The following is a 72,089-nucleotide window of genomic DNA, read 5'->3' as shown; positions in this document are numbered from 1 at the left end:
GAGCTGGGACAAGCATCCAGGAAGTTCAAAGGTAGGCTTTGATCTTCTCTTAATGCCATAGGCCATGAAGACAGTTCCTAAAGATTAGGCAAGAGGTTAGTTCCAGCCATATGTGAAAAAAGAGCTTCCTTTTCTTCTGTAGGTCTTGCTCTATGATGTTTAGCAGTGAATACGAATGTTACCAATGGACACTAGAGCTGAAAATCACCTTGGAGGACACCTGCTCTGACTCCCTCATTTCACAGTTAAGGAAACTATGGCTCAAAGAGAATGTATAAGACTTACCCAAAATTACATAATAGAGTTCAGATTAGACCCAAGTCTGATGACACTTGGTTTCCAGCATGTAATCCAACATACTGCAACCACTAACTCCTGAACTATCCAAGATAGAAAAGATGGTTTATTGAATTCAAGGTAAGACATTTGCTGGTGAAAACTACACAGATTATATATAAGTTTCATATATTATGTGTGTGTGTGTGTGTGTGTTGTGTGTGTGTGTGTATGTAGATAGATAGATAGAAATAGAGAGATCAGTATTTTAACTCCTGAAGGGAGGCTATCTAAGAATAGGAGTTAGGGAAATAATAGAGTGTACATTATAAACAATTAAAATGTACCCCAAAAAGTCTTCTATAGAAGTGAAAGAAAAAACTCTCAGTCAAGATATTCAAAAGAAAATCTGACTTTTCACTGTCACCAATCAGTGGTTCTCCATCCCGGCTGCATGTACAAATACCCTAGAGGTCTTTTCAGAAACAACCATGCTTGGGGTGCGGCCCGGACACTGGCAGCTTTTAACAACCTCACAGGTGATTTCACTGTGTAACGAGAGGTGAGACATACTAACTGAACGTAAGGAATCCAAGGCAGATTCTCTTCACTCCTACATCATCCAGCCTCTGAGTCTATGGGTGGAATGTCCAGCCGAGAGGTTTTCCAGATGTTCTTTCATGGCTGAGGCTTGCTCACAGCCTCACCCTGAGCACGGAGCCAGAGCCAATAATTCCTGTCTTCCTTCTGGGCTTCTAGCTGCCCTGGGCTGCCTTATTGGCTTCCGTATCCCTCCTACCATTTGCTGTCAATCCAAAAACCTGGGGAAGCTAAAGTGAAATCCTTCTATTTGTTTACGTGGCAAGAAGCTCGGTGTCTATGCTGAAAAAATGTCCTTGGCCTTTGACAAAGCAGCCTTGGAGATGCCTCTGTCTGTTTTAAATAGGCCGGAGACTAGCTGGGAAACCAGTGCTCTCTACCAGGAGCCAATCTGCTGAATCAGCCTATAGGAGCAGAGAGAGACGGTGGTGATTCAAATGCAAGGGTGTTTCTGACTTTTTTTTTGGTATCATTTAGCTTCAAAGGAATGCAGAACTTTTAAGGGAGGCTTTTGGATTTGACCGTGGAGAATAGGTCAAACTGGAGATTGATTTGTGAGACATATTTTCAATTTTCGGGAATACTTGAAATACGATGATGAAGCCCAATGTATGGAAAGGACGTTTATGACATTCATTTTAAAGAAAAGGTCTCGTTATTGGAAGCCTAATGTATTACCCACCTTTAAACGTCTTGGAGGAGAGTTTAGGACTAGATCTTTGAGACCTCAGAGAGACATCTAGAAGGCAAAGAAAACAAAAGCATGGTGTCATTTTTACATGTAAAGAGAAGAGAAAAGTAAAATAATCTTTCTAAATGTAACACAAATGCAAATTTAGGAGACTCATCTATGCTGTGATGAAAAGAAGCAGAGTGACTGTAGAGAAAATTCAATATTAATTAAGAATAGTAAGGATGTGAGGAGACAACACTGCTATGGGAACAGATGAAAAATGTAAAATTATGTCTTACGGTGGGTTCTGCCCACCGTGGACTATTTGTTATGTTTAGGGAACTGGAAAAACACAAGCTTCCTGCCCTCAAGAAATCTGGCCTAAAGAGGCCAGAGAAAGATACAATGTTAATAGCAAAAGGATATATAAATACCCATGGCAATTTGAAATACAAAAGATATTTCACAATATAAGTGAAAAGTAGGCTTAGAGAGTAAAGGGGACAGGACTCCAGACATGGAAGAAGGTTCTTTTGGTGAGAGTAACCAGGGAAGCATCCACAGAAGCGGGGACCAGGGAGCCAGCTTCTGAAGGAGGGTATAAGATTCAGGAGGTAGGGAGAGCCCTGGGAGAAGCGGGTGGCAAAGAGGGCACAATTGCACCAGTCTGCAGCGTCTTCCTCTCTCTCACTCACGCAGCTTTAGGGAGCATGAAGAACATGCAGAAAATCTCTGCTTTGGCATATTCCTGCTCTGAGGAGCATCAGTAATGTTCTTTTCTTTTTTAATTATTGAAGTATAGTTGATTTACAATATTGTGTAAGTTTCAGGTATACAGCAAAGTGATAGATAGATAGATAGATAAATCAAATTCTTTTCCCTTATAGGTTATTACAAAACATTGAGTATAGTTCCCTGTGCTGTACAGTAGATCATTGTTGTTTATCTATTTTATATATAGTAGTGTATATATGTTAATCCCAAACTCCTAATTTGTCCCTCCCTGCCCCCCCCCTTTCACTTTGGTAACCATAAGTTTGTTTCCTATGTCTGTGGGTCTGTTTTGTATATAAGTCCATTTGTAACCTTTTTTTTTTTTTTTTTAGATTCCACATGTAAGTAATATCACATGATACTTGTTTTTCTCTCTCTGGCTTACTTAGTATGATAATCTCTAGGTCCATCCACGTTGCTGCAAATGGTATTATTTCATTCTTTTTTATGGCTGAGTGAAGTTCCATTGTATTTATGTACCACATCTTTATGCATTCATCTGTCAGTGGACATTCAGGTTGCTTCTATGTCTTGGCTTTTGTAAATAGTGCTGCAATGAACATTGGGGTGCATGTATTATGGTTTGAATTATGGTTTTGAATTATGGTTTTCTCTGGATATATTCCCAGGAGCGGGATTGCTGGATCATATGGTAGCTCTATTTTTAGTTTTTTAAGGAACCTCCATACTATTCTCCTTAATAGCTGTACCAATTTACATTCCCACCAACAGTGTAGAATGGTTCCCTTTTCTCTACACCCTCTCCAGCATTTGTTTTTTGTAGACTTTTTGATGATGGCCATTCTGACTGGTATGAAGTGATACCTCATTGTAGTTTTGATTTGCATTTCTCTAATAATTGGTGATGTTGAGCATCTTTTCATGTGCCTTTTGGCCATCTGTATGTCTTCTTTGGAGGAATGTCTATTTAGATCTTCTGCCCAGTTTTTGATTGAGTTGTTTGGTTTTTTGATATTGAGCTGTATAGCTGTTTGTATATTTTGGAGATTAATCCCTTGTTGGTCACATCATCTGCAAATATTTTCTCCCATTCTGTATGTTGTCTTTTCATTTTGCTTATGGTTTCCTTGGCTGTGCAAAAGTTTGTAAGTTTAATTAGGTCCCATTTGTTTATTTTTTTTATTTCCATTACTGTAGGAGTCGAATCCAAAAAGATATCGCTGCAATTTATGTCAGAGTGTTCTGCCTATGTTTTCCTGTAGGAGTTTTGTAGTATCCAGTCTTACATTTAAGTCTTTAATCCATTTTGAGTTTATTTTTGTGTATGGTGTTGGGAAAGTGAAGAAAATTCACGTTTATTGAGCACTCCTCCATGAGCATGTGCCATGCTAGGCACTTTAAATATATAAGCACTTAGTCCTCAAAATAAAGATACCAAAATCCACAACCCTCTATGGGTGGTGTCATTGCTCCCAATTTCTAGAAGAGGTAACAGAGATGTAGAGGTGCTAAACAATTTGCCGAAGTTCACAGAGCAAAGAAGTAGAAAATCTAGAAAGTGATGGAGGTGACGATTGTAGTCAAAGGTAAAAATGAAGAGACCTGAACATTCCTTAGAAATTTGTATTTTCATTCCAAGGTCCTCCACCTATGGAAACTTTCCTTTCCCCATCTCACAATTTAATCACATCATAGAATTTGAGTTAAAAGTGTCCTTAGAAAATGATCCAACACCTTCTTTTATGAGGAAACAGGCTAAAGGAGGTGAGCCTCTGTAAGTGCCAGGGGTCACACAGTCAGGGAGGAGCAGAGCTCAGAAGCCAGTCTACCATGTTCCCGATGCACGCACCAGCCTGTCAAAGGCCTGGGTAAATTGAAGCAGGGACATGTGTTGTCTCTAGGCAGTTGTAGGAAGAGTTCAGTTTCCTGTTAGTTGTCTGATCCACCCCTTGTCAGAGATACAGAACTGTCTGCCAATTCCAAATCCTAACAGACTCCTCTTCTCTCTGGCTTTTGAGGAGGCTTGTACAGGGTGGCAGAGCATATGCTGTTTCCCATATGGCTCCTCTTCTTTCCTCTGAGCCAGATGGAGAAAGGACTCATTGAAAAACAGGGTGGGCTACAGAGACTTCAGCTTTTCACCCTCATACCTGCCTTAGACCACTGGGAGAAGAGGCAAAGGAGAGGCATCTCTGGCAGTTGTGGGCATTTGCTAAAGATTACAAATAAAAGATTGTCAAGAAACAAGACTCAGTATAGGTGTAGCATCTGTTTTTACTCAAAGGCAAATTGACAGTGGATCAGTGGTGGCTGTGTTCTTGGGTTCCCAAGATCTAACTGTAGATTTAAAGAAACGGGCCATAGGCCTAATGGAGGGTCAGAGCAGAGATCCTGACTTTATCTCTCACTGGTGTCTCTGGTCATCGAATGAGGAGTAGACAAATCAGCCCTCACCATGGGAGAGAGGGGACCCAGTTTCTGTTGCTTTTGAGGGTACGCTACTGATGAGGCCAACAAGACTAAGAAATAGCACATGGGTTAATTTTCTTCAGCCCAAAGGTCAGTCGCCACCAAATCTTACTCCGTGGGACTTGGCCAGCAATGCTGCCACTGACGAAAACTACTCTAAGTGGCCAATGGCCATCAGTTCCCTTCTGCGTGCACACACACACACACACACACACACACACACACACACACACACACACACACACACCATGACGTAAGATTAGGCATGCTACATTGAAATAATTAAAGCTTTCTTGATCCTGTCCTCTACAACTACTAAAACCCCTGAAATTCCTGTTAAATAAGAATGACCATGCAGACAGTTTCATTTGAAGCCAAGTCTGAAACATTAAAACTGACTCCCATCCAGTGTTTGCTTTCCCCTGGGGGGCTTATTCTTCTAGGCAGTTTTACAAGTCTCCTACCAGCTAAATGAAGATGGTTTAATCAACCTGCCAGCCAACTCCACTAGCAGTAAGTACAGAAACAGAATACTAAATTAAAGCCAAGAGCTTCTTTTCCTTTTTCTAAATTTAGAAATGAGAACCAGATTGGCCAAAAAATAAACATCTATGAGTCAAATTCCAAGTCCCAGCTCTGCCCTAATTCAGAATGTACTTGCAACACTTAGTAATTATTCAGTAAGTTTAGCCATATAGAAAAAGTCTAGATCAGAGCTCCCAGCTGTTATACTGAAGTCAACTGACAAGTGGAAAACCTCTACATAGTCACTGACTACTGTGACACACTATTCACAAAATCTATGGGTGTTTTCAATGGGAAGAATGTATAGTTTAATGGCATGGAATCACTCCCACCCTGTCCTACTGTATGCCATCACTGGGGCCTGGGTGAGAGTGACCAAAGCTAATGAGAATAAATAACATCTTTGTATAAAATGGAGAGGAACCCTTTGGCCTCTGCCATTCAGATAAAAACTAGTTATCAACTACCTCCAGAATTAATTTTCAGTAAATAATTTTTAAGTCTGGTCCAGAATGATCTAAGTAACCACCTCTGTTTTTCACTTCTAACTGTTTATCAGTAGGTTAATTCTTTCTGGAGTTTTCTACAAATATCAGTCTCCTTGGATTTCAGTTTCAATGTCATTCAATGAGAAATCTCTTACCAAACCACATCTTAGTACTAAGATGAAGACCATCTAATATTGTGTTTTACTCAAGACCATGTAGTACATAATTGGTTATACTCAAAATCACCAAATAAACAGTATCCAAGGTTATCAATTTACTCAAATATTTGGAAGAACATTTATTTTTGTATTAATATAATTACAAATATATACTTGTCATAAACAAAATGTTTATGACTGTTAAGACAAAATAATTTTGTTAAGACAAAAATAAATATTTCAGATAAATTTATAATGGGCCACTTTGAGGCTATGCACCAGAACACCCTGGGTGGCATGCTCACTCTTGCTTGAGGGACGGAGATGATTGTAGGGGTTTGGGGGAAGGCTGGAGAGCATGTCTACTTCCTTCTGCCATGTAAAGTACTGTAGTGGAGACATACCCAAAATATTGACAACATGCTTAGTAGTAAGGATACTTTAGAGGAAGGAAAATGGTGGTTCATGAAAGCTCTGGAGCCATGTTTCCTAAAGAGTGGTCCACTCATCACTAGTCATATAGATAAGCACTCATATTTCAATGCATTTGGATGTTTTTCCTCTATTTATAGCAAGTTATACACATGTTCCAAATTTTCTTAAATATTTTCTTTCAAGAAAAAGAAATGAGTTGACCTAAAGAAAAAGGAAGATTAATAGTGTATGTGGTAACAGATGCAATAAAATCGTGAAGGTGTCAAGTGAATGACTGAACCTATACAATCTAAATCCATCTCTACCTTTATAATATTTCTCTACTCAAAAACATTAAGAAATGCCATACTGTGTCAGCCCCGTGGCCCATCTATTAGATCAAAAAATGACCCCGAGAATACTTCTTTCCTCATAAATTTATCGAGCACCTGCTATGTACTATAGGTAGCCTTACTTAAAGGAGATACAAGTCAAGTGAGAAGATAGACTCATCCCAAAGCACTGCAATGCAGGGTCATCATTGTCATGATGAACACCCGAAAGAGTCAGAGAGAGAAGATGCAGCAACAAATAAGAGTGCTGGGTTTGGGTCAGAGAAGGCTTTACAAAGGAGGTGATATTTGAGTTGAAGCTTAAAGGGGAGTAGAAATTTACAAAGACCATTGCGTGAGAAAGCATGATCGCCTTCCACAAAAACAATCCCAAAATTATCTAATGGATAAAACAAACATACATGGATTATTTTTAAAGTTCCTACTTTTAGTTCCAGAATAGACTAGCTTGCACATGTGGTCAGTACTTTAGAGGTCTAGAGGGTCCTCTTGGTAGCTCTACAAATAAGCCTATTGGCAAGGAGCTCTAGGGGAGAGACCACCAGACCTAACCTTAACAGGAGGTTTTTCCTTTAAACATGGTCTGTGTTAATTCCCTCCCACACACTAAAGAGCATCCAAAAAGTACATTCTTGTTTCTCACTAAGGATTTTTTGAGTACCAAAAAGGTTAAGAGATTGAAGGTTGCTTAGTGACTCTCTCCTTAGAAGCAACTACAGGGAGAATGAGTTCTGTTTCCAAAGACCCTTGGAAAAAGTTTCCCTTGGGTGAACCCCAAGAGTCGGAGAGATCAAATAAGTTTGAATACTGTCCTTATCACTTTTGGGGGGTGCTCAAGGCTGCCTCGTTTTTTCCCAAATCTCTTATTGAAGGGTCAGACACCGCATTTTGTGTATCTACATTTCTTTCATTTTCAATGGCTAACTTAAAGACAGATAACAATGGGACATCTAATGACTTAAGCTCACCTGCATTATAATTCTCCCAGGGTAGATGTCCTTCCCAGGAATGATCCCTAAGGAAATTCCAAATATATGTGCATATAAATCTGGGTTATTGACCTGACACCAAACTCTATCTGCCACCTACTCTAACCTGATGCCAAGCAGCTCACAAATTGAAAACTCATTTAGAGTGTCTCCAGACATTTTTGTTCTCTGTGTATAAAAGGTGCCAGAGAACATTCTAAATTGGCAGCCCTTATGGCCAATCTCAACCCCACCCACTGTAACCATGCACAATGAATATCTCTGCAAAACTTTGAGCCAGGAAGCAGCTAGAAATACCTCTTTGGACAGCCATATGTGTCTGCCTACTGTCTTGCTTACTAGATGGTCAGCTCTTCATCGTCCTTAACCTCCACACCCAGAACCTATGTGCCTGACACATAGTAAGGGCTCAAGAAATGTGACAGAGGGATGATTCCATTCTACTAACTCTCTTTCTGCTCTATTCCGCCAAGGTCAGTTTAGTTTAACCCCTGTGTTTCCAACATATGAAAGTTACTTAAATCTATTTGATCTAGATCACATCAGAGACAGGACAGTGTTGAGGATGGTGCTACATCATAGTCAACAGCAAAATTATAGACAGAAGCCAGTGGAAGGATTGCCGTCTCTAGAAATTACTGCTGTAGTATTGTGTGAACCCATCTAATACAATCTATAGCTCAATACATTTGTGTGTGTACAAATATTAGTTAACACTCATAGTAAGGATTCTTATTTTAGGTCCTCAAAACAAGCTAAAATAGCTTGGCACTAGAACCAACTTCATTTCTCTGGCTTAATATGACCCTTGACAATTTCCTTATGTATCCATGTCAAAAACTGTGTACCACACCTGTGTCCAAACAGGTCTACTATACATTAGGGATGGGAAAGTGGAAGAATAGAAGGTAGCTCTGTTCAGAAAGGAAGATCATAGAATTAAGATATTAGCAGTGGAGATATTTCTAATAATGGTCATGCATTTAAACAGATATACTGGAATAAAAATAAATAAGGGATAAAGAGTTATAATGCCAGCGTATTGGAAGGTCAGAATGGTTGCTGAAATCCCCGAAAATAATGGCAGTAGATGGAATATAGGGGAGGACTAAACCCGAGGCTCAAAATCAAGGTGGAATTATATGGGAATTGGTGAGAGGGTGAGATATTAAGATTTGAAGTCCTAATGTGGAAAGAGTGCTGAAAGTTACAGTGTGACAAAAGTTTAAAAGCAAAAATGGAGATTATTACAATGTTCTATTAACATATAATATTGTATATGCATCCCTTGTCTTGCCTGGAAATTTTCCTAAAAATAGGAGGAAGAATAGGAAAAAAGTAGCATTTATTACCTGCCTACTGTGTTCTAAACCCTTAACCAGTAGTTTGTTTTTTAAACATCTTTATTGGAATATAATTGCTTTACAATGATGTGTTAGCTTCTGCTTTATAACAAAGTGAATCAGTTATACATATACATATGTCCCCAAATCTCTTTCCTCTTGCATCTCCCTCCCTCCCACCCTCCCTATTCCCACCCCTCTAGGTGGTCGCAAAGCACTGAGCTGATTTCCCTGTGCTCTGCGGCTGCTTCCCACTAGCTATCTATTTTACATTTGGTAGTGTATATATGTCCATGCCACTCTCTCACTTTGTCCCCACTTACCCTTCCCCCTCCCACTATCCTCAAGTCCATTCTCTAGTAGGTCTGCATCTTTATTCCTGTCTTGCCCCTAGGTTCTTCTGACCATTTTTTTTCTTTTTTTTTTTAGATACCATATATATGTGTTAGCATACGGTATTTGTTTTTCTCTTTCTGACTTACTTCACTCTGTATGACAGTCTCTAGGTCCATCCACTTCACTACAAATAACTCAGTTTTGTTTCTTTTTATGGCTGAGTAATATTCCATTGTGTATATGTGCCACATCTTCTTTATCCATTCATTTGTTGATGGACACTTAGGCTGCTTCCATGTCCTGGCTATTGTAAATAGAGCTGCAATGAACATTTTGGTACATGACTCCTTTTGAATTATGGTTTTCTTAGGGTACATGCCCAGAAGTGGGATTGCTGGGTCGTATGGTAGTTCTATTTTTATTTTTTTAAGGAACCTCCATACTGTTCTCCATAGTGGCTGTATCAATTTACATTCCCATCAACAGTGCAAGAGGGTTCCCTTTTTTGCACACTCTCTCCAACATTAATTGTTTGTAGATTTTTTGATGATGGCCATTCTGACCGGTGTGAGATGATATCTCATTGTAGTTTTGATTTGCATTTCTCTAATGATTAATAATGTTGAGCATTCTTTCATGTGTTTGTTGGCAATCTGTATATCTTCTTTGGAGAAATGTCTGTTTAGGTCTTCTGCCCATTTTTGTATTGGGTTGTTTGTATTTTTGATATTGAGCTGCATGAGTTGCTTGTATGTTTTGGAGATTAATCCTTTTTCCATTGCTTCATTTGCAAATATTTTCTCCCATTCTGAGGGTTGTCTTTTCGTCTTGTTTATGGTTTCCTTTGTTGTGCAAAAGCTTTTAAGTTTCATTAAGTCCCATTTGTTTACTTTTGTTTTTATTTCCATTTCTCTAGGAGGTGGGTCAAAAAGGATCTTGCTGCGATTTATGTCATAGAGTGTTCTGCCTATGTTTTCCTCTAAGAGTTTTATACTGTCTGGCCTTACATTTAAGTCTTTAATCCATTTTGAGTTTATTTTTGTGTATGGTGTTAGGGAGTGTTCTAATTTCATTCTTTTACATGTAGCTCTCCAGTTTTCCCAGCACCACTTATTGAAGAGGCTGTCTTTTCTCCATTGTATATTCTTGCCTCCTTTCTCAAAGATAAGGTGACCATATGTATGTGGGTTTATCTCTGGGCTTTCTGTCCTGTTCCATTGATTTATATTTCTGTTTTTCTGCCAGTACCATACTGCCTGATGACTGTAGCTTTGTAGTATAGTCTGAAGTCAGGGAGGCTGATTCCTCCAGCTCCATTTTTCTTTCTCAAGATTGCTTTGGCTATTCGGGGTCTTTTGTGTTTCCATACAAATTGTGAAATTTTTTGTTCTAGTTCTGTGAAACATGCCAGTGGTGGTTTGATAGGGATTGCATTGAATCTGTAGATTTCTTTGGGTTGTAGAGTCATTTTCACAATGTTGATTCTTCCAATGCAAGAACATGGTATATCTCTCCATGTATTTGTATCATCTTTAATTTCTTTCATCAGTGTCTTATGATTTTCTGCATACAGGTCTTTTGTCTCCTTAGGTAGGTTTATTCCTAGACAACCAGTCATTTTTACCACCATTATTTCATTTAATTTATATAGAGAGTTGGCATGATTTGTTTTTGATCTGTAGTTGTGAATAGAAATTCTTTAAGTGCTTGGTGTTTTAGTCTTACTTCTTCCTATAACAATTTAACATTGTTATTCCTCTCTGAAATTGAGGAAATGTACTAAAAGAAAAAAAAAACAGCACTATCAACACCTAGCAGACAACTATTATGTTCCTGACACATGTTTAACCTACATTTATTTTCATAACCTCTCAAGAGCAGCCTTTCAAGGTAAGGGTTACTGTTCCCATTTTGTAGACTATGAAACTGAGACTCAGATTAAGAAACTTGCCAAGAGTCACAGAATTCATTAACATATATGACAGATTCAAACAGTTCTGTTTGATCCCTACCCATGTTCTTTCCACAACATCTCACTATCTTTCTACTGAAGAGACTTTCAAAGAAAATGATAATGGTGCTATTTACAGCTACAATGAACAGGTTGAAATAACTTTCAAAGTAAAAATTGAAAACGTAAACTCCTCTTCACAATGGAACAGGAGTAGGGTTCATAGAAGGAGGGAGAGAACTGAGATGATGGGCATTCTTATTTTCAAGATCAAAAAAGAGAAGCCAAAGATGAAGGGTATTCTGGAGGTATGTATTTGTAAAGGATAAAGAAAGAAGGCTTATTTCTAATACGCTTACTCTATCCTGTCTACACTTCCTTAATACTTCTAGACATGGAGATATTTGCCCCAGGTCTTTCACCTGTGGTTCTAACAGGAAATCAGTTTGTTGTCAACACACATAATTGGTAGTCTGTCAAAAAGGTACACAAAATGCACATTCTTGGAGTCCCTGAAATTGTCCACCATCCTTTATTTCAAGATTAACTGTAGTCTTGTATCACTTCTCCCAGAGGCATTGCCAGGAAAACAGCTTGTTTCTGGGCCTGATCTGGCTAAGTCTCAAGGTTGGTTGTTTCAGCCTCAGATAACATGAGAATGACCTGAAGGATTTTAAAAAAATAGTCCCTAGGCACCATTCCAAGAGATTCTGATTCACTTGGTCTGGGCTTGGTCCTGGGTTTTGGCATTTTTTAATTCTCCCCAGGTAATTTTCATGTGTGGCCAGGATAGAGAATCATGGGCCCATAACCATTGACTCACCCATACCATAGACACACATTCTCCCACCATCTAATATCCCAAGCCACTGGAAAATGCTAAAAATTAATGAAGGACCAAATACCAATTACCCTTCTCCTTGAACATTTCCCTTCTTCCATCTTTTACTTCCTACATCTCTCTCTTTTACTGAAACACTTCACTGGAAAGCAACACTCAAAAATTATTAAAGGCAAGTAGCTCAGAGAGGCAAAAAATACCTTACCTACCTCTGGATATGTCCCCACTCTTGCCTATTTTATAATACTTTTATATAGCTGACAGAAATATTAAAGTCCCAAGAATCTTTGAAGAAAATACATGAATATCGATAGTGTGGAAACTTGTTTGATTGTTCCTTGGACTTAATTTCCAGGAGTGGTGATTTTATAGTTACGAACTTCTATTTGCAGTAAACAAGGCTAAACCTCCTCAATTTCACAGGATTGACAGTGTATCATGATGCCAGGCTAATAGACATACCCAAAAGGAGAGAAAGAGACAACATAATTATCAAAATCAAGTCATCACACCTTCTGTATGTGCTGTGTGACACCTATAGAATCTGCATAAGATAGAGCCACCATATCCAGAAAATTCAGGATCTGGGTGGAAATGCAGTTGTTAAATATGAGAAGAGAAATGATAGCACATGATAAAACTCTTAATTAATGAAGGAGTGTGGGAAGGGATTACATATACACATGTTTCGAACCCAGCACTTCAGGCCTTCTTTCTCATTGAATCATTGCAATTACCCAACTATTTCTGGTTCAAAGATGATGGAACTAAGGATCAGAAAAGTTAACCTGGAGTCAGTACAGCACAATAAGTAGAAAATTCAGGTTCAATTCTGACAGCATTGTCGCCTATGAGCCATGTGATTTCAGGCAAGTTCTTTTCCCTGAACTTCTATTTCCCCATCCATAAAATGTCAAGGTAATAAGAGGTCCTATCAATTGCAGAGAAGATTAAAATATAAAGGTAATGTAGCAATCACCAATCATTTACTAATCCTTGTCTAAGTGGTAGATGGAATTTATTCAAGATAATGTAACATGTGAACTCTAGTCTATGAAATGCCATTTCCTTTCCATAGTACAAGAGATATAGACCAAAAGACTTCAAAAAAAGGGAAAGATGAGGTGGATTGAGAAATTCAGAGAAGACTCTAAAACTCAAGAGGTAATAAGTTAGCTGTATTTCAAAGAAAAAATACGGATAAGTAAGAAGACTTGTATGTTCTCCCCTTTGGGGCTGGGCTAATACTGGAAATGTTGCTTTTTGGCATTCAGCGTCAGAAATGAGATTTTAATTGCTCTTTGATATGCAGCTGCCAACTTTAACATGACATTATGAGGAATGCAGAGATGCCTATGAGGAAGAGCAGAGAACAAAAATTCATATGGCAAATTCACCAATCCCAGTTCCAAATCCCTCTGTTAGATCTATCAACAGACCGGGCATTTGTTCTCAAGTTGTGGTCACTCTGAGCCATGCCAAGGCAGTGGGCGAGGTGTGGCCATACTTTCCTTTGTGGCAGACACAGAGAACAGAGCCCTCGGAAACTTTTGACATCTGTAAGTCTGAGTGAAAGGGCACATCGGGAGTGAGCCTGCCCCTTCAGACCCCTTCCAAGGTGCCCGAACCACTCCTCTGACTTGATGAACTCCACATGCGGCCACAGCTACTTACAGCATCAGCCCGTGTGTGTCTTGTTAAAGCCTCGGTATCATATTTCTTAGCTTTGGAAGTTTATTTCCTACAATTGGCCCATTAAATTTTACCTCCTTTTCCTCCTCTTACCACATTCTTGGAAATCCACAGTCAACTGTACAAACAAATGTACGGGATTATCGAAATATTTGAAGCCATTATTTGCCCTCCCTGTTTTTCTGGTGTTCCCATAAGTGTGAATTGCTATAGCATCACTCTTCCTGGAAACTTAGATCTCACAGAGGTTCATTCAGCCACAGGGGAGGGAAGAAGAGGCCTGAGAGGACAACAAGTTTGTCACTAAGCCTGCTCCTACTAAGTGGAAACTAATCCCAAAAAGGGCAGCAAGGCAACAAGAAAAATCTTCAGAAAAAATAAAAGTACAAACAAAAGAAGAGCAAGGTAAACAGGCTCAAGTGACTAATCAAGAAACAAAAGGCTTTTGAATCAGATCTCTGTAGTGCATCAAAAAATAAAAATTTAAACAAAAATTTAAAAATAAAAAGAAACAGAAGATTTACCTGTAGAAATTGGAGAAAGTGAAGAGTCCAGTCTCTTCATGAGGCAGGAGAGAAAGGAGCCACGTCTGAGGACTAACGTAGACCATGTCTTGTTACTGCCTCTCTTCTTGGACCATCCAGAGGAATATTTTAATCAACAATTTGGTAAATGCAAGTATTTTAGTAATTTGAGAAACCCATTTTTCAGAAGGAGGAAATTCCACCTCATCCCACTTTTTAAAACATATTTAGGTAAGTGCAAATACTTTTCTTTAAGATGTAAACCTTATGCTGATTACTTATCTTTCTATACAATCAGAAAGTAGCGGGGTACTGAATCATGGCAAGGCTTGACTGTTAGTTGTCAACCTTCCCTAAGTTGGGCTCACGGTTCTATATCCTATCATACAAAGCATACTATCAATAAATGGCTACTTAGAGTCACAGACATGTCTTTAATCTGCCTTAAACATTTTAAGTTATTTCTTTACCCATATTGGGTTTTAGCAGAGTTGCTTCCTAAAGAAAACTACTCCCTGATCCTGGTTCTCCCTGTCAGAATTGTGTGCTCTCTGTGACATCGTTTGTCATGGTCATCCTTTTTTTCCTAATAACTTTGTTAATGTGCTGTGAGAGACTGAAATTAGGAGTAGGTAGGGGGTGCAGGGTGTATGATGTTAATCATTAATTAGTGGAATTTACATTCCATACAAATTGTTCATATCTGTTCCCTGATCCTCAAACACAAACCAATACAATCTGAATTTTAATTAAAAAAAAAAAACACCTAAGTACAAATAAGGATTAATTTCCTCAGTTTCCTTTTGTTAATAGGATATAAAGAATAGGATTTCCCAGAAGAAGATAAATTCTTAACCTAGCGATCTCTGAGTTTTTGTTTTCATTTGGTTTTGATTTGTGCTAACATTAACTGAGAGTTTTCTTTGTTCTAGGCTCTAGTGCCTTTTCTCATTTAATCTATGTGAAAATCCTCAGTTAGATATTGTGCCAGGTTATAATAAAATGGGGCTTAGGGAACTGGAGTAACTCATCCAGGGTTGCACAGACAGTGGGCAGCTGAGCAGGAGCCATATTCAGGGGAGGCTGAACTTGTAACTCCTTCCCACCTGTGGCACAGGGCTGACATTTCTGGCTGCTGCAGGGATATAGTTGTGGGTGCTTAGGCAGCTCTTAACTCTTAGAGCATAAAACTGAATGAATCCTTTTCCCTAAAGCCCCCTGTTAATGACCCTTCCTCTGTGCCAGTGATCCCGTGAGGTTGTCCATCATCTCTGCCTCTCTCTGAGCATCCACCAACCACCACAGCCTAACAATTCAGTCCCACTGCGTGCATCTTCACAAAGTTTCCTTCATCCACCCCTTTCCCTTCATTCCTCCCCCCGCTCTGCAGCAAGTTGTCCTGAGTCCTCACCTAGACCATTCCAATAACTCATATCTCTGAAAGAAGTCTCTGGATCTCAAGAGACACAAACTAACCTCCAAGTAGCCTAGGCAACAGAGGGCTTGACTGGAAAGTCACTGGGACACTCACCAACAGAAGGCTGATGTTACCTTTGGGCCATGGGAAAACCTGGAAATGAGAAGGGAAATGCTCCTTCCCACACCTCCCACCTGTCTCGGCCTGTCACCTTCATTCTCTTCATGGATATGGCATCCCCTACACATCAAGAAACACTACCACCTCAGGTGCCCAGGAGTGCCAGCCCACAGCTTCTACAACACAAACAGGCACCTTGTTCTCAGAATCTGTTTGGAAAAAAGGAAAAGGGGGGTGGGGGGGAATGGATCCCAGAGAAGCATGCCTCTAGATCAGTCAGTTGTGGCCAGAGCAGGGTCAGGGAAGGACGTGGAAACACATTTTTTAATTGGAAAAGAGACAGTTCCTGGAACAGGCTGCATGCTTTTCCAACCACTATGGATTTGCCCTTGCTGTTCTCTCCCCACAACCATCATACAAAGCCCTACCCATTTCCCAAGGCCATCTTATATAGCACCCGACCAAGAAACTTTGTTCCATCACCTCCAAGAGGCCTCTCTTCTTTGAACGTGCCACTTCTCCCCAGTTGTTCCTCCCTTAGAGCCTTTTCATTACTGACCTTGCATTAAGGATAGTGTTGGCCAGTTTTCTGGCACAGATAAATTCCTAGAGGAGAGAGGTCAGATTGTATCACATATATATTCCCCCAAAAATGCAAGCAAAATTCTTGCTTATGACAGGTACTCAGTAATATTTTTGCTGAATAGTTCAGTTGAATATAAATGGCTGAGAAAAGATTCATTAACCATCTTGGGTGTTAGACTCCTCATCAAATAGTGAAGACTCAACAATATTGCTGGAATAATGTTCTTTGTTGGGGGGAGGATGTCTTGTGACTTTTCTCTTGAGGGAGTTAGCTCTCAAGAGCTAGTTAGCTCTCAATACTATCTTGAGGGAGTATTAGTTTACTAATCTAGACCAGATGAGAGTATGTTTCAACAGACCAATTCACACATTCATTGATTCCAGAGAGATTCTACTGGATGTGTTTCAATTACACCCAGGTTCAAATGTTACCTCTGCTTTCCCAGGGCTTGATGCAAGCTGCTTAAGGTCTCGGTTTCCTCTTCGGCCGAATGAGAGAAAAAGTAACTCCCTTATATTAATATTATCCTAGAGCCTCATGAGATAATCACCTGGGCTGACTCCAGGACACGGGACCTGCATAGCCACACAGGGCCTGGCACTCCGGAGGGGATCCCACACTTGAGGTTTAATGCTCTGCAGTCACAGTCCCAGGATCTGAGTTTTATAAGTGAAATCCAACAGATCAATGGCACATGCACTGGAAGCCTGGAGACTCAGTTCGGCTGTGGTTCTGCCTCCCCACTCTCTGGTGCCCTGGCCCTTGCCTGATGCCCTCCCCCCATAGCCACCCAACAACTGCTGTCACCCTCCCCCATGCCCCTAGCAGGGTCCTGTGTGCTGGCACAGGGTGGGTCAGGGCCAGAGTTCAAGAGGAGCTTGTGACAATGCCATCTTGGCCCCAGGCTAGCAGTACCAGGGTGTGTTTATCAGGCAACTCAGCAGGGTCCAGCCTTTCACTCACCCACCCAGCTCACCTGTCCAGCATGGGCTGAGGAAGGGGAGATGCCTGACACTTCCCCCACCCCCAGGCAGGGTGTGCATGTCAGCCTAGCAGTGGGTAGACAATACACACACATGGTAGAGAGAGGGATCCTAGGAGCTTATGAGGGTCTGCACTTACTCTAAAGGTTGTCTGATGCTCAAGGGAATGCAACATTAAATAGCAAATAAAGAACCACACTGATAGGTGGAGAGCCCATGGATGGAAGGAAAATTTTTATTATTCTTTAAATTTAAGATATACTTGACATGCAACATTCTTGTTTGGGGTGTACAACATAATGATTTGATATATGTATATATTGTGAAATGATTACCACAATAAGTTTAATTAACATCCATAACCACACATAGTTACAGACTTTTTTCTTGTGATGAGAACTTTTAAGATCTACTCTCTAAATAACGTTCATATACGCAATACAGTATTGTTAACGATTGTTTTATATTTTAATGACTTTAATGGCACTTTTTCCTTCTTTTTGAACAAGGAGCCTCACATTTTTATTTTGTGCTGAGCCCCGCAAATTGTTTAGCCAGTCCTGTAGATCACCTAGCACTGTGCCAAGTAGTAAACAGTGCTTAGCGATCTATAGCTATCGTTTTCTTTTTTTTTTTTTATCATTAATAAATGTTCACACACAGACTGACAGTTTCGTACCATAAGGGGCTTACAAAACTCTGACATCTTTCATCTCATTTGATCCTCTGAGGTAGATAATATGAGTATCGTGTCCATTTTGTAAAAACCCAGAGAAGTCAGGAGGCCTAAAATCATGTCGCAGGTTAGTGGCAAATCGGCACCTGGATCTGGGTGCTCTAACTCACGGCCCTGTGTTTTCCCCGGACGACCTGCCCATCAGTGACCCACGGGGCAGCTGTGTGGCCTTTTCCTCACCTCCCTGGAGGGAGAAGCAGCCAACAGCTTTGAGCGGTCCTGGAAACTCTGCTAGGTGCCATGGCGCTGTCAGCAGTTGCCTGGCCACTGCAAGAACGACCCCCAACCTTGCCCTGCATTTATTTTCTTTCCCAAACCTCACAAAACCATGAAAATCAAAGGTGACTCCCAAGAAGCCAGCCATCGGACTTTGCAAACCCAGCCCAAGGCTGTGGATGGAGGGGCCACAGAGCTGTTTCTCTGCTCCTGTTGACTCAGGTCTGTTTACCTGGCTCCAGCATTCCAGTTTCCTTGCCTCAGAACTTGTGCAGCCCTCAGATGTATGCTCTAGGCAGACAGGGGATTTATGGTGTGTTCATCACCCATCCCACCCCAGGACTCAGCATCTCTCCCTGCAACTGTCAAAAACACCAACTCATACCCAGCAGAGCGTCAAGCAGTTCACCAAGGGGAACTCCTCAGAAATAGTGCCTAGTTCTGGCCCAAAGGCTTTGCCCAGTTGCCCAAGTTCTGGTGATAAAAATGCCAAATATAACGTGGAGTGAAAAACAGAGGTCAGACTAGCCCAGAGGGCAGGGTGGGGCAGGAGTCACAGGCTGGGGTTAGGGGACAGAGGAGGTTTGGCAGATGCCATGCTCCTGGACTTGCCCTGATGTGCCCTAGACTTGAAGAAGTGGGTAGTAGATGGTGTCCTTCTCCTTGGGCTGTGCTGGAAGCAGAGGCACTCTGGGAATTGGACTAAATCCAGAAGCTGGCTTCCTTGAGTCCCAGGAGAGTTTTTTCCAATAACTTTGACTTTCATTTTGGGAATATTAAGTGAGAAGAGTATGGAGTCTGGGGCTAGAATGTGACTGAAGCAGCCATCTACCTCAGTCCTTAAGCTGGAAAATGTACAGGTGAATAATACCTACATGTATTGAATGTAAGCCATTTGCCATCCATTGGACTTTGAATATATTGTTTACACATTTATTTCTAAACTTCACAGCAGCTCTGGGATCACATTTATTATTAAGCCCATTTTAAAGATACAGAAAATGAGGTTCAAGTGGTAGCAGAACTTGACAAGTTCACATAGTAGTAAGTTGCTAGTATTGGAGCCCAGATACAATATTTCTCTACAAAGCAAGTTCAGGTCACGCTCTGTCCATTGGGCCTCTCATTGCTAAACCCATGGAAAGAGTAATCATGGTCACTACTCCTGACATCACGAGGATTTACCCAGCTTGCTTCGCAGGACAGTAGCCATTCTCAGACTTCCCTTGTGGCGCAGTGGTTAAGAATCTGCCTGCCAGTGCAGCCCTGGTCCAGGAAGATCCCACACGCCACGGAGCGACTAAACCTGTGCACCACAACTACTGAGCCTGCACTCTAGAGCCCGTGAGCCACAACTAGTGAAGCCCACATGCCTAGAGCCCATGCTCCGCAACAAAGAGAAGCCACCACAGTGAGAAGCCCGCTCACTGCAACAAAGAGTAGCCCCTGCTCGCCGCAGCTAGAGAAAGCCCGCACGCAGCAACAGAGACCCAACGCAGCCAAAAATAAATAAATACTTTTTTTAAAAAAATAGCCATTCTCTAGTACAACTGATGGTTCTGGGCCTCTCTCTGGGTGAAGGAACTATAGAGTAATCCTCTCTATTAATTCCTGGAGGAGAATGGATGCAGAGGTTGGCAGTTTTCCATTCACCAATTTGTTCTTTTATTTCTTCTCTGCACTTTGAATCATTTTCCTTACTTTTAACATCTCTTCCAGTGACATACAAATTAAAGCCAAAGAGATCAACTGAAATGCTGTGATTCTATAAACTATGTCTGGTAAGAGCTCAGCCAAAAGGGAATCAAAATAAAGATCACACTGGCACTACCACCAGGAAGGAATCTGTTGAAAAAAATTCCATTTTAAAGTCATCTGAATTTTATTAAAATCCCTGTTCTTGCATCCTTCATCATCCTTTAAAAGCCTCTATTGAGAGGCGTTTAAAAAGTATGGATACTCTCTCAATAAAATAGATCCCTGCAGAAAAATGGACTTAAAAAAAAGAGTTTAAAGCCTCACAGTTTACATGGAAAATATTTTTTTTGGCTTTCATTAATTTTCTAATGTTCACTTTCTTCAACTGTAAAAGAGGAATCCAATTCAACAAGTACTCATTAAGAGATTACCATGTAAAAGATATGACATCACAGGGAACATAACAGTAGAGAAGATATGGGCTCTGCCCTCCAGAGTATGACAGGCCTACAGGCAAGGCTGCTACCTACTTAAGTAATTGAAACACTGGCCTGACTATGATCAGGCTGTAGCAGAAACCCACACCAAGTTGTTGAGCCTCCAGGAATGGTAGCATCTGCCCCAATCACCCTGATCACCAGGGTCATTAGGATGTGACTGTGATATATGTGAAAGTGCTCTGTAAAGAAATGTACAGATCTAAGGAATTTTTCATCATTCTCATTACCAAGTATGTAAGAATGTAGCATCAGTGAACCCTCCTACACTGTTGGTGGGAATGTAAATTGGTGCAGCCACTATGGAGAACAGTATGGAGGTTCCTTAAAAAACTAAAAATAGAACTACCATACGACCCAGCACTCCCACTCCTGGGCATATGTATCTGGAGAAAACTCTAATTTGAAAAGTTGCATGCACCCCAGTATTCATAGCAGCACTGTTTACAGTAGCCAAGACATGGAAGCAAACTAAATGTCCGTTGACAGATGAATGGGTAAAGAACATGTGGTATATTTATACAGTGGAATACTACTCAGCTAGAAAAAAAGAATGAAATAATGCCATTTGCAGCAACATGGATGCAACTAGAGATTATCATATTAAGTGGAGTAAGTCAGACAAAGAATGACATATCACATGATATCACTTATATGTGGAATCTTAAAATATGACACTAATGAACTTATTTTAAAAACAGAAATAGGCTCACAGACATGGAAAACAAATTTCTGGTTACCAAAGGGGAAAGGTGTGGGGAGAGATAAATTAGGAGTTTGGGATTAACAGATACAAACTACTATATATAAAATAGATAAGCAACACGGTCCTACTGTATAGCACAGGGAACTATCTTCAATATCTTGTAATAAACTATAATGGAAAACAATCTGAAAAAGAATGTATATATACATATATATATATAGAGAGAGATTTCTGATATGTATATTCAGAAACATACATATGCTGTACACCTGAAACTAACATAGCATTGTAAATCAACTATACTTCAATATAAAAAGAATGTGGCCTCAGTAATCAAGCCTGGATTGGTCTCCCTACCTTGACACTTATACTATGTAATCTTATGTAAATTGCTTAAACACTTTAAGATTCAATTTCCTCAGCTATAAGAAGGGGATAATAATAGGACGTACCTATATGGATATTGTGGGCATTAAATGAGTGGATATATCTACATGACTTTGCACATTGCTCAGCACAGTACAAGGCCACAAAGATGTTATTGGTGTTGCTATCATCCATGTTTACAGTACTTGTCAAAACGGTCATCAAAAATGAGGAGAGTTTGATAAACTCTCATAATCAAGAGGAGCCTAAAGAGACATGATGAGCAAATGTAATGTGGTTCCCTGGATGGGATCCTGGAACAGATGAAGACATTTGAGGATAATCTGAATGAAAAATGGGCAATTGTAAATAATGTCTCAAAATTGGTTCATTAAAATTGTGACACATGTACCATACTATTGCAGAATGTTAACAATACAGGAGGCTGGGTCTAAGGTATATGGAAACTCTCTCAACTATCAACACAACTTGTCTGTAAATCTAAAACTATTCTAAAATAAAAAGGTTATTTATTTAAAGAAAAAAGGAAAAGCATCACAAGAATGTAATCATAACATGAGAGCTAAGGAACTATGAGGGAAAATCAGTCAAGTTAACCTTAGCCTGCATCACAGTTTTTCAAAGAACCAACAACTGGCCAGGAGAATTTTCATTAGGAAACAAAAGACAAAATTCAATAGCCAATATTCACTTATGTTCTTAAAAAAAAGGCTGTCTTGAGCAATTTGGTTAGTAGCCAAGGCCAAGTCTAGTATTATAATGTGTTACCAGTGGTATATGATGGCCAATAACACTGAGAATGATGAATAAGTATTTTCCTTTAGCATATGATTAAACCCTTTATTTAAGAGGTTAGGGTCTAGGGCTTCCCTGGTGGCGCAGTGGTTGAGAGTCCGCCTTCCGATGCAGGGGACACGGGTTTGTGCCCCGGTCCAGGAAGATCCCATATGCCACGGAGCGGTTGGGCCCGTGAGCCATGGCCATGGAGCCTGTGCGTCTGGAGCCTGTGCTCTGCAAAAGGAGAGGCCACAACAGTGAGAGGCCCACGTATTGCAAAAAAAATAAAAAAATAAAAAAAGGTTAGGGTCTAGTACAAGCTAAAAGTCTACCTCCAATTGGAGAGAGCTATTGAGTACCTCTTCCACTTTATTTTTCAAGGGATAATGAGACAAGGATCAAAAATATTTTATCACAAGGATCAAAAACAGCCCAAACACTCAACTTCCCATCCCTCCTTGTTTTTGCCCTTAGAATGGGGCTGTGAAACATGATGATTTTAACTACATTATTAACATCTGTATCATCTCTTTTCCCATACTGCCTCCAGCTGGCACCTTGGCTGGCTCCCTGGGAAAGACAACTGGGCAAATCATGGAAAAGTCAAGGAGATAACCTCAGAAATGATTCTGCATGGAGATGCTGAACCAGGACTCAACCCCTTCTCACTCTGGATCATCTTTGTCATTGTCAAATAAGAGATTCATAGAGGGGTTTATATATTTCCAAATGGGATTATAAATGCTTAAAGTTCATAGAATGTTGGATCTGGGAGGAGATTCTCAGTTCAACTCAACCTTACATCCTACAAGAAGGAAACAGGAATCCACAAAGTCATGCAGTTATATGTAACCAAGATGGAAACTAGAACCCTATTTCCCGACTTCCAGAGGAAAAAGTTTGGCTCCAGGAATAGGCTTATTCCCCTGAGCCCTGGAGCTGATAACCAGGGGAGCCTCTTCACTATGTAAAGGTCACTGAATGATGACTTGCTACTGCAGACACATTCCTGCAGCACCTACAATGTTCAAGACAGAGGTAGTACAAGAGGGAAATAAACTATGAGGGATGGCAAATCTGGGTAGGGGACAGCCATGCTACACTCAGCTGAGATGTGGATTGGGCAATCTATATATAAAACTATATTCCAGGTCCTGACTTCTAAAATGCATCAGCAGCTCTAGCTGAATGGCATTCTAGCCACACAGTCATCACCCCTTGATCCTAAGTTCAGCACAGCAGTTCTTACCATTAATTCTTCTAGTGTTGTAAAGAAGTAAGGGCAGAGGTGGGTGCAGATGACAGACCAAAGAGTGGGTCATTTGGCCTGCTTAAGCCATAGTAAGGTCTCCCATCTCAGCACTAACCTATCTGCCAACATTACTGGCGGCATGTAGCATGAATTCATCCACTGTTCTGAGTCACCAGTTTCCCTAAGTCCAAGCACACCTCCTGCCCAGCCCAACTTGACTCCTGTTGATCCATCAGTTGCTGTCATCACCAGGAGTCAAGGTAAGCAAGATTTTTTTTAACTTTGCTAACACCAAGAGCTCTTTCAATATTAAAATCTCAGGCAGGAAGCATGTCTTTCTAGTTTGGTTTGTAATAGTTTGTAAATGCATAAATAATCTGCCCAACTTTGTTTGTCTTTCATACTTTCTGTTTCTCTAAATACACAAGCACGTGTCCTGATTAAGTTCTTATGTGGATTGTGTTAAGTCTGTGAGTTTGGGTGACTGTTAAAGTGCTCTGTGGTTTTGTCCTTTTATTTCTGGAAATACTTTCCCTAGTTAACATCTCTGTGGTGTATATTCCTGTGCACAGGAAGCTCATTCTGTGGCCAGCTTCTGTTGTTCATTTTCCTCTTGACTGCGGGAAGATGGGTTGATATCAGGTTGCAAGATACGAAAGAGGGAGGCATCTACCCCCTACAAAAAGGACAAAAAACACCAGCATGGTATCAGTTATCAATTTCGCAGTAGATTGTCACTGATAGTTGGTAGCCCCCCAACAGTTGTTCCTGTTCCATCAGGAACAACTGTCTCATCTGGAAACACATAAATACCACATGCTATGCAGCCTCAAAAGATTGGCCAAGGCTTCAGGCCCAGTTTTTTAAAACCTCTCGATTTCAATCTATTTTGCTTAATCCTCACATGTACAGATTATCAATTTAGAGTTGTTAAACCCTAAGACCCTGACAACAGATATAAAGTTATGTTCACTGTCCTCTTCTATGCTTTGTCCTGTCCCCCATAAAGTAGACATGCAAAAAGGGGGTGGGGTGACATTTGATGAAATAATGAATTATTCAATGTTTTTCACTAAGCAAGCTCAAACTTTTCCAAACTCACGTCATCATTTCTGCTTCTGCCTGGCATTGGCACCTCTTGATGCTTTTCTAAAAGCTTATTAATTACGAGGGGCTAGAGAAAATACATTTTTATCAAGTCTAAGCCTCTTATGTCTCTACCTTCTCATATCTTAGATCAACAATTGATAGAGGCTATAGCTTTCACCAATTTTGGCTGCACTGCTAGGGCTGATGTCATCCTTGCTGCTTTTATATCCTTATGTTTATTGGCTAAGGGTACATAGAACATTGAATGCACACATGGATATGCTGAGCTCTCAGGCCGTTAAAGTGATAATACAAATAATAGTATAGTGAGAGGGCAAGATGCTAGAAGGGGAAACAAATCATTATTATGGGAATAATAGAATTAAAGGAATTTCTCTACTCAGGGTGCTTAAGCCCCCAGTGAGTGATGAGGGTCTTTCATAAAGAATCCTAATCATAACCCCCATGAAGCCACTAATTTACTGCAGAGTAAATTGGGCAGGGAGATTTCTATCCAATTTGGAGCTTGGGAAGTAGAGAATCAAAATACAGTTCATAATTCACATCTTCCATTATCTCCCCCAAAACAGCCCTTCGAATAAGTTGAGGTTTGGTAACAGAAGCAAGAGCATTCTACTCTCTAATTTCTACTAGCAGGGTGACCAGCCTTCCTGGTTTGCCCAGAACTGTCCTGGCTTTAGCACTGAAAGTCCTGCTTTCCAGAAACCCCATATCCCCACACAAATCAGATAGGTTGGTCAGCCTGAGAGAGAGAAAGTGAGTGGGTGTACGTTTTAGCAACACAGTCCTCACTGGCAAGAAAATATAGCAGCCTTGCAGCTGGATCCAGCCCACCCTCGTGTCTCTAGGAAGGTCAGCACCATGTGATCCAGCAGGTCACAGAAGGTCCTGAGCATAGGGACCTGTGTGTGGGGGTGGGGAGAGGAGCACAGCACCTGTCTTTTCTAGAACTCCATGTATTTGGTGTATCCTCTCATTTAGACTCATGAGGGAGAAAGGGGCAGGGATAACTTTCCCTTTTCGTCCATTTTATGGATGGGGAAATGGCAAGAGGGAGGCAGTGCATCTTGCTTGCGACTTCACAGGTAGTAGCAGGGCCCACATGTGAAACACAGTTCTGATTCCTAAGTTGTGATGTGGCATGGACTTTCAATGCCTACAAAAATCCTACCTGGCCTGCTTGAAGGAATGAAATGAGGGCACAGTGTACTTGCACAGAGGTTAAGCAGAGGTTTTCCACTTCTGGAATTCTCTTGCAGAACAAGGTGCTGGCATCCTACACTCAGGGCCCGGCAGAAACCTCTGTACACAATGCCTAAGGTGGCAGCCCTAATGGTCCTTGGTGGGGAGGGAACCAGAGTTTATGTGACTCCAGGGATGAGAGAGGGATTCCATATGAAAGCAGACTCTCTAGATGAGGAAATTAAACATTTTTTAAGGAGCTTCCTGTGCATAGAGCCACAGAAACTTGTACTGAGCTGCGCTGAAAGAATTCGAAACTAGAACTGAAAGAATTAGTACATTCCCTTGAGGAGTTTTGAGTCAGATGTTGGGAAAATCAAGGAATAAACATGGAAAAGATTTGAGAACAATGGAAGTAATGTAGGTTGACCTCGAGGGTTGTGATGGCAAATAAAATAGGACAAAAATAACATTGAATTTACCTCAAAGGTAGGTTGCCTGGTTTCTTGATCTCCCAGGGAACTCAGTCCAAACTGGGAAGTACTGTGTGTTCCTCTGAATATTCATGGCTCTGCCAGATCCTTTGGGTTTCAAGCTACTTTTCCCAAGGGTTATTCGAAACTAAGAGGAAGCTGGGATTCTCAGGTATCCTGCCCCTGCCACAGAAGAGAGCTTTTTCCGAGAGGAGAACCTGTTTATCCCTCCTTCCCCACACAGGCAAATTGAAATACCATCATTTTACTTCGCACACAACTCTTAGGCATGCACCTACCTCGTCTGCTCAGCAATCATTGTGTGTGCATTTCCTTTGTCAGGTTCTATGCTGTGTGAGGGACGTAGAGATGAAAGGACCAAATTCCTGCTTTTCATGAAGTTTACCATCAAATTCTCTGCCCAGGATCCAGGGTTTCCCTGGTTCAGGATCATAAGACCTCAAAACTTACTAAGCTGGAAGAGAGGGAAGTGTCAGGAGAGGGGAGAGGATGTCCAAGGTGGCAAAGACTACTGTCAACTCTAGACCTTCTCTTGCCCTGCATCCCACCAAGGGTTTCCAAGCTATTGCAAAGCCCAGCTTTGTTACTAATATGAATATGTGGACATCCCTATAGGGACAAAGGTTCAGTTGTAATATAAGGGACATGTGATATTATGATATATAATAAGAAATATATATTTGGTCTTTGTCCCTGGGTCTTGTATGAAACTTCGAAAACCCTTGTAATTTCCTGAGTGAAGAGGGTGAAAGAAACATCATTTGTCATTCATTATAAGCCCCTTTCACACATATTTGAATTTATGCTAATAAGGTGACTTTTGAAACATCCCTAGATAGCATCAGGTTGGGGGGGACGGTGCTGGTTGCCAAAGGAGAGAGCAGTGTGATTGGAGGGTTGGAATTTCAGCCCCACTCCCCCAACTGTCAACCTCTAGGGAGGAGAGGGGGACTGGATATTGAATTAATCACCAAAGGCCAATGATTTAATCAATCATGTGTATATAATAGAACCTCCATAAAAACCCTAAATGAAAGTGTTCAGAGAGCTTCCAGGTTGATGAATGCATCTCATGCCAGGAGGGCGACATACCCTAAACTCCACAGGGACAGAAAGCTGCTGTGCTCAGTACCCTTCCAGACCTTGTCCTGTACACCGCTATTCATTTGCACCTTTATAATATTCTTTATAATAAACTGATAACAGTGTCGACTGAAAACCAAAAAAAGGCACAACCGAGAAGTTGACGATCATGTTTTATTCGGCAGAGTTAATGAGGACTTAAGCAGGGATGCAGCTGCTCTGAGGAATGGTTCCCCAGAGGTGAGGGAGGAGCCAGGATATAGAGGCGGTCTTACAAAAAAGACCCAGGTCGTGGAATATCAAAAGATTACTGCTAATTATAAAAAAAGAAACCAACCCAGACATCTCAAGTTAATGAATTTCACACTTTTCTGTGTATGGGAAGATGCAAGAATCTGGGCTTATTGAAATTATTCATTTGTTATGCACCTTAACTATCTAGGGCCAGTATCCTGTTTTTTCTCCATCCTGAATCCCCTCAGGGCAAACCAGTGGGGGGCAGCCACAGTGGCTGATGGCTTGATGACTGCAGCACACTTTGTTTACTGAAGTGGCAGGTGACATTCTTTGTCCACATAAGTCAAATGGGATCCTGTGAGCCATAATAGCAAAAGACCAAAACTGAGGAGGAGGGGGCTGGGGGAACCCCCAGTTTGGGTCAGTTGGACAGAAATGTGGTAACATGGGAACCTATTCCTTACAGTTGGCATCTGAACTGGGGGGCAGGCTTGAGGGACTGAGCCCTTAACCTGTGGAGTCTGCACTGACTCCATGTCGTTAGTGTCAAAAGTGAATTAAATTGTAGGACACCCAGCTGATGTCAAGAGAATTGCTTGGTATGAAAAACCCATACATTTGGTGTCAGAAGTGTTATGAGCAGGGCCAGATTTCTATCCATGACTCTGTCATTTGCATTCCCAAGAAAGATTTTTCAATAGATATTGCAACCCAGTTCAATTAGTGAGATTTGAGTTGTGATATCACCTTCTAGCACAGGTAAGCTCTTTGTACTTGGTGACATTTATAATGATGATGATAGTTACCCACCTTCATAACGTCAACTGAGAAATAAGACCAGAGCCGTAAGGCAACAAAAGCATTTATTTGTTTTAGGAATTGCAATTTGGGAGACACAGATTTGAGTAGAAACCCAGATGTGCTCCAAGGAGGGTTGAAAACCAAAGCGTTTTAAAGGGAAAAGGAGGAAGCTTACATAGTTGTTTTGCAAAAATTATGATTGGTGCTGGCAGACTGGAGCCATTCTTGTCTATATGTGATTGGTTGCTAGTGCTGTTACTATGTGAGAATTCACGGTGTAAATGTTCTTTAAGGATGTGATGGCCCATGTCAAAGTTCACGTTCCATTAGATGGAGACGTGCATAGGCCCTACTTCCCCCGTGGCCTCCTGGCTCCATTTTAGTGCTCTGTTGGCATGACAGGCTCCATTTTATTCATTCCTTCACAGTAACATAGCTAAATGCAACACCTATATACTGAAAATATCTAACCTGCTCTAACCTGATAAGCTCTGGCAAATCTATCACCACTCACTCCTGAAGACCACAAGGAAAGGAATCCCCACTTCACACCTCAGACTCCAGGCCTCCCTGTCAAGCTGCAGGTGAGCTCAGTGATGCCTGCTTGCCTATGACCCGCCAGGGAACTGTTGGGATTCCAGACATCATGTCCCATGTTCTCTTGTGATGGCTTGTTTCCATCAGAGCACTTATCCTAGTTTTTAATACAGCTTTATCAGAGCAGGGCCAGATCTGTTTTTATTCTTCATTGTATTCTGAAGCCCAGTGCCTCAGGAAAAGTATACTCACACAGATGCTTAATAAATGTGTATTGAATGAACAAGTGAATGAACAAACAGAAGAATGAATGATTGATCAAATGAGCTGCCCCAGAGGCATTTTAGTAAGAGATGGAAGAGTGATCCAGGAAAAACCACAGTCAGTAGAGAGTTAGGTAGGCTCTTTTTATCACAGAACGTGTGGCTTGGCAAATGTGGATCAGAAAAAGAAAATATCCAAACGTGCTAGTGACAAGTAGTGATGAGCTTATTTTTCTTTCAATAAAATCAGCCTAACCAGGGAGCCCCCAGATCGTGTGATGAAGGCACAGAATAAATGCAAGAATAGCAGATGGGGTGGGTCTAGTGCCACAGAAGCTCCAATCCAACCCACCAGCCTAATTACAGCACACCCAGTGTACAGTGAACACCAGCTGTACCCAGTGCTGTTCACTGTTTGTCACCCAAGGCATTGGCCAGATCAACTTAGGGACATGAAAAACAAAGCAGCATTTTTGCCAAAGCCCTTGAATTTCCAGTGGTTTCCATTCAGACTATCCGTAAAGGACTGTAGGCTTCCATTGCCTTTGTTGTTTCAATCTGCAGTGAGTCCAAGAAAAAGAGAAACCTCAAGCCCTCACCAGCTGAGACTGGGGAAGGAATTTCTGTGCCTGGGCCTGTGGGCAGGAGGGACAGGGGCCTCTGCTGGAAATGGTGTACTTCCGTTTCAGCCTGGGTGGCCGCAGCCAGGGCCTCTGCAGCCCTTCCTCTGCTTGTTGGCCTGGAAAAAGGAAAGCCATATTCTCCTTGGAGATCCTCTCTAAGGCAAGCTGTGTGATTTAATGAACCTTTGGAAAAGGTTTCACTTCTCACACATGCAGATGGCCCTTCAGTATTTGTCTTATGCCTCAGGACTCCTCACATTTCTTCTAATGCCAAATAAACTCCACTAGAGCCTCCCTTCCATGAATCTTAAAGTCTGAGGGTCTTGTGCATAGGAGTTCTTTTTCCTTGGATTTTCTATCCTGCTTATCTTATAGGACCAAGGACAGGGCCTCTTTGCTGGACGGTTACCAGTTAACAGTAATCACTGTTAACAGTGTGAGCTAAAAATTTTTCCATAAGTTTATATATGTGTATGTTTTATATTTGCACATATATGGGTTTGGGATTTCTGATATTAATTGGATCATATTATATGTATTGTTCCATAACCTCTTTTCTCACTTAACGATGTATCTTAGAATTTGAACTTGAACCTCTATATAGCAAGATCTACCTCATTTATGCAATAATACTGCCATATTATTACATAGGAGAGATATGTCATAACATCCATTCCCTTGTTGGTGTACATTTGGCCCTAATTCCAAGTTATTGAGTGTATAAGCAACTATATGATCAAGGATGTTTGCTACAGTATTATAATGAACATCTTTTGTAAAGAATTTCCTTTCATACATAGCTTTGTGCACATATGAAAATATCTCTGAAGGTTAGATTTCTAGAAATAGAAATGGTTAAATGTCATATACATTTTAATTTTTAATCGGCCCTGACGAATTATCTTGCCAAAAAGATTGTGTTAACTCTTCAATAAATAGCATAAGCGTGTTATCGTAAGAAAAATGTCCTTTTCAGATTTAGAATGAGGGCTTTCTCCCAGATTCCTCCTGATTAGTCTAATTTGGAGATCACCAAGACAATAATTAAAACAAAAGCAAACACAGAAACTATCCTCAAGTCCCTTGAAACAAGAGGACATTACAGTAAACTTAAGTGTTAAGAAAATAGCTCTGTTCTGGGAATGACTAAGGAATTAACTTTTGAAGATTTACAATACAGTAATCAACACTTGTGCTACCAATCATGATTTAATAGTTCTGAAATGATTCAGAAACTATTTTTGTTGTTTTATAATGTCTCAAAGGAAAATGTAGCTACTTGCATTTCCTCATTGTGTGTGTGTTTCGGATAAATGGGCAGAATCCATCACCCTGATGATTAAAAGCAACTGAGAGATTTTGCAGCAGGTCATCCCTGCCCCTAAAATAAAGCAGTCATGAGAAGTCTGGGAAAGCCCTGGTAAGTGAGGGACCTGTACATCAGCTTCCTCTTCGAGCACCTCTCCATTTAGAAAGCTCAACATTTCTCTGCTCTTGTTCATGGCCAAACTTCCTCAGAGGGCTCGTGATGTACTTTATGTGCCCTTCTTCACCTACTCACTTTTTAAATTTTTAAAAATTAACTTAGTTATGCAATAAATTAAACATATTAGACTGTTAAAACAGACACCCAGCTTCCTACTCCCCAGATTTAGAAAAATGTATCATTTTACATAATTTGCTTCAGATCCTTTTTAAAAGAAATAAGATATTACTGTTGAATCATTCAATTCTCAATCTGTTCCTCTCTCTCTCTCCCAAGAGGTAACCTCTATCCTGAAGTTGGTATAGTATCTTTTCCATCTGTGTTTTGTACTTTCACAGCCTATGTAATGTCCGTTTGCAATAGGTAGCTTTATTTTGTGTATTTTTTTAATTTACAAAAATAGACTTATACTACAGATATTCTGAAACTTGTTATTTTTTTTTTTTCTTTTTTTGCGGTAACGCGGGCCTCTCACTGTTGTGGCCTCTCCCGTTGTGGAGCACAGGCTCCGGACGCGCAGGCTCAGCGGCCATGGCTCACGGGCCCAGCCGCTCTGCGGCATGTGGGATCTTCCCGGACCAGGGCACGAACCCGTGTCCCCTGCATCGGCAGGCGGACTCTCAACCACTGCGCCACCAGGGAAGCCCGAAACTTATTTTTTACTCAGCATTTTTTCCAGATAATTTTTTCCAATGTTGATAGAGGTAGTTCAGTTCTTTCTCATTAACTGTTGAATTGTATTCAAGGGTATGCTATACAAATATTTAATTATTGTCTATTGGTTCACATCTAATTGGCTTCCAAAATTTCACAAGCCTTGTAGATTTTATTGTTATTTTGAATGAGTTCCTACAGTTTTTAAATTGACATCCAGTAATTTATAGGAATGACACAAACTTCTCAGTGGTAATAGTTTATAGGTTCTCGTGATTTTTTTTTTCTTTTTTTTCTTTTTGGCCTCTGCCATGCAACATGCGGGGATCCTCAGTTCCCTGACCAGGGATTGAACCTGTGTCCCCTGCAGTGGAAGCATGGAGTCTTAACCACTGGACTGCCAGGGAAGTCCCAGTTCTGTTGAATTTTCAATGTAAACTCTTATAAAGTCTTTGAATAATACCATTGGTTCTTCCATATCAATCTTTATACCTCTTTTCTTTTTTTTCATCTTACTGTACTGTCTTGAAGCTCCAATAAAATTTTGAATAGAAGCACTGGTAAAAAGTAATTTTGTCATGTTCCTGACTTTAAAGAGAATGTCTCTAACAGTCACTTACATGTGATGTTTGTTGGCGGTCCTTAGGAATGACTCAGCTTCTTTAAAGGTAATGGGTTAAGATTGCCTTGGAGAGTACTATCATTTTGACAATATTACTTCTTCCAATCCATGAACAAGGTATGTCTTTCCATCTGTTTGTGTCATCTTCACCTTCTTTCATCAGTGTCTTGTAGTTTTCCAAATATAGGTCTTTTACCTCCTTTGTTAGATTTATTCCTAGGTATTTTATTCTTTTTGATGCAATTGTAAATGGGATTGTTTTCTTAATTTCTCTTTCTGATCTGATAATTTGTTGTTAGTGTATAGGAATGCAACAGATTTCTATATATTAATTTTGTATTATGCAACTTTACCAAATTCATAGATGAGCTCCAGAAAAAAAAATGATTTATAGGTTTCTTCAGATTACCTGTTCCTCGAGTCAAGGTTAATAAATTATATTTTCCTATAAAAGCATGCATACTGTCTACATTTTCAAATTATTGACATTAAGGGTAGCCAGTCTTACTATTATGTTTGTCCTGTATACTATCTATAGTATGTTCAGCTTTTCATTTTATATAATCTCTATGTTCTTTTATTCTTCATGAATCTTTCCAGAAGTTGTCTATTTTAGCAGTGTTTTAAGAACCAGCTTTTGTCCTTGTTAATCTTCTTTATTGTTTCCTGGATTTCTAGTTGATCAGTTTCACTGGTATTTACTTTCATCCACTTTTTAGGATTTACATTTGTTGTTTTCCCCTAATTTTTTGAATTAAATAAGTAACTAATTATTTTTTAGTTTTTCTTCTTCTCTAATATATGCGTTTAAAGTTATAAATGTCCCTGTGTGTACCACTTTAACTGAATGCTACAGATAGTTATAAATTGTTTATTATTCAGTGCTAAATATTTTATGATTTTCATTATGGTGTCTTCTATCACCCATGAATCATTTGTGTGGTATTTATTTTTCAAAGTATAAAATCAGAAGACTATTAATCAGAATAATTAATTCTAGAGTATTTGTCTTATCTTTTTCATGGTCTAACATGTGGTTCATTTTGAAAAACAAAATTCCAATATGTCCAGTTTGTGCAATATAGGTACCAGATTGTATTTGTTTCCATTAGATCGAGCTTTTGTAACAGACAGTAGTCCTTAATAATCAGGCATCTATTTCTACCCCTTTATCTATGTTTGTTGCTCCTAGTTAGGGCCTTGTAAGTAGATCTAGTCAATGGAATGTGAGTGGAAGCTTCATGAGTCTCTTCCAGGCTAAGGAAATGAAAAGCCATGCATAATTTTCTGATCTCTCTTTGCTCTTCTGCAATGAATGAAGCAGACCACTTGTCCAATATGGTGGAGCTAAAAGATCATAAGCTTCCATTAGCCTCTGTAGAGACACAACCCCAGACTCTTTGGGACAAAATATGAGTGAGAAATACATTGTGACTCTTAAGTCATTAAAATTTTGTGGTTAAAATGTTACTTCAGATCACCTCTCCTAAGCTCACAAATATGAGTTTTTAACTGTGTTGTTAAAATTTTTCTTCTTCTTACCAACTTCTTATTTACTTAATATATTAGTTTCTGAGACAGATGTGTTAAAACTGTTATGATTATATATTTGTCAATTACTCTGTCTTATTTTGTCAATTGAGAGTTTATATATGCTTGAAGCATGCATGTTTAAAATATAAAATATTCTTAATGAACTGATTTTTGCATCATTATATAATGACACTGTATAACTAATAATGGCTTTTATCTTGAATCTATTCTATGACATTAATATGACATTGATGACATTAATAGTTACCCCATTTTATTTTGATTAATATTTGCCTGCTACATCCTTTCCTACTATATAGTTACAAACACACACACATACATGCAAACATGCATGCAAACATATTCACATATATTTATGTAGTTGGAATATATTTTCACCTACTCTGAGAATCTCTGCCTTTTATTTATTTATTTTTATGTTGTCATAAGTATTTTACTTCATTTTTTATTGAAGTATAGTTGATTTACAATATTATATTAGTTTCAGGTATACAACATAGAGATTCAGTATTTTTATATATTATACTCCATTAAGAGTTATTACAGGGGCTTCCCTGGTGGCGCAGTGGTTGAGAGTCCACCTGCCGATGCAGGGGACACGGGTTCATGCCCCGGTCTGGGAGGATCCCACATGCCACGGAGCAGCTGGGCCCATGAGCCATGGCCGCTGAGCCTGCACGTCCGGAGCCTGTGATCCGCAAGGGGAGAGGCCACAACAGTGAGAGGCCCACGTACCGCAAAAAAAAAAAAAAAAAAAAAAGAGTTATTACAAAACAATGGTTATAATTCTCTCTGCTGTACAGTATATCCTTGTTACTTACCTATTTTATACATAGTAATTTGTGTCTCTTAATTCCACAGCCCTAACTTGCCCCTACCCGCTTTCCTCTCCCCACTGGTAACCACTGCTTTGTTTTCTACATCTGTGAGTTTGTTTCTGTTTTGCTGTATACATTTATTTGTTTTATTTTTTAGATTCTACAAATAAGTGATATCATACAGTATTTGTCTTTCTCTGACTTATTTCACTAAGCATAATAGTCTCTAGGTCCTTTCAGATTGCCACAAATGGCAGAATCTCATTCTTTGGTATGGTTGAGTAATATTTCATAATACATATGTACCACTCTTTTTCATCCATTCATCAATTGATGGGTACTTGGGTTGCTTCTATATCTTGGCTATTGTAAATAGTGCTGATATGAACATTGAGGTGCATGTATCTTTTCAAATTAGTGTTTTCATTTTTTTCTGGATGTATACCCAGGACTGGAATTGCTGGATCATAAGGTAGTTCTATTTTTAGTTTTTTAAGGAACATCCATGTTTTCCATAATGGCTGCACCAGTTTACATTCCCACAAAGAATATACAAGGATTTCCTTTTATCCACATCCTTGCCAACATTTGTTATACGTACACTTTCTGATGATAGCCTTTCTGACAAGTGTGAGGTGATACCTCATTGTAGTTTTGATTTTCATTTCTCTGAAAATCAGCGATGTTGATCATTTTTTCATTTGCCTGTTAGCCATCTCTATGTCTTCTTTGAAAAAGATGTCTATTTAGGTCTTCTGCCCATTTTTTTGATTGGGTTTTTTTTTTTATATTGAGTTGTATGAGCTGTTTTTATATATATATATTTTGTTTGTTTGTTTGTTTGTTTCTCCTTTACAACAAAGTGAATCAGTTATACATATACATATGTTCCCATATCTCTTCCCTCTTGCATCACCCTCCCTCCCACCCTCCCTATCCCACCCTCTAGGCGGTCTCAAAGCACAGAGGTGATCTCCCTGTGCTATGCGGCAGCTTCCCACTAGCTATCTAATTTACATTTGGTAGTGTATATATGTCCATGCCACTCTCTCACTTCGTCACAGCTTACCCTTCCCCTTCCCCATATCCTCAAGTCCATGCTCTAGTAGGTCTGTGTTTTATTCCCATCCTATCACTAATCTCTTCATGACATTTTTTTCTTAGATTCCATATATATGTGTTAGCATACGGTATTCGTTTTTCTCCTTCTGACTTACTTCACTCTGTATGACAGACTCCAGGTCCATCCACCTCATTACAAATAACTCAGTTTCATTTCTTTTTATGGCTGAGTAATATTCCATTGTATATATGTGCCACATCTTCTTTATCCATTCATCTGTTGATGGACACTTAGGTTGCTTCCATGTCCTGGCTATTGTAAATAGAGCTGCAATGAACATTTTGGTACATGACTCTTTTTGAATTATGGTTTTCTCAGGGTATATGCCCAGTAGTGGGATTGCAGGGTAGTATGGTAGTTCTATTTGTAGTTTTTTAAGGAACCTCCATACTGTTCTCCATAGTGGCTGTATCAATTTACATTCCCACCAGCAGTGCAAGAGGGTTCCCTTTTCTCCACACCCTCTCCAGCATTTATTGTTTCTAGAGTTTTTGATGATGGCCATTCTGACCGGTGTGAGATGATATCTCATCGTAGTTTTTTGTTTGTTTCTTTTTTTGCGGTACGCAGGCCTCTCACTGCTGTGGCCTCTCCCGTCGCGGAGCACAGGCTCCAGACGTGCAGGCTCAGTGGCCATGGCTCACGGGCCCATCCGCTCCACAGCATGTGGGATCCTCCCGGACCAGGGCATGAACCTGTGTCCCCTGCATCAGCAGGCGGACTCCCAACCACTGCGCCACCAGGCAAGCCCTCATTGTAGTTTTGATTTGCATTTCTCTAATGATTAATAATGTTGAGCATTCTCTCATGTGTTTGTTGGCAATCTGTATATCTTCTTTGGAGAAATGTCTATTTAGTTCTTCTGCCCATTTTTGGATTGGGTTGTTTGTTTTTTTGTTATTGAGCTGCATGAGTTGCTTATAAATTTTGGATATTAATCCGTTGTCAGTTGCTTCATTTGCAAATATTTTCTCCCATTCTGAGGGTTGTCTTTTGGTCTTGTTTATGGTATCCTTTGCTGTGCAAAAGCTTTTAAGTTTCATTAGGTCCCATTTGTTTATTTTTGTTTTTATTTCCATTTCTCTAGGAGATGGGTCAAAAAGGATCTTGCTGTGATTTATATCATAGAGTGTTCTGCCTATGTTTTCCTCTAAGAGTTTGATAGTGTCTGGCCTTACATTTAGGTCTTTAACCCATTTTGAGTTTATTTTTGTGTGTGGTGTTAGGGAGTGTTCTAATTTCATACTTTTACATGTAGCTGTCCAGTTTTCCCAGCACCACTTACTGAAGAGGCTGTCTTTTCTCCACTGTATATTGTTTATATATTTTTATATTAATCCCTTGTCAGTCATATCACTTGCAAATATTTTCTTCCATTCAATAGGTTGTCTTTTGGTTGATGGTCTCCTTTGCTGTGCAGAAGCTTTTAAGTTTAATTAGGTCCCATTTGTTTATTTTTTCCTTTTTTGTAATTAAAAACAAAACAAAACAAAACAACAAAAAGAAAAACCCCTGCTGACAAAAGTCCAGGGCCAGGCAGCTTCACAGGGAAATTCTGTCAAACATATAAAGAAGGGCTAATACCTGTCCTTCTGAAAATATTGCAAAAAATTAAAGAGGATGAAACACACCCAGATTCATTCTGTGAGGCCACCATTACCCTGATACCAAAACTAGACAAAAACACTACAACAAAGAAAACTAAGGCTAACAACTTTGATGAATATAGACATAAAAATCCTCAACAAAATATTAACAAACAAAATCCAGCAATATATCAAAAATATCATACACCATGATCAAGTGGGATCTATTCCAGAGATGCAAGGATAATTCAGTATTTGCAACTCAATCAATGTGATACACCATATTAACAAAAGGAAGGATAAAAATCACATGATCATCTCAGTAGACCCAGAAAAAGCATTTGACAAAATTCAACAGCCATTTATGATAAAAATTCTCATCAAAGTGAATATAGAGGAAACATATCTCAACATAATAAAGGGCAATTATGAAAAATCCACAGCTAACATCATATTCAATGGTAAAAAGCTGAAAGTCTTTCCTCTAAATTCAGGAACAAGACAGGGATTCTCACTCTCACTGATTCTATTTAACATGGTATGAGAAGTCCTAGCCACAGCAGTCAGACGATAAAGAGAAATCAAAGGCATCAAAATTAGAAGAGAAGAAGTAAAACTGTCACTCTTTGCAGATGACATGACATGATCTTTTACATAGACCCCTAAAGTCTCCACCAAAAAATTATTAAACTAATAAGTGAAGTCAGTAAAGTTGCAAGATACAAGATTAATCTACAGAAATATGTTTCTTTTCTAAACACTAATAATGACTATCAGAAATAGAAAGTAAAGAAATTCAATTTAAGATTGCATCAAAAAGAATAAGATACTTGGGAATAAATTTAACTAAGAGGTAAAAGACCTATACTCTGAAAACTATAAAACACTGATTAAGTAAACTGAAGATAATACAAAGAAATAGAAAGATATCCCATGCTCTTGGATTGGAAGAATGAATAATATTAAAATGGCCATACTATCCAAAGCAATCTCTGTCTTTTAATGGACATTTGTTTTCAAGCCATTCATACTTATGATAATTGATATATTTATACTTGTTTATGCCATTATATTTTGATATTTTTGTTACAGGATTTTTTTCTTTGCTGCCTGTTTCTTCCAGTTTTATTGAGATATGATTGACATATAGCACTGTGTAAGTTTGTCTACAGCATAATGATTTGACCTACCATACATCATGAAATGAGTATCACAGTAAGTTCAGTGAACATCCATCAACTCATATAGATACAGAATTATTTTTTTTTTTTTTTTTTTTTTTTTTTTTTTTTTTTTTTTTCGTTATGCGGGCCTCTCACTGTTGTGGCCTCTCCCGTTGCGGAGCACAGGCTCCGGACGCACAGGCTCAGCGGCCATGGCTCACGGGCTTAGTTGCTCCGCGGCATGTGGGATCTTCCCGGACCAGGGCACGAACCCGTGTCTCCTGCATCGGCAGGCGGATTCTCAACCACTGCGCCACCAGGGAAGCCCCAGAATTATTTTTAATAAAAAAAAATTTTTCCCTGTGATGAGAACTCTTAGGGTTTATTCTCTTAACAACTTTCATATATAACACACAGCAATATTCATTATATTTATCATGTTGTAAGTTATATTCCTAGTACTCATTTATCTTGTAACTAGAAGTTTTTACCCTTTGACTACCTACATCCAATTTCCCTTCCCCCCTGCCCATTGCCTCTGGTAGCCACAAATCTGATCTCTTTTTCTCTGAGTTTGTTTTTGAAGTATATTTGACCTACAATACTATGTTAGTTCCTGTTAACAATATTAATGATTTCTATATAGTTCAAAATGATCAACACAATAAGTCTAGTTACCATATGTCATCATACAAAAATATCACATAGTTATTGACTATATTCCCCACACTGTACCTTTCAGACCTGAGATTCATTTATTTTACAACTGAAAGTTTGTGCCTGTTAATCTCCCTCATCTATTTCTTTCCTCCCCACACCACCCTCCCTTCTGGCAACCACCTGTTTGTTCTCTCTATCTGTAACTCTGTTCCTGTTTTGTTGTTTTTCCATTTGTTTTTTTCCTTTCCACATATAAATGAAATCATATGGTGTCTGTCTTTTTCTGTGTGATCTATTTTACTTAGCATAATACCCTCTAGGTCCATCCATGTTTTTGCAAGTGCATGATTTCATTCTTTTTTGGCTGAGTAATATTCCATTGTATTTATATACTGCATCTTCTTTATCCATTCATCTACTGATGGACACTTAAATTGCTTCCAAATCTTGGGTATTGTGAATAATACTAGAGTGAACATAGGGGTGCATATATATTTTCTAATTAGTGTTTTTATTTTCTGTGGAAAAATACCCAGAAGTGGAATTGCTGGATAGTATGGTAGTTCTATTTTTAATTTTTTGAGGAATCTCCATATTGTTTTTCATAATGGCTACACCAGTTTGAGGGTTTTTGCATCTATGTTCATCAGTGATATTGGCCTGTGATTTACTTTTTTGTGATGTCTTTGTCTGGTTTGGGTATCAGGGTGATGCTGGCCTCATAGAAAGAGTTCAAAAGCATTGTTTCCTCTTCAGTTTTTTGGAATAGTTTGAGGAGGGTAGTGTTAACTCTTTAAAATGTTGGTAGAATTCACCTGTAGAGCCATCTTGTTCTGGACCTTTTTTTGTTGGAGTTTGTTTTTTTCTTTTAATTACCGATTCAATTTCATTACTGGTTATTGGTCTGTTCATATTTTCTACTTCTTCCTGGCTCAGTCTTGAGAGATTGTACCTTTCTAAGAATTTGTCTGTTTCTCCTAGATTGTCTGTTTTATGGACATGCATTCAATTGTAGTAATCTCTTATGATCCTTTGTATTTCTGTCCTGTTGATTGTAACGTCTCCTTTTTCATTTCTAATTTTATTGATTTGAGCCCTCCCTTTTTTTTCTTGATGAGTCTGACTAAAGATTTATCAATTTTTTTATCTTTTCAAAGAACCAGCTTTTAGTTTCATTGATCTTTTCTATTGTTTTTAATCTCTGTTTCATTTATTTCTGCTCATATCTTTATGATTTCTTTCCTTCTACTAACTTTGGATTTTGCTTGTTTTTCTTTCTCTGTCTCCTTTAGGTATAAGGCTAGGTTGTTTATTTGATACTTTTCTTATTTTCTGAGGTAGGCTTGTTTCACTATAAATTTCCCTCTTTGAATGCTTTTGCTACGTCCCATAGATTTTGGATGGTGTGTTTTCATTTTCATTTGTCTCCAGGTGTTTTTTATTTCTTCTCTGACTTCTTCAGTGATCCATGGTTGTTAGGTGTATACTGTTTAGTCTCCACATATTTGTGTTTTTTTGCAGAGGTTTTTTTTTTTTTTTTGGTTGGGTTTTTTTTTGGTAGTTTATTTCTAGTCTCATAGCATTGTGGTTGGGAAAGATGCTTGATATGATTTCAGTTTTCTTAGATTTACTGAGACACTTTTTGTCTCAGTAACATGTGATCTATCCTGGAGAATGTTCCATGTGCACTTGAAAAGAATGTGTAATCTGCTGCTTTGGGATTGAAATGTTCTATATAGATCTGTTAAGTTCATCTGGTTTAATGTGTCATTTAAGGCCAGTGTTTACTTGATTTTTTGTCTGAATGATCTTTCACTGATGTAAGTGAACTATTAGTCTCCTACTAATAATTTTGTTACTGTCAGTTTCTCCCTTTATGTCTGTTAATTTTTGCTCTATGTATTTAGGTACTCCTATGTTAGGTGCATATATATTTACAGTTGTTATATTTCCTTGGATTATTCCCTTGATCATCACGTAATGTCCTTCTGTTTTGTCTGATATAAGTATGCTTACCTCAGCTTTCTTTTCATTTCCATTTGCATGAAATGCTTTTTTCTATCCCCTCACTTTCAGTCTATATGTCTTTTGTAAGCAGCATATATGTGGGTCTGGTTTTTGTATCTGTCAGCCATTCTTTGTCTTTCAATTGGAGCATTTAATCCATTTATGTTTAAAGTAGTTATTGATAGATATATACTTATTACCATATTGTTAATTGTTTTGATTGTTTTGGTGTTGTTTTGTAGGGTTTTTTAAATTCCTTTCTTCTTCATTTTCTTTCTTCCCTTGTTATTTGATAACTATCTTTAGTATTATGTTTGGATTCCTTTCTCTTTCTGTGTGTGTGTATCTATTATAGATTTTTGGTTTGTGATTACCATGGAGTTTATATATAGCAATCTATGTATTATACATGATTATTTTAGGTTGCTGATCTCTTACGTTCAGACACATTTTAACAACCCTGCATTTTACTTCCTCTTCCAGCATTTACCATTAATGACATCATATTTTACATCTTTTTGTTTTGTGTATCCCTTAACTTATTGTGGACATAGATTGATTTTACTGCTTTTGTCTTTAGCCTTCCTACTAGCTTTATATGTGGTTTGATTTACTACGTTTACCAATGAGATTTTTCCTTTTGTAATTTTCATATTTCTAGTTTCTAGTTGTAGCCTTTTTTTTTTTTTTCCCTCTTAGAGAAGTCCCTTTAACATTTTTTGTAAAGCTGGTTTGGTGCTGCTGAACTCTTTTAGCTTTTGCTTTTCTGTAAAACTTTTTCTCCTATGAAATCTGAATGAAAGCCTTGCCAGGTAGGGTATTCTTGGTTGTTGATTTTTATCTTTCACCACTTTAAATATATCTTGCCCCCCCTCCCTTCTGGCCTGTAGAGTTTCTGCTGAAAAGTCAGCTGACAGCCTTATGGGAATAGATAAATTGTTGCTTTTCCCCTTCTGCTTTTAATATTCTCTCTTTATTGTTATCTTTTGCCATTTTAATTACAGTGTGTCTTGGTGTGGTCCTCTTTGGGTTAATCCTGTTTGGGAATGTCTGTGCTTCCTAGCCCTGGATATCTGTTTCTTTTCCCAAGTTAGGGAAGTTTTCAGCTATTATGTCTTCAAATATATTCCCTGCCCCTTTCTCTCTCTCCTCTCCTTCTAGGAGCCCTTTAATGTGAATGCTAGTATGCTTGATGTTGTCCCAGAGGTCTCTTAAGCTGTCCTCATTTCTTTTTATTCTTTTTCCTTTTTATCTGTTCAGCTTCAGTGATTTCCACTGAACTGTCTTCCGGCTCACTGATCCATTCCTTTGTATAATTTAATCTACTATTGATTCCTTCTAATTTTTTTTATCTTAGTTATTATATTCTTTATCTCTGTTTGGTCCTTCTTTATATCTTCTAACTCTTCGCTAAAAACTTCTAACTTCTCACTCTGTTCATCCAGTCTTTCTTTAGTTCTTTGAACATCTTTATGATTATTACCTTCAACCTCTTTATCAGGTGGATCACTTATATCCACTTCACTTAGTTCTTCTGGGTTTTTTTCTTGTTCCTTCATTTGGAACATATTCCTCTGTCACCTCATTTTGTGTAATTTGCTGTTTTTATTTCTTTGTATTTCGTAGGCTGGTTATGTTTCCAGACTTTGGAGAAGTGGCCTTTTGTCAGAGACATGCTATGCATCCCAGCAGCACACTTCCTTCTGGTCATCAGAGCTATATGCTCTAGGGTTTCCCCCTATGTGTGCTGTATGGGTCCTTCTGTTGTGGCAGGCTGACTACTATGGGCAGTCTGGTAGGTGTGGCTGGCCTCCAGTTCAGTTGGTCACCAGACCTTGCCTTGTGTGGAGACTTCCGATAGGTGGTGGGCAGGGCCAGGTTACGAGGGTAGCTGGCTGCAGGGCCCCAGAGGATCCTGGGGCTACTGTTGGCCCAATGATGAGTGGGGCTGGATCCCAGGGCAGCTGGATGAGAGGTTTGAGGTATCTTAGAGCTGGTTTTGGCCTGCTGGTGGCTAGGGCTGGGGCCCAGAGGGTCCCTGAGCTAGTGCCAGCTGCTGATGTGTGGATCTAGGTCCCAGAGCCTCTGGCTGCAGGGCCCTGGGGGTCCCAGGGCTGGTGTTGACCTGCTGGTTAGTGGAGCTGGATTCCAAAGTGGCTGGCTCTGGGATCTGGGGTGTCCCAAAGCTGGTGTCAGCTTGCTGGTGGGCAGGGCTGGAGCCTAGGCAGTCCCAGGGCAGTTGCTGGCCTGCTGGTGGGTGGGCTGGGTCCTGACACAGCAGGCTTTGGGACTGCATTAGTCCTGGAATTGGTGTGTGACTATTGGTGAGTGTCTCCTGGGCCCAGCGTATCCCCATGTGGTACCTGCCCACTAGTAGGTGAGGCTGGTCCTGGGGATAGTGCCAGTCCACTGGTAGGTGGAGCTGGGTCCCAGGGTCTCTGGCTGCAGGGCCCTGGGAGTCACGGGGCTAGTGCCAGTATACATATACAGGGCCAGGTCCTCAGCCCTTGGGTGACAGGGCCCGATCCCATGGTGACTGTGGACTCAAGGGGTCTTAAGCAGCTGGCCTGCTCGTGGGTGGGTCTGTGTCCCCATCCAACGAGATATTTTGCTTGAGACATCCCAGTATTGGTGCTGACAGGCTGGTGGGCAGGGCCAAGTCCCCGGGGCTAATTAACTAGTGGAAGTGTTCGAGAATGGTGCTTATTAGCACCAGTGTCCACATGGTAGGAAAAACTGCGCAAAATGGCTGCTACCAGTGTCTGTGTGCTCAGGGTAAGCTCCAGTTTCCTTCTGCCTCTCCAGGAGGCTCTTCAAGATCAGTAGGTGGATCTGACCCAGGCTCCTCTCAAATTACTGCGTCTGCCCTGGGTCTTGGAGCACATGAAGTTTTATGTGTGCCCTTTAAGAATGGGGTCTCTGTTTCCCACAGCTCTCTGGCTCTCCCCAAAAGTAAGCCCCACCAGCCTTCAAAGCCAAACATTCTGGGGACTCATCTTCTCGGTGCCACACTCTAGGCTGGGATCCTGATGTGGAGCTTGGATCTCTCACTCCTTGGGCAGAATCTCTGCAATTGTAATTATTCTCCTGTTTGTGAGTCACCCACCTAGGGCATATGGGTTTGACTATACTGTGTCTCTGCCCCAACTACCACTGTGGTTCTTTCTTTATATCTTTAGTTGTAGAAGATCCTTTCCACTAGTGTTCCAGTCTTTCTCATTAATAGTTGCTCTGTACATAGTTGTAATTTTGGTCTGCTCATGGGAAGAGGTAACCTCAGGGTCTTCCTGCTTTACCATCTTGGCCACTCCCCTCTGTATATACCTCTTTGCTTCTTTTTACTCCTTTCCTGACTTACATTGGATTAACCATGCTTTCTTCTGTCTTTTTACCTAGATTATTTTTTAGAGCTACACACCCATACCCAAGACGTCAATATAATTCTACTATCTGAAAATTAAGCCTTTCATAAATTCAGGAAAATTCTTGGATTATCTCTGATATCCTCACCAACTACTTCATTGAGAAATTGAAACCCTCAGGTCCTAGACAGAAATCTGGAAATTAACACATACAACTTCCAAAGAAATAGCACAGGGACCTTTTTGAGGGTGAAGGAGCTGAGTGGGTAGGGATCCAGGTCTGTGGCTACCCCCAGTCTTGTCCACTCAGATTAGCTCTTTATTTCCTAATTGGGTTCTATATAGCATTTAAATTTTTAAAGGTAGGATGGAGGAGTCTGTTACTTAAAAAAGAAATGAGAACCACCGCTCCTCTCTCTTCTCTTTGATCCGCATAGTCTCCTTAAGGTTTGCTGTTTTCTAAGGGCTAAAGACAATCCCATGATTCTTTTCTCTCCCTATTTCAGTGCCTCTCTCAGCATAGAGGTGGAGTTGCAAAATTACACTGAAGCTGAGCATCTCAAAGTTGAAGCATCCTAATGGTCATCTCCTATAATTTTCCATTTTATTACAGTATTCCTCATAGAGGGACTACCATCCTTTGTTTGAGCACCTCCAAGAACAAGGAGTTTTCTCTCACACACAAGAGTAGCCCTTACTATTCAACAGCTCTAATCTTTAAAATACCTGCAGTTACATATTTCCAAATTATACCTCTGTATGACTTGAGTCTTCTAAACATGTACAAAGCAAATCTGTATGGCAGTGCTTCCATTTATTAATAACTGAATATTTAAATTCCATTGTTAAAGAGTAAGTCTTGAGTGAAAAAAAAAGAGTCTCTCAAGTCTAGAAGTTGCATTTAAGTTCTTCACTCTTCTTTACATGGGTCCTTGTTTATCCATGGCCACTTTAAAAAGTAAGGCCAAACTGGAATAATTTAGATGTGGTGTGACCAAGAAAAGTAGAACTAACCTGGATACCACACTAGTATTGGAAAAACCTAAAATACTTCTTCAACCTTATTTTTAGTAACCCTGTCACACACTTAGGGTTCATTTATGGTTTGTGGTAAATAAACACTATGATCTACTTTTAAGCTATGTTCCTCTACCTTATCCTTAGCCAAGGTTTGCTTTTTGTTTTTTGTTTGTTTGTTCGTTGTCTAAATGTAAGATTTTATATTTATATCCATGTTCTATTTTATTCTACCAGTTTCAGTCCATCACCATAGAATCTCTTTTAAAAAACTTTTGATTCCGTTATCCAACATACTCAACAAAGTTTTGTGGCATATTCATAGTTTATGAATAAGAAAGTTATAGTGCTTTCTGTTAGTGGGAATGTAAATTGATACAGTCACTATGGAGAGCAGTATGGAAGTTCCTTTAAAAAATAAAACTAGGGGCTTCCCTGGTGGCGCAGTAGTTGAGAGTCCGCCTGCCGATGCAGGGGACACGGGTTCGTGCCCCGGTCCGAGAAGATCCCACATGCCGCAGAGCGGCTGGGCCCGTGAGCCAATGGCCGCTGAGCCTGCGCATCCAAAGCCTGTGCTCCGCAACAGGAGAGGCCACAACAGTGAGAGGCCCGCGTACCGCAAAACAAACAAACAAACAAACAAAAAACTAAAACTAGAACTACCATACAACCCAGCACTTCCACTACTGGGCATATACCCTGAGAAAACCATAATTCAAAAAGTGTCATGTGCCACAATGTTCATTGCAGCACTATTCACGATAGCCAGGACATGGAAGCAACCTAAGCGTCCATCGACAGACGAATGGTTAAAGAAGATGTGGCACATATATACAGTGGAATATTAGCCATAAAAGGAAACGAACTTGAGTTATTTGTAGTGAGGTGGATGGACCTAGAGTCTGTCATACAGAGTGAAGTAAGTCAGAAAGAGAGAAACAAATACCGTATGCTAACACATATATATGGAATCTAAAAAAAAAAAAAAAAAAAAAAATGGTTCTGAAGAATCTAGGGGCAGGACAGGAATAAAAACACAGACATAGAGAATGGACTTGAAGACACAGGGAGAGGAGAGGGTAAGCTTGGACGAAGTGAGAGAGTGGCATGGACATATATACACTACCAAACGTAAAATAGATAGCTAGTGGGAAGCAGCCGCATAGCACAGGGAGATCAGCTCCGTGCTTTGTGACTACCTAGAGGGGTGGGATAGGGAGGGTGGGAGGGAGACGCAAGAGAGAGGGGATATGGGGATATATGTGTACGTATAGTTGATTCACTTTGTTTACAGCAGAAACTAACAACATTGTAAAGCAATTATACTCCAATAAAGATGTTTAAAAAATATAAAAAGTTATAGTGCTTTAATTCAACTAGCAGCCAAATCATGAAGTTACCAATCACTGCCATATCACACATATATAACAGGTTAGTCAAATATAGTAGAAAATAAGAAATGTCCTCCATTAATTTTTGAAGGAGAGTAAATAACCAAGCTTTAAATTTAAACAAGACTCCATTACATCAGGACACCCAAAAGACCTTGTCAGGTTTCCCTTAAATGACATAATGAATCAGAAACCTTTAGCCAATGAGCTGAAGCTGCTGTGATGAACTGGAAAAGGCATGAGCAGAAATTTTATTCCCGGGCCCTGGACGCATAACATCCTGGGGTCAAACAGCAGAGAATGCTACTTTGACCTAATTCACTGAGGTTCCAGAAAACAAGAAGACTGGGTTGAACTGATGGAATTGGCACTGGGTGGGGGAGAGGGAAGCAGAGACAGAATAGAACGATTTTTAGCAGCCCAAAATTCCCAGTGACTATCTACAGAAAAAGTCATATATTACAAGACACCATAGAGCTTCCCAGCAGTGAGGACTAGAGAGAATAAAAGAAAAATAGCAAATTCCCCAACTCTGGTACTCGCTTTTTGAAATACCTATTAGATGCAGAGCCTGGTTTAGTTTCTGACACTACTGTAGACACCGAAGATACATCAGCAAACAGAATAAAGCCCTGTCTTTATAGTACTTACCTTCTAAGGAAGAGAGACAATAAACAAGTATATAACATAGCAGGCAGTAGAAGGTATAGGTAGGCAAACAAAGGAGGCTATGTGGAGAGGGAATAGCCAAGATGTAGAGTAGAGAAAGGGTGGTGTAATTTTTTCTGGGATGGTCAGGAAGTCCCCTCTAATAAGGTGATTTTTGAGTCACTGAAGGAAGCGATGGTCTCTTACATCCTTGTAGCCCTGGATTTTAGGATTAGACAAAGGAAAAAGTAGACAAGTTGTACTACATATATGAAAGATATAAGAGAAAAGGATAATGAAACTTGATTGGATGTACATCTGCAAGTATTTTCTCCCTAAGTGGGTTTCTCTTTACATATATGGTCAGAGGTACATTATAGGGATGAGGGGAAAGCATTTGACAAAGTTCAACATCTTTTCATGATAAAACTCTCAACAAAGTATATAATAAATGTACCTCAACATAATAAAAGCTATATATGACAGGCCTACATCTCAATGTAGCTAACATCATACGCAATAGTGAAAAGGTGACAGCTTTTTTCTAAGATCAGGAGCAAGACAAGGATGCCCACTTTCCCATTTTTATTCAATAAAGTACTGGAAGTCCTTGCCAGAGCTATTAGGCAAGAAGTGGAAATCAAAACCACAATGAGATATTACTTCACACCTGTTAGGATAACTATTATCAAAAAGTCAAAAGATAACAAATGTTGGTAAGGATATGGAGAAAATGGAACTCTTGTGCACTGTTGGTGTAAATGTAAATTGATATAACCATTATGGAAAACAGTATAGAAGTTCCTTAAAAATTAAAAGTAGAACTACTATATGATGCAGCAATTCCATTTCTGGGTATATATTCAAAGGAAATGAAATCACTATATTAAAGAGGTATCTGCACCACTATGTCCAAGATGTGGAAACAACCCATGTGTCCATCAGCAGATGAATTGGTAAATAAAATGTGGTATATACATTATAGGGATGGTGGGGAAGAGAGAGAGACAATATCTGTCTCCACTACTTACATTAGTTCATCTATGAGTTGACTCTAACCTAAGATCCTTTATCCTAAGATTATTCTTATTTTGACATTGGTCCAAATGAAAGTAAAAAGACTTCTCAAAACTGGCTATGAAAATTTGCAGAATTACAGGATAATAGGCAAAGAAAATTACACAAAAGCAGCCTACTCCACTCCAGCCCTAGTCCCTGTCCAGTAGCGAGGCCCACTACACAAATCAATCACTCAGAAGCCCTGAGCAAGAAGAGCAAAGCTGGAGGTTTCACACCTCCTGACTTCAAACTGGAGTAATAGCAAACTGTCTCTATTTCTTTTTAAATTTTTTCCAAAAATGAGTAAGTACTCAAAGAATAAAGTAAATTTGGTGTGGTGTGTGATGGTTTAAGCTCAGGAACAAAACTGTCTAGGTTTGAATCCTCTTCCATGACTTCATTAGCATGATCTTGCAAAATGTTCTTAAGTCTTATGATTGTGAGTCCTTGGCTTTAAAATGATGGTAATTATTGTATCCACCTCACAAGGTTTTTGTGATGATTAAATGAGTTAACAATCAAAAAGTGCATAGAACAATGTGTAGCCCTTAGTGAGCATTCAATAAAATTAGCTATTGTTGTTAATTACAATAAAGCACCAGGCACTGGAAAGGACTCTGAAACCCAGTCTTCAATTCAGATAATGTGGACTTTATGAATGAAGCTGTGATTAACCATGAATAAAGTGGACGGGGAGAGGATGACAAGAATAAATAAGAAAGCTCACTCTCTTCAGACTCTGACAGGGAATTGCCTGCATCAGGGCATCTGAAGGTGCTCAAGACACCAGAATGCATGGTGATTTGAGAAAGGATATTGGATACTATTGACCTGGTGGGGTCCAGAGGAGACCTCAACTTCAAAAAGATGAATGAGATGAATAGTGCTTTCTTGTACCAACCCGAGTGTAAGCAGGGTTCTTATAGCCCCAGTCAACTCTTCCGTGAGATATTTATCTTTCTCTCTATGTTTGCCCATAATGGACAATTGGCAGAGGTTATCCTAGGGTTGGAGATGAAGCCATGACATAAATAAACTATGTAGTTTTCTCAGAATGTTTATAAATGTTACTCTTTACATTGAGGGACCTTTAGAAAATGACTCTTGGGTTATTGAGGACAGTAGGGCTTCTCCATACCATTCCTGATACTTGTAAATCTTTGCATCTTCTAATGAAGATGGCAGTGATATGTACCCAAAGCATGATGGAAGGGAGTCCTGGACTGCAAGTTGGAAAGTCTGGATTCCAAATCTGACTACTAGTGTGGCTTTGATGTCACTTAATTTCTCTAGGTGTCAGTTTCCACACATGTCAAATATGGAGTAAGATTAGATACTTGCTAATGGTGCTTGCAGCAGTAATATTCTACCACTGTTTGTGTAATATGGCCCAATATCTGGGGTGTTCATTCATCATTAATTTATTCACATATTGATCTATTCCTTTATTTAATGTTTAATTTTTAAATATTTTGTTTAAGTTATGAAAATGTTCATTACACACAAAAAACAAAAAATTACAAATATTTATGCATCTACCATTCAGATTTAACAGACGTTAATACCTTGATGTATTTGATTCAGATTTTTTCTTTAAATGAAACGAAATTTTATAGATAATAAACTCCCATTTCTTCCTTCCCCAGAAATAACCACTGTCTTTAAATTAATATATATTTTCAATATATAGTATTGTTTTGAGTTTTTTAAATGTACATAAATAGTATACTGTAAATTTCCTATTTTTGCTGAATTTTATATTTTCCAGATTTAGTTATTTTACCACCTATGGAATTATTCATTCACTTATTTTAACAGTGGCTTAGTATTCCATTATATAAATATACCACAGTTTAGCCATTCCCTGTTGATGGTCTTTTAAATAGTTTCCAACATTTTGCTAGTAAAATAACATTGCAGCAGCAAACCGTGTAGAAGTCTCCTTGAGCACATGTGTGAGAGTTTACCTAGGGTAATTACCTAGAAGTAAAATTACTTGGTGGCAGGGTATGTTTATTTTCAACTTTTCTATAATGTGAAATTGCTCTCCAAAGCACTTGTAGTTATTTATACTTTCACCAGTATTATATGACGTCTTGTTTTCCCACATCCCTGCCAACATGTGTGTTGTAAGACTCTTAGATTTTTTCAAATCTGATGGGTATGAAATAATATTTTCTTGATGTTTTCATGTATTTACTGGCTATTCAGTTGTCTTCTTTGTAAATTTTCTGTTTGTATCCTTTGCTTATATTTTTTCTTCTCTGTTTTTGTTACTGATTTGAAGGATCAATATTTATATGTCAATTTTATATTATATATATATATATCAATTTTTGTATTCTGAATACTAGTTCTTTTTTTGGTTTTAAGAGTAAGAAATATCTTCTCCTAATTTGTGGCTTGTTCTTTTTTTTTTTTTGGTGGTATGCGCGCCTCTCACTGTTTTGGCCTCTCCCATTGCGGAGTACAGGCTCCAGATGCGCAGGCCCAGTGGCCATGGCTCACAGGCCCAGCCGCTCTGCGGCATGTGGGATCTTCCCGGACCGGGTCACGAACCCATGTCCCCTGCATTGGCAGGCGGACTCTCAACCACTGCGCCACCAGGGAAGCCCGGGGAGTCTTTTAAAACATTCTAAGCCTATGATGGTCCCTTCTGCTCTTTCTCGACAGTTGTTCATAGTAGAGGGTGAGTTCTGTAGGCATACATTTGACTTTTCAAGTTGTGGAGTTATTTATCAGATAAGCAATTGTTGATTTGGTTCTTATATTTGTGACTTGGGGTAATAATTATTGGGACAGATGGGACCCACACTATGATATTCCTTACCACAGAGGAGATATTTTTCTGAATGATGTAACTATGAAAGAACATAGATCACAAGCAACAGCAATGTGTTTTGTCCCCAAGTTCTAAGTATACCTCTAGATGGAAGATGAGGGTGACTGTTTTTGTGAAGGGCTTAGCCTGGTAGACAACTGGCTACCTTGGGCCCACCCAGGCCACCAGGGTTCAGTTATTTTAGAGAGTAGATTTCAGGGAGTACCAGAGTATGATTATTTTTATAATATATGTTGAGTCATAGGGCTAAGGAGTAAACCCTTTTGAAAGATCTAGCATCTTTAGCAATGAGGTATAGGAAAAAGAGCATCTTGATTACAAATAAACTTAAATCCAACATTTAAAAAAATTCCTGGACCTAACTATCTGGCCAAAACAAAAACAAAAAAAGAAAAAAAAATACTTGGACTGGGGTTAATGGTGCAGAAAAGTAATTTTCTACAGTAAAAACTCATCATGAGAGGATATAGTATTAAAGTCAATATGGTACAGAAGACTTGGAGGAAAGAAGTTTATTATAAAACAATTTCACCTGTAATCCAGTTTTCAGGGATTGACTCCATGGGTGGTGTTTTAGGGACTTAACAGTGAAGTGCATTAAAATTACCAGAAGAGAGGCCAGGCCAATGGATTCTGAGGACAGAAGTCTTGTAAGGGACTGGGCAAGTTATTCCCTCATAGAATAGACACCTAGAATGCTCATGCTTTTTATGTTAACGATTCTCATAATAACTACTTCTACTGGGGAGCCACTGGGAAGGAAGGGAGGGAGGGAGGAGGGGAGGAAGGAAGGGAACATAGTTAACAAAAAATTGTCACCAGTCATCTGAAATAGAATTGCAGACTGCTGCTGATTTTGAATCAGGCATCACCTAATTCTCTGGGGTGGGACTCTTACCTGAGTCATGTGTGGCCCTCTCTCTGTGGTAACATAAGGGGCCACACTTTCTCATTAGTTGGGATGACCATATAGGCTGCTTTGCCTGTGATGGACCTGGTATGTGCATTTCTTTAGGCATATTAGTTAATACCATGGCCTTTTACTCTAAAAAATATTCTGGTTTGTACTATAAGCTATGTGATCATCCCATCAAAAACTCTTACGAACCACTCTTGTAAATATGTTACCGTTGTCTGTGCACTTACTTGATTTCCTTGCTAAATAAAGAGTGAACTCTTTGAGGGCAGGAACTTTATCTTATTCATCTTTGTGTACCCAGTTTTTATCACTGTGCCTGGCACTTAATATTCAAGAATGAATGGATTCAATGGTACCCGAAGGAGTCTTGTTTGAGTATTCAAATTAATGAAAGTACCTTGGGGAGGCGACATTTTGTGTCTCTTATGAGCACCTGAATGAAGGGCTCAGGACTACATCATAGGATAGATGCCCCCCCAACCCCACCCATGCCTCCCCAATGAGAAGGAGTGGGAGAACTACGTGAGCAAGTCCTTTCAAAAGCTGTTGTGTAAAGAAGCAGACACAAAGTCTGTGTGCTTCACAGCTTGGGGCCAGTCCTGTCTTTGAGCCTATCTCCTTCATGATGCTATAAAAAGAAGTCCCAGCAATCCCACTACTGGGCATATACCCTGAGAAAACCATAATTCAAAAGGAGTCATGTACCACAATGTTCACTGCAGCTCTATTTACAATTGCCAGGACATGGAAGCAACCTAAGTGTCCATCGACAGATGAATGGATAAAGAAGATGTGGCTCATATATACAATGGAATATTACTCAGCCATAAAAGGAAATGAAATTGAGTTATTTGTGGTGAGGTGGATGGACCTCGAGTCTGTCATATAGAGTGAAGTAAGTCAGAAAGAGAAAAACAAATACCATGTGCTAACACATATATATGGAACATATTAAAAAAAATGGTTCTGAAGAACCTAGGGGCAGGACAGGAATAAAGACGCAGGCATAGAGAATGGACTTGAGGACATGGGGAGGGTTAAGGGTAAGCTGGGACGAAGTGAGAGAGTGGCATGGACATATATACACTACCAAATGTAAAATAGATAGCTAGTGGGAAGCAGCCTCATAGCACAGGGAGATCAGTGTCCACCTAGAGGGGTGGGGTAGAGAGGGTGGGAGGGAGACGCAAGAGGGAGGAGATATGGGAACATATGTATATGTATAGCTGATTCACTCTGTTATAAAGCAGAAACTAACACACCATTGTAAAGCAATTATACTCCAATAAAGATGTTAAAAAAAAAAGTCCCATAGTAAACATGATTCAAACAGACTTTTGACATCTTAAAGCAAGCTCTGCAATTCTTAAGGGCCCCCAGCTCTCCACCCTACAGTCATTCCCTCTTGCAGTGAGAACATCTGTTGGGAAGGACGCGCTCTTTTTTGGACTGTATGCAATTCTTACTCATAGATCTAAAGCGGGATGTGGCCTTAGACTATCTAGTTCCCATCTCTTATCCTAAGACTGGGAAAATTGGCTCCAGCAGATGTAGAAATTGGCCAGGCCCACAGAGCTAGTTCGTATCAGAAGCCAGTTCAGGCAAAGAACTTTCTCTAGGGCTCCTCCTGTCTGCAAATATCATTTTTAAATCTAATTTGCATCTTTTATGAGCATCCTGATTTCAACCCTTCTCCTGCTTTCCAAGACCTACATGGAACTAGGCTTTGACAGTTGGCAAAGTCTTGCCTTGATCAGCAGAACTCTGATTGCACAAAGTGAGAATTCAGGGGCTCAGTGGTGGCAGAAAACACTGCAGACCAATTTCCAAGTAATTTTAGAAGGACTGAATGATTTTGGTTCCCCACTTACTCTCCAGAAGGGAAATTGCTTGTTCTATACAACAATAAAAAGAAGAGTAAAGGGTACCCTCAGAACAATTCGGGGGTATGGAAGGGAAACGAAATTTCCCGGAGGGTAGGAGAGAGAGGATTGTGTTTCCATACTGCACATATTAAACTGACAACAATTTGCCATGTGGCTCTTGAGAAGAAGGCAAACCCTTTCCTTTGGGGTGTAGCCCCAGCATAAAAACTGACAGGAACAGATGTTCCATCTGTGAATTCTGAACTTTGGCAGTTAATAAAGGGTCCTGGGACGTGGCATAAGTGAAGGCAGATCATCTTGGCTGCCCATCCTGTCACATGGATGGAAAAATGTGCCGGGTGGAAGGAAACAGCCCTCAGAACGCTGGGCTGGCTCCAGAGGGTGGGCTCCGGGGGGTGCTCGAGGAAGCTGGCCTTTCCTCCCATCTCACTCAGACCTGTCTTTGTTAACCTTAGGGAGTGAGAAGGGGCTTGAAAATGAAATTCACAGATGATTCTGAATGGAGAAATGTAATAAACACCAGCACAAGCAAAGGAATAACCTAAAGGAATTAGGAAAATGGGAAAGGCAGGGACAGGACTGCGAATCATCATGGAAAAATGCAAATGGATATGTCTGAGGCCAAATAATCCACAAACCAGATATTCATTGGGCAGGAAACTTTTGAAGCACCTTAAGGACAGAAGAGCTGGCTGTAAAATGGTTGCTTCTGACAGTTGCAGAGACCAAGGTGGAGTGGGCTTGGAAGATGGGTGATCCTTCCGGGAGGCCTACATGGAGGTGGGAGTTGACCTCATTCTAGGGCTCCCCCGTCTTTCTCCTTAACCTGACGTGTTCTCGGCCCATTGTTGTGTCTGTCTGGGTTGGCTGAGGTAAAGTGCATTGTGAGATGGGGGTCTGGAGGAAGCAAGTAACATCCCAGCCATCAGGCATCTGCTATGGAGTGAGCTACCCAAACTGTATTCTTTTTTTTTTTTCACTTTTATTTTTATTATATGCCTTCTTTTAATTTATTTTATTTTAACAAAATAGATTTCATCTATCAAAAAAAATCCAGTTATTTAGAAGAAAATAAGAGAGTGAAAAAGTATTTCTGTCAAATAACATGTTCTATTTATGTCGAGAATAACAATGGGGTAATTTTGTCCTTGTTATTTTGATTTGAGAAATTTGTTACCAAAATTCTTCCTTTTAACCTCGCTTGTAGAACTTCAACAATTACAAACTGATGATGACCAGAGATTCTCACACTTTCCAAAACAGGCAGCATGTTTATAACTTTGGAAATTGCTCTGTTTGGAAAGTCCTGCCTGAGACCCCACTGAAGCACTCTGTGTTGAGGAGGCCTTCAGCAGGAGGAATTCTGAAGAAAACTGGAGCCCTCCCCTCCTTTCCTTTTATAGTGCCGTCAGAGGCCTACTTTTCCTGAAAGTTCATCATCTTGTTTTGAACAGCCCTTCAGTCTGAAAAGCTAAACCAGAAATCAAGGTCTTATGACTGCTGACCAGAATCACCAAAGAAAGTATGAGAATAGCTGTGCAGATTCCTGGGAACATCTTTTATCCTCTGTGTGGATTATCCAGGAGAATTATTCCAAAAATATAGGCTGAAATGGCATAATTGCAGAACATGCTTTTTGTTGCAGTAGGAAACCACTTGAGTTTTGGGGGGTTTTGTTTTCAGATCTCTTTCCATCTTCCTTTAATCACAGTAATTTTCAGGAGGACAGCAGATCAGAATCACCTGAGGAGCTTGTTAATGACCCAAGGCTTGGTGCCCCCTAGGATGGGACTGTGGGGAGTGGGGTGGGGCCTGTTGGCCTGGGGTATGGTGGTGTGGAGGGGAGGGAGGGGAGGGAAAAGAGGGGAGGGGAGGGGAGGGGAGGGGAGGGGAGGGGAGGGGAGCCAGAGTTGCTGTGTGTAGTTGAAACTTACCAAAGCTCTGACCAGCCCATGGATGACCCGACCTGAGCTTAGATCTAATTACCTACTGATGAAGGAGCTTGAATGGAGAGAGAGAGATGCTGTTTTGGGGGGCCTGGCTTTAAGACTCACTTGTAAGTCTGAACCCTTGGTTTAGTGTCAGAGGAGGAGACCTGGGATGTCAGGACTGAAGTCAGTTGGGGTGAGTCTGGAGGAGGAAGAGGTGGTGAAGCTTTATCTCTAGGAAGCCAAAACCTGTTGTCAGTTCCAAGGAGCCAGCAGCAGGAGGCAAAGCCAGCAGGATCGGAATAAGGCTAGACACTGCAGCACCTCCAGAAAATGTTCTTAATCCCTGATTTAGAGCACGCAGCGGTTCCTGAGCAGGAACCATGAAATAATCCCTGCATTGTTCACACCCCAGGACCAGTCCAAGCAGGAATGCATAGAACTGGGCTCCCCGGCCTCCTGGAATGGGTAACTGGCTAGGCAGAAGGTGGGAACCCAGAAGGTGCAGTGTGTTCATTCTGCGAGCTGGCAGTTACGTGGACTGAGGTGTGGTCAGGAGCAAGATGCCTGTGGATGGAAGCAGCCAGGAAAAGGTGGAAGCTGGGGCTGGGAGAGGCCTGAAGATGCACAGGGCCTGGTTGAGTTCAGCCTCCAGCTGGAGGCTGCTCCATCTGCCACTTTTTTCCTCAATTAGTTTACTTGTTGGTGTTTCTTCTCTTAAAATTCAAAGCACTCATTACGGCTCTTGACGGATTTACACGCTTCTCTTTTTTAATCCAGAAGAGGGGTAACCGTGGGTGCTAGTCTCAACCGTCATCTTGTCTTACTGTCAGTGTAACACCTACGGCCACCCTGATATTGTATTTGTATTTGTTTCTTTAATGTGTCCTCCCACCACTGGAAGGTTATCTCCCTGAAAGAGGAATCGTGACGCTTTTCCTCCACTGAGTCCCTAGTGCACAGCACGGCGCCTGACACATACTTGGCTCTTAACAATAAGTTAGATGAGTGATTTGATGCTTCATGTACCGGTACGTGCAGAATATGAGCTGTTGTAGTGCAGTGTGAGTGAATTGTACTCTCCTCTGACCAAAGGTGACTCACAAAATGGAGAAAGCATATGAGGTGCTTTCTTAGGATTTTAAACTACTTTCTTCTCTTTGGCTCTGTGTGTATTAGTCAACAGTTTTTATAATGACCCAAGAGACCCTCTGCTGATGACCCATTTCCATAGATGACAGTGAGCTGGCGGATGTGTTTTCACTTGAGGCTCTGTGTGGAGTGAGGGCCTTGATGACACCCAGATGTGCCCTTCCTCCACTTGGTGACTCTTCAGCTCTTGGAGTGGCAAAGGGCATGGTGGGTCTGAGTGCAGCTTCCCTAGGTTCAGTCCAAGCTCTGCTTCTTATGGTGGATCCACTTGACCAGCTCCCTCTGGTAACAGTTTCTCTGTGTCCAGGTCCCTCATCTGTAACACAGGATGATAAAACAACATTACACACTTCTAAGATTGATTATGGAGATTAAATGCCAATGTGCGTAAAGTACCAGACCACAGAAAGCACTATACATGCATTAACTCTCTTTATCATTATTAATATGTGATTATGGAAAATATAGGCTGTCTAATGAAAGCCAGTCATTGTGAGACTTATGACTGTTATGTATTAAAAAGAATTTCATGATACCCTACATGGTCATTTCTGCACATTTGTTCTGTAACCTTTATGTCACTGAAAAGTGGTGAAAAATGGTGAAACAGGAACAACTTTGGAGCCTCTGTAGCTAGGAAAGTGATTTAACGGCATTATCTTAAAAAGAACTCACGGTGTTTCTTTTTGCTTAGTAGAAAACCCTTTTTCAGCTAGTATCCTATAGCAGACACACCTTAAGGAAGCTCCCAATGGCTCATGCCCTTTTATGACTCCTTCCCCTTGAGTGCGGATGGGACCTGTGACTTGCTTGTAGCCAACAGAATATAGCAAAGGTGAAGGAGTTTTGCAATGTAATTAAGGTCCTTAATCAGTTGACTTGGGTTAATTAAAAGGGAGAGCACCATGGTGGGCCTGACCTAATCAGGTGAAAGCCCATAAAAGAGAGATGCGAGCCCTCCCTGAGGTGGGAGAAACTCTCTTCTGCTGGCCTTGAAGAAGTGAGAGGCTGTGAGTCCTGTAGCTGCAAGGAAATCAATTCTGCCATTCCTCATGCCAGGCTGAGGGAGTATGAACATGGATCTTTCCCAAGTTGAGCCTCTGTTGAGAACATTACACAGCCAACTGCAGTCCTCTGTGAGTCTGGACAGAGGATGCAGCTTAGCCATGCCCAGACTCCTGATCCTTGGAAACTGTAAGGTAATAAATGTATATTATTTTAAGCCTCAACATTTGTGGTAATTTGTTATACACCAATAAAAACTAATACAGATCCAATTAGGAAATGGCTCTTTTCTCTCCCCAAAGTGGCCTGCCGTCCTTTTTATTACACAGATATAGAAATCAGAGCCAGGTGAGAGCACAGATATAGGAGAGAGTACTAAAAGAGAAAGCTGTATGGTCAAGAAAGACAAAACTATTTTTAAGTTAAAAAGCAGTGCAGGACATCAGCATGCTGAGGATTGTATTGTTAGAAGAAACTGCTGTGAGAATCAGTTGATTAACATGCAATTGAAAGTGAATTTTGAGACTATACATAGAACTCTTGCAACTCAATAATAGAAGAAAAATAACCCAATTTTAAAATGGGCCAAAAAATTTGAATATACATCTCTTCAAAGAAGATATACAAATGGTCGATAAACATAGGGAAAAACACTCAACATTATTAGGAAAATGCAAATCAAAACCACAATGAAACACCACTCACACACACTAGGATGGCTATGATCAAAAAGACAGACAGGGGCTTCCCTGGTGGTGCAGTGGTTGAGAGCCCGCCTGCCGATGCAGGGGACACGGGTTCGTGCCCCAGTCTGGGAGGATCCCACATGCTGCGGAGCGGCTGGGCCCGTGAGCCATGGCCGCTGGGCCTGCGCGTCTGGAGCCTGTGCTCCATGGCGGGAGAGGCCACAGCAGTGGGAGGCCCGCGTACTGCAAAAAAAAACAAATTAGAAGTATTGGTGAGACTATGGAGAAAAAGGAACACTTATGCACTGGTGGTGGGAATGTAAAATGTTGCAGTCACTGGAAAACAGTTCCCTAGAAAGTTAACACTGAGTTATCACTTGACCTAGCAATTCCACTCACAGGTATATACCCAAGACAATTTAAAACATATATCCACAAAAAAAAAAAAGAAAAAGGAAAAAACTTGTATAGTTTTTATAGCAGCATTATTCATAATAGCCAAAACGTGGAAACAATCCAGATATCCATCAACTGATGAATGGATAAAAAAAAATGTGGGATATCCATACAGTAAAATATTATTCAGCCATAAAAAGGAATGAAGTACTGATTCATGCTGCAATATGGACGAACCCTGAAAACATTATCCTAAGTGAAAGGAGCCAAGTGTAAAAGGTTGCAAATTGTATCATTCCTTTTTTTTTTAACATCTTTATTGGAGTATAATTGCTTTACAATGGTGTGTTAGTTTCTGCTTTATAACAAAGTGAATCAGCTATACATATACATATATCCCCATATCTCCTCCCTCTTGCAACTTCTTCCCACCCTCCCTATCTCACCCCTCTAGGTGGCCACAAAGTACTGAGCTGATCTCCCTGTGCTATGCAGCTGCTTCCCACTAGCTATCTATTTTACATGTGGTAGTATATTTATGTCCATGCCACTCTCTCACTTCATCCCAGCTTACCCTTCCCCCTCCCCATGTCCTCAAGTCCATTCTGTACGTCTGCGTCTTTATTCTTGTCCTGCCCCTAGGTTCTTCACAACCATTTTTTTTTAGATTCCATATATATGTGTTAGCATACGGTATTTGTTTTTCTCTTTCTGACTTACTTCACTCTGTATGACAGACTCTAGGTCCATCCACCTCACTACAAATAACTCAATTTCATTTCTTTTTATGGCTGAGTAAGATTCCATTATATGTATGTATCACATCTTCTTTATCCATTCATCTGTCAGTGGACACTTAGGTTGCTTCCATGTCCTGGCTGTTGTAAATAAAGCTGCAATGAACATTGTGGTACATGACTCTTTTTGAATTATGGTTTTCTCAGGGTATATGCCCGGTAGTGGGATTGCTGGGTCATATGGTAGCTCTATTTTTAGCTTTTTAAGGAACCTCCATACTGTTCTCCATAATGGCTGTATCAATTTATATTCCCACCAGCAGTGCAGGAGGGTTCCCTTTTCTCCACACCCTCTCCAGCATTTATTGTTTGTAGATTTTCTTGATGATGGCCATTCTGACTCGTGTGAGGTGATACCTCATTGTAGTTTTGATTTGCATTTCTCTAATGATTAATGATGTTGAGCATCCTTTCATGTGTTTGTTGACAATCTGTATATCTTCTTTGGAGCAGTGTCTAGGTCTTCTGCCCATTTTTGTATTGGGTTGTTTGTATTTTTGATATTGAGCTGCATGAGCTGCTTGTAAATTTTGGAGATTAATCCTTTGTCAGTTGCTTCATTTGCAAATATTTTCTCCTATTCTGAGGGTTGTCTTTTCATCTTGTTTATGGTTTCCTTTGCTGTGCAAAAGCTTTTAAGTTTCATTGGATCCTATTTGATCATTTTTGTTTTTATTTCCATTTCTCTAGGAGGTGGATCAAAAAGGATCTTGCTGTGATTTATGTCATAGAGTGTTCTGCCTATGTTTTCCTCTAAGAGTGTGATAGTGTCTGGCCTTACATTTAGATCTTTAATCCATTTTGAGTTTATTTCTGTGTATGGTGTTAGAGAGTGTTCTCATTTCATTCTTTTACACGTAGCTGTCCAGTTTTCCCAGCACCACTTATTGAAGAGGCTTTCTTTTCTCCATTGTATATTCTTGCCTCCTTTATCAAAAATAAGGGGACCATATGTGCGTGGGTTTATCTCTGGACTTTCTATCCTGTTCCGTTGATCTATATTTCTGTTTTTGTGCCAGTACCATATTGTCTTGATTACTGTAGCTTTGTAGTATAGTGTGAAGTCTGGGAGCCTGATTCCTCCAGCTCCATTTTTCTTTCTCAAGATTGATTTGGCTATTCAGGGTCTTCTGTGTTGTGAAATTTTTTTTCCTAGTTCTGTGAAAAATGCCATTGGTAGTTTCATAGTATCATTCCTTTTAAATGAAATGCCCAGAACAGACAACTCCATAGAGATAGAAAGTAGATTCATGGTTTCCCATAGCTGAGGGAACAAAAGGATAGGGCCTGATTGTTGATGTATATGCAATTTCTTTGCGGGGTAATGAAAATTATTCTGTAATTAATAGTAATAGCTATACAACTTTGTGAATACACTAAAAACCATTGAATTGTACTATTAAAACAGATGTATTTCATAGCACGTGAATTATATCTTAATACACAGCTTCCCTGGTGGCACAGTGGTTAAGAATCTGCCTGCCAGTGCAGGGGACCCAGGTTCGAGCCCTGGTCCAAGAAGATCCCACATGCCATGGAGCAACTAAGCCCGTGTGCTACAGCTACTGAGCCCACACACCACAATTACTGAAGCCCATACACCTGGAGCATGTGCTCCACAACAAGAGAAACTACCGCAATGAAAAGCCCATGCACCGCAACAAAGAGTAGCCCCTGCTCGCCACAACTAGAGGAAGCCCACGCGCAGCAACGAAGACTCAACACAGCCAAAAAAATTAAATAAATAAAATAAAATTATATCTCAATACAGAAAGTGAATTTTGTGTTAGTATAGTGTAAGGGCCCCAAAACAAGGAAGTAATCAAGTCCACTCTGGATGGCTTTAAGTATGAACAGCAAGAGTCACCCAGAGGAAGATTAGCTGAGGCTACAAGAAGTTTAGATTGAAACAGATTGGTGTTTCCTCGATTCCTCATCTTGATCAAAGATTTTCCCCCATACCTCCGTGTACTAAAACTAGACAGACCCCAAATCAATGTCCAGACTGGTCACTACAGTAGTAGTCTATGATGGCCTCCATCCCTGCCCCTACTCTGGGAATATGCTTCTTTCTTGTCTTTACCAGTTTGCATCCATTACCATATCAGTCAATGGCAACTTCTGTTTAGGCTTCAGATGTTCAGTGCACAAGTTCTGAATCACGATTTAAATACATCTTGGGTTCCATAAGAAATCAAAAAAACTTTTCATGCTTAAAGGCTAGGCATGTTTCCTTGAGGTCTGAGGGAGTATTATTTTGGTTCTAGTTGATTTTTTCAATGAATCCTTCAAACTCCAAAAAACCTGCCTCTTAAATGTGTCTACATTGATTTGGGGAACCAATGTGTATCTAAAAATTAAACAGAAAGTAATTTGGATATTAGGCCATAAAGAATGAGTCATACATGGCCCATCCTCTCTACCTCTCTGTAAGCTTATGGGTTAGTTAGGGGTTTAACTCAGATAATAATTACACAAGGCAGCGTGTCACACACAGTGCTAAAGTCATTACTTAATGTCACTCAGCAAGCTATAGTGGCTAAAGGGCAGGAGACTTTCAACTAGACTGCTGTGATCAAGGAAGTTGCTCTGAGGAAGAGATATTTGAGATGAATCTTGAAAGCTGGATTTGATTTAGATAACCCGGGAGAATGGAAAGGGAACTCCAAGCCAAGGGGAATGGCAGGCAGAAAGCTATGAGGCCAGAAGGCTGACAGCGTGTCCTGGGAAACGTGATTTGAGCACCTCGCCAACGAAGATTTACTTGGAGAAGTAATGAGACAGACAGAGGTTTGAAAAGGGATGAAAGGTCGGGGGAAGCCCTTATTTTTCAGAAAGAGGCACAGTGAGAGCCATGTTCTGTAACTTCTGTTGTCAGTTGGGGCTAGATTGGACACGCCCTAGCAGGTTCACCCCTTCGTTTCACTCTTCTCTCTGACCGCATGGAGGAAAAATGAACCTAAGGTTTCCAGAACCTGGGAATTAACTATATCTCACCCAAGAAGACTTCCCTGCATCTATGTGGAAGAGAAAACCTCAGGCAGCACAATTAGAGCCCTGTCTAATGCTCATGGTGATGAATATTGAAAGCTTTCTCTGGAAAGGTCTTAGACTGTGGTGGTATTTGAGTCCCGTATTGATTCTGTGATGCAGTTGTCCTCACCCAGGATGCTCTTGATTACCAGCTTTGTCCACAGTGATGCCGTGCATACATGTTGGCATGGAAATCTATCTAGAACAGGTTTTCCTCACTGCTGGCTTACAACTGGCTGCCAGTCAAATTCACAATCCAACTCATGCACAAGCAGCTTTACAAATCTCAGACAGAGCACCTTTGTACTGACTGCATCACCTCGAAAGAGAATGTACCTTTTATGGTCTTTCTTGGCTTAAGTTCTTGGCAGTTTAAGGCCTTTTTCTTTGCAGACTTGTAATGTGGCTGTGACCATTAGGGGAACTCTGCTTTTCCATTCTGATGCGTGAAGGGTGCCATGGAATACTGGGGGAATTGAGTATGAATGTGTGATCATTTCCTTCAACCTGTTGTTTATTAAAGAAACTCATCTATCCGTTAGAACAGGAAAATTCTTCATTTACAAAATTGCCCCTGGAAAATGGATGCTTTAAGCAAAGGATGAGGAAGTGAGCTGTTTTCTCCCAATTTCTATCCTTGATGGCTTTATGGTGGTGGCAGTGATGGGCAGAAGGCCACGTGAGTTACTCTCTCCACATGGAAAGTTCTCTCTGAGCCATGGAGATCCCTGGGTGGCGTCTCTGGACAGAGTAGTTGGGTTTCTATCCAGACAAAACTCAGAGCTCCAGGTGGGCCAGTCTCCTCCTTGCCACCTCGCATGCCACAAATACTTACTTCTCTACACCTGTACACATATTTTTCCTCTGTTGGAAGTGCCTCCCTCAGCCACATTTCAGCTCTCTTTCATACTCCAAACCCCATGTCATCCCCTCTGGGAAGCAGTCACTGGTTATTTTAGCCCAAAAGAATAACCTCTTGTCTGACTCCTGTTGCCTTGCGTGGCTCTCCCCCGAGACGCTTTCACGTTTGTAGTTGTTTCCTTGACCAGATAGTCAACTCCTCTGGCACAGGAGGATCCTTAGTGGATTGAATTACAATGATTAGAAGGAAAGTGAAAAATTGGGACTTTGTCAGAGCACAGTGATAGCATTTACACGTTTATTTTGCTTCTAGGAGGAAATCTAAGTCTTGTAGGCTTTGCAGAAACAATTACCATTAGGAAAACATCATCAAATGGCAGTCAAAAGCGGGTGGCCTACAGCATCACATTCTGGTTTTGGAAGCAGGTTCTTTGTCCTTCCCAAACATCTCTCTTAGAAAAGCCAAAAATGGAAGGGCTGGAGCCAAGGTTGGGGCTGATGTAGCTAATCCTTGTCGACCAAAAAAAGAAAAAAATGCACAACCTAACAGTTGAGAATGATGTTTTATTCGGTGGACAAAACTGAGCACTTAAGCCAGGACGCAGCCTCTCAGCTAGCTGTGAGGGACGGCTCCCAAGAAGTGAGGGAGGAACCAGGATATAGAGGAGTTTTTGCAACAAAGACCAGGTAGTTGGAAAGATTACTGTTAATTAAAGAAAACCAGACGTCTCAAGTTGAGGAATTTAGCACATTTCTATGTATGGAACATGCAAGAGTGTGGGTTCACTGAAATCATTCCTTTGAGGTGCACCTCAGCTCTCTGGGGCCGGTGTCCTGTTCTTTCCCATCCTGAGTCCCCTCAGGGGGCACCGTTGGAGGTTGTTGCAGTGGCTGAGGGCTTGGCAGCAGGCAGCCCCTTTGTCTCCATCCTGAGTTCCCTCGGGGCTCACCATGGGAGGGTGGGTTAATGGCTACAACATCCTTTGTTTACTGATATGGCAGGCGACACTTTTCGTTCACATCCTGAAGCCACTGGTATCCAGGGCAGTGGTCCCCAACCTTTTTTGGCACCAGGGACTGGTTTCTCAGAAGACAGTTTTTCCACGGATGGGGGTGAGGGGGCCGGGGGAGGACGGTTCAGGTGGTAACGGGAGCGATGGGGAGCGGCGGCAGATGAAGCTTCACTCGCTCGCCCGCCACTCACATTCTCCTGTGCAGCCCGGTTTCTAACAGGCCTCAGACCAGCACTGGTCTGCAGCCTGGCGATTGGGGACCCCTGATCTAGAGGGAGGGATGGACAAGAGAAGCAGTACTGTCCGGGCTCTGGAGCCTGTGTCCATCGGTGTGGCATCAGAGAAACCTTCTCTCCTGCTTTGTGGGGATTTTATAGTTTTAAGGGTCAAGGACCTGGGACTATCTCGCTCATGATTATTTCCCCACTGCCTAATGAAGGATCTGGCACGTGAGTGAATAATATGTTAAGTGACTCAAAAATGACAGAATGATGTGATCTACAAGAAAGGAATATGCTGATGCTACTGAAAGTTAAGGAAAATGGTGGCCCCCAAAAGGGTTTCTGTGTATGCATATATATGCTTGCTGGAGGCTTACATAAGAGTGACCTTGCTGTTACGTCCCAAAAGGAAAGCACAGATGGCCATTTCTGAGCTTTCCCTTGGAGGAATTTAGGTCTAGCATTGGCTAGGAAATTCAATTAAGTCTCTATTCAGAACATCAACTGTTCAACCACTGTTCTGTGTCTTGGCCCAGGAGACCTTGGGAATTCCAGTGAGCCCCATAAGGCCTTTACCTTTCAACTTCAAAGAGAACTAAGAAAATGGTTGTTGATCTTGTAGTCACATGGCCTATATCCACAAATATTAAAAAGCTGGCTTTTAGAGTGAGCCAAAGACACGTGATAGCTGCCTCTATATCTCTGGCTTGATTGAGAGTTAGGCCTTCTCTGCCGTAGCCTAGAACTTTTATCGTTGGTGTGTTGGTGGCTTACAGGGAATTTAAGGCTCAAAACTTTCCAAGGATTTTCTGCGACTCACTTTTACACAAATGTCTTTGTCGCTCACAGAAGGCATGGATCCCTGAAACTGGCTAGTGATCTCAGCATCCAGGTCTCTCAGGAAATTCCAGGTTACCCACAAGCATTTCAAGAGTCCTGAAAATTCTCTCATGGAGTAACCCAAACACACAGGGGCAAGGTTTTAACAGGGCCAGATGGGCCCAGAATGCATGTTGGTATTCACTCCGTTGGGCCCCTGTGTGTCCTGGGAGTCCAGGAGGGGGCCCCTCAGAGAATTTGGGGTCCTTTCTTCCTCTCTGAGGAAGAGCCGTGTTTGCTTGGCACTCTCCCATCCTCCCAGCACCTCCAGAAAATGTTCTTAATCCCTGCTTCAGAGCACACAGCAGGCAGTAAGAGGCAACAAGAATCCCTTGGCTCTTCTGGCCACCAGCCCTGTGCTCTCTGCCCCCATCCTGAATGCATGCGGGGTGGGGGAGGAGGGTGTCTAGAGGGGAGGAGAGAGAAGGACAAGCCTCACTCACTGGTGGCTTCACCTCTCACCACAAGAAACTTTTCACCATTTCCATTATTCCTGGCAGAGAGCCACACTGTAGGAAGACAGACTCTCTGTCGAGAGAAGAGGAAAGATGGGGTCTGATGAGGGTGTAAGTGAGGCAGGGAAGGAAGGAAGGAGAGCAGGAAAGCAAAAAGAGAGAAACAGAGACAGGTAGAGAGAGAAGCAGTAAGTGCTGGCCATTAATGGGCAGGGCCAAAATGTCCGGGGAAGGTCTCTGAAGAGCAAAGTGTGTGTTAATGAAGTTAAATTTGTACAGTTAATTATGAATCATGTTCAGTGTATACATTTTGATGTAACTACACTATGGTAGAAATTCCTTTTCATTCTCTGTTACTCAGAGAAACTTGAATATTCATGAGGGAAGGGATGTGGACCTCAGGGTTGCTTGATTCATTATTAAATAAAATCTGGATTTTTTTTTTCCCCAAATAGGTCCATGAAGCATTTCCCACCTCTCACCCCTAAAAATAATAAATTTTAAAAAACACATGTGAACACACTGCTTGTAGGTACCCAGATTGACTGTGGTTATATTCCTTTCTGATTCACTTCTGCAACTTTGTGGCTTTCTCTTCTATGCCAGAATACGTTGGAATGCAAAGGGTGAGGATGAGTGATTTTAGGGATAACTTGCAAACCTCTCTGATTTTATTTTCTGAGAATTGTCACTCACATACTTGGGTGCTAAGATTATTAATGGCTGAAAATTATTCACAAGGCACTTCAGAAAAGATTGAGACGTGCTGCTATGACTTAAGATCCACAGTTCCCAGAGCTGACCTTGTCAGCTGTTCCAGGCGCAAAGATTATTATTGTCTAGACATGGGGGACACAGTGAGACACTTTTGCCCATTCCCAACAGGAGCTACAACATAAAATAATGACATTCTGAGTGTTAAAAATAAAATCATAATGGGTCACAGCAGATAGAAGTAAAATGCTGAGACTTTCTGTGTCCTGGGAAAGAAAAGTGAGAGGAAGACTAGAGAGATATACAGTTAAAGAGACTGAAGAGGAGGGGCCGGGGTACCTAGCATTTCCACGGACAAAAAGGGAACGATCACAAACACACACACACACACACACACACACACAATTACAGAGGAAGGAGAAAAATGGAAAGTTGGCAGAACAAAGAAGGGTATGGAGAATGGCTGCCCTTGAGGAATCAAGAAATTTCTTCAGATCACCAGTCACTGCAGTCTTTCAAAGAGTGAACTTCTACAGTTCTTCTCAATACACATCTCACTCTAAGAAGACATTTCTGGAAAAGACTATTAAAAACTTCAGTTATTAAGACAATTTCTCCATTTTTTTTTTGTTGTTACAGATTCTATTTTAACAGTTGATCTTTCACCTGTAAGATCTACATTATGATTGCTTCTGGGAGTTTTTTAGAGGTTTCAAATTTAACAAAATTAATCATTATAATATAATGAAGTAGTAAATAAGGCTTTGAAATGTAAATCAATGCTAATTTTAGTATGTACTAACATTCAAAGAGATTTTTCTCGTAAACTCCAACAACTACCTTTGCTATTTAATTAGGAGATTGTGGGGTGCTCCCTGGCCTGTCCTTAACCTCTTAAATCTTTTAGGAGCCCATTGTCATTATCTACCCGAAGGCCAGTCAAAGCTTGGGTTAAAACTAGGTAGAAAAAAAAGAGAGGGTTTAGCACTTACCATCACCTGGTGGATCAGGACCAAGCTTGAAGAATCCTGGCAAATGAAACCAACAAAAGGGTCTGGTGCCAGCTCAGTGGGCCAGGGGAATATTTTTACATATAATTAGAGTCTGTCACCTTTTATTTTGGGTCAGTGGACATATTCACCCCATTGGCAGGCCATTTAATCATTCACTCTATTCACTTGAATGTTTGAGAATTCTTTGGTGGGGACAAGCTCAAATAATTCATTTAAATAAAAGAAATGAGAGGGGAAATGGTTTTAAAACTCTTCGGACAATGTATTTAAAACTCATAATCTGTTGATACTGTAAAACAAAGAATGTCATTCACCATCTGGTTCTACAAAGATTAAGTCATCAGCACTGCAGTCACTGACTGCAGTACACCCTGGAAGGAATTCAGGAAGAAGGATGGGATGAGACACTCTGTGCTTTGGGAAAACAGGCAAAACAGGCCCTTAGTTAGATATGTTTCAGGAGAAAATTTTTTATGAACCTGGGTTCTTGCATCTTCCCATACTTAGAAAAGCATTAAAATGATTAACTGAAATACCTGTTCCTCATGATTAGCACTAATGTACTGAGATGTATGCTGGATTGCACGTCCTCCATAGCCAAAATCACATACATACTGGCTTCTCCTTCCTCTTCGGAGCAGGTCCTCAGAGCTACCTGAGAGGCTGTCGCCCAGGCTATAGTCCTCAGTAAGTCCCAAAATAAATCTGAAACTCACAGCTCTCAAGTTGTGCATTTTTTTTTCAGTCAACAGTAATGATGGTATCTTTCCTGAAATAATTGGGAGTCCACAGTCTCTGTCCTCAGCCCCCTGCCGTACTCACTGCCTGCAAGAGGTCACCCACCAAGCACCACGCTGTTGATGGCTACCAGCCATGCCTCTTACCAAAGCCCATGTTTCCCCATCAGAAAACACTAGAATGAAAGCTTCAAAAGGTCCCAGTCCAAGCACATCTTACTTACCCAGCACCTAGCACAGTAGCTCAGAGTACACATTCAATAAGTATTCATTGGATGAATGAATGAATGAATGAATGAGTGGTTATTTCCAGTAGTCTATCACCAAGTCTATTCACCAAACATATCCAGACTCAAACTCAGAATCTCCCCCTCTTGCTCTCCTGACACCATTCTGCAAGAAACCCGAATTTGAAACTTGTAATCAGCTTATGTTTCTCTTCTTTGGGCCCTACCAGCTTCTCCTTTAATATATCTGAGTATCTCCTCTGTCCCTGGGCCAACAGTTAAGGCCACAGTACACACCTCAAGTTTTTGTTTTTGTTTTTGTTTTGAGGTGTATTTTTTTCCAGTTTTATTGAGAAATAATTGACATAGAGCTGTGTATAAGTTCAAAGTATACAGCATAATAATTTGATTTACAAAATTATGAAGTGACTATCACAGTAAGTTTAGTGAACATCCATCATCTCATATAAGTACAAGATTTTTTAAAATAGAGAAAAAAATTTTTTCCTGTGATGAGAACTCTTAAGATTCACTCTCTTAACAACTTTGATATGTTAATGTAACATACAGCAGTGTTAATTATACTTACCGTGTTGTAAATTACATACCAAGCACTTATTTATCTTTTAACTGGAAGTGTGTACCTTTTAATCTCCCTCACCTATTTCTTTCCTCCCTTCATATTCCTCCCCTCTGGCAAACACCTGTTTGTTCTCTGTATCTATATCTTTGTTTCTGTTTTGTTATGTTTGTTCATTTGCTTTGTTTTTTAGATGTCACTTATGAGTGAAATCTCATAGTATTTGTCTTTCTCTGTCTGACTTGCTTCACTTAGCATAATACCCCCAACGTCCATCCATGTTGTTGCCAATGGCAAGGTTTCATTCTTTTTTATGGCTGAGTAATAGTTCATTGTATATCTTCTTTATCCATTCATCTATTGATGCACACTTAGGCTGCTTCCATATCTTGGCTGTTGTAAACAATCTGTAGTCAACATAGGCATGCATATGTCTTTTCTAATGAGTGTTTTTGTTTTCTTCTGATAAATACCCAGGAGTGGAATTGCTGGATCAGATGATAGTTCTATGTTTAATTTTTTGAGGAATTTCCATACTGTTCTCCATAGTGGCTGCATCAATTTACATTCCTACCAACAGCGTACAAGGGTTCTCTTTTCTCCACATCCTCGCCAACACTTGTTATTTGTTGTCTTTTCCATAAACGCTTTTGATATAATAATAGTTCTCCTTCTGATTTTCTCCCTGTTCCACACATCCAACAAACTAGTACTGTACCATGGAAGAGCTTCTTTACTTCCTAGCCTACAATGGCTTCCCGTTTATGCTCAGACCAAGCACAGAAGCAGGAATGGACTAAAGAGCAAAGCACTGAATGACCCCTGTGCCACTGATACCCCGTGAGACTCTGGGAAGTTTGCCTCATCACCTTGAATCTCCATTGCTCCGTCAGTAAGATGCCAGGTTCGGAGTAGGTGGTTTCCAAAAATATGTCCACACTAAAATATCACCATTAGTATCCTGCCAACTCCACTGAATCCTTCATTAATTTCACATTCCTCATCCAGTCAAACTATGTCCCCACCCCACACCATACAGACAGGTTACCTTCTCCTTCTATCAGGCTCCCTAATCTATACCACTAGGCTCAGTTCCACACTTAATCTTGGCTCATCCTACATTTTTCTCCACGTGATGAACCCTACCTCATTATCATTCCAAATTCTGCACTTACTTCAAGGTCCAACTCAAATCCAACTTCTAGGAAACTTCCTCTATCTATGATGGCATGACCTTTATCCAAGCCCCTGTAGCAAGGTGCCATGCTGTCTTCCCAAGGCAGATACTCTTAGAGAGGAAGGCCTCCGCAGGGAAGTAACAATGAACCTCCAAGGTTCTAAACTTTTAAAAGCATGTGTTTGAGGTAAACATTAAAAACCAATTCTTGTCTATGTTTTGCTTTCAAGTTGCATGTCTAAATGGTAGGCAGAAATTTTGATCCTCTTGATAATTAATTATGGAAGAATTTTCCTTTGCAAGAATAGTGTATATATTGCCAGAGATAAAGGAAATACTTTGAATG

Source organism: Kogia breviceps, chromosome 3 (genome assembly GCF_026419965.1).
Source record: "Kogia breviceps isolate mKogBre1 chromosome 3, mKogBre1 haplotype 1, whole genome shotgun sequence".
In the NCBI taxonomy this organism is placed as follows: domain Eukaryota; kingdom Metazoa; phylum Chordata; class Mammalia; order Artiodactyla; family Physeteridae; genus Kogia; species Kogia breviceps.
Note: the sequence above shows the minus strand (reverse complement) of the source record.